The 60,948-nt window shown below is 48.7% G+C and overlaps 2 protein-coding genes across 7 annotated transcripts; one reads left to right on the forward strand and one right to left on the reverse strand.

The window, feature by feature from the left end:
* Positions 1-12,431: 12,431 nt before the first annotated feature.
* VSX2 (visual system homeobox 2) lies at positions 12,432-32,288 on the forward strand (the record flags this gene model as incomplete). Of its 2 annotated transcripts, none has more annotated exons than XM_080925727.1 (5): positions 12,432-12,801; positions 14,038-14,122; positions 18,372-18,495; positions 31,113-31,293; positions 31,906-32,288. In XM_080925727.1, the coding sequence occupies 5 exons, from the start codon at positions 12,432-12,434 to the stop codon at positions 32,286-32,288; spliced, it is 1,143 nt and encodes a 380-aa protein (XP_080781853.1). The 2 variants fall into 2 exon arrangements, with proteins under 2 accessions (XP_080781853.1, XP_080781854.1); XM_080925728.1 differs by having other exon boundaries at positions 31,963-32,288.
* Positions 32,289-39,844: 7,556 nt separating this feature from the next.
* Positions 39,845-53,304, reverse strand: ABCD4 (ATP binding cassette subfamily D member 4). 5 transcript variants are annotated; one of them, XM_080916221.1, is made up of 19 exons: positions 53,221-53,304; positions 51,434-51,552; positions 51,183-51,310; positions 49,928-50,067; positions 48,948-49,064; positions 48,475-48,600; positions 47,882-47,932; positions 45,827-45,921; positions 45,438-45,559; positions 45,269-45,360; positions 45,038-45,127; positions 42,936-43,144; positions 42,723-42,814; positions 42,366-42,402; positions 41,991-42,040; positions 41,396-41,448; positions 41,044-41,120; positions 40,416-40,531; positions 39,845-40,267 (listed from the first exon to the last, which is right to left on the reverse strand). In XM_080916221.1, the coding sequence occupies exons 1-19, from the start codon at positions 53,256-53,258 to the stop codon at positions 40,199-40,201; spliced, it is 1,821 nt and encodes a 606-aa protein (XP_080772347.1). In that variant the 5' UTR covers positions 53,259-53,304; the 3' UTR covers positions 39,845-40,198. The 5 variants fall into 5 exon arrangements, with proteins under 5 accessions (XP_080772347.1, XP_080772348.1, XP_080772350.1 ...); XM_080916222.1 differs by lacking the exon at positions 48,948-49,064; XM_080916223.1 differs by lacking the exon at positions 39,845-40,267 and having other exon boundaries at positions 40,467-40,600.
* Between the last annotated feature and the right edge of the window lie 7,644 nt (positions 53,305-60,948).

The following is a 60,948-nucleotide window of genomic DNA, read 5'->3' on the forward strand; positions in this document are numbered from 1 at the left end:
TAGGGAGCCAGCAGCCAATCTGAACACCCAGGAAGGGTTGTCACTCAGAAGGGTCAAGGCTGACCCATATGTTTAGGCTTCTTTTTGAGCAGCCCCCTGTCTCAGCATTAGCATTTTGGTTCCTGCTACATGTGGAGAGGTGTCTCCCTCGGACCTCCTTCCTGGTCAAGCTCTGACTTTAAAACAAAATCCTGTTTTTGTGTATCTCAGAGGAGACATAGAAGGCTCAAGGGCCTCTAATACCCCGTCAGGGATTTGTGGAGCCTGGGTACACACAGTCTGACAAATGAGTCTATTTGGACTGCAGAGGGGAGAAAGTGAGGAGGGGCCGTGTGCCCCATACCAAGAGGGCCAGAAAACACCTCTGACCTCCCTCAGCCTTCTTAGTAAATCTACTTGAATGGGAAACTCATGTTGACAGCACCTTATTATGGGATATTAAGGGGAACTGAATTGTGAAGCCAAACCCTCCCTTCGCTGTGTTTCTTCTTTCATTCGCCCCCCCCTCCCCGCCTGCAGCGCTCATGGTTGCTCCTCACTGCAGGGGGCGTTGTGGGGATGGGGGTACGTGGACTTATTTTCTCTACCGTCTTCAATGACCCTGGCCCTTGCTTCCAAGCCAAGAGAAAAATTTGAGATGGGGTGGAGATGTCCGGGTCTTGAGTGCCTAGCAGCCACGCCAGGATGACTGAGGAAACCAGGAGGTCTGCTGAGTAGAAGGGGGTTTCCTTTTGTTCACGGGGTAGCACTGAGAAGAGGTGGTTACAGGTAAAGTGGTTGAAGGTGTTGTTGCAGAAGGGATTCCCTGTAAGTCTTAGAACGTCAGAGTCCAGTCCACTGCTGCCTCCGTCGGGAAGGCTTTCCAGTGTGTCATCTCCTGGAGAGATGACGTCAAGACACTGCATCTAGACGGTCCAGAGCCTTCATGAGCACCTCAGCCACACGGTACCCTTAAACCTCTCCATCCTTCGGCAGGGTAGGTGTCAGGGCAGCTTTTAAAAGTTCTCAAACCATGTCTCTGTTGTACATTTGTTTCCTTTTGGTTTGGCTTGTTTTGGTTTGGTTTTGGTTTTGGTTTTTTTGTTTTGTTTTGTTTTTTGAGACAGGATTTCTGTGTACCCCAGGCTTTTCTGGAACTCAAGATGTAGACCAGGCTCAAACTTAAGAGATCTGCCTGCCTCTGCAACCCCAGTGCTGGGATAAAAGGCGTGTACTGCCAAGGATTCTGTTCTACTTAAACAAAACAAAAACTTGAAGAGGTAGAAGACTCCTTTTTGGACCGCCTTTTCCCAGATTGTTACTTTTGTAGGCTTCTCTGAGAGCCTCCATCCATCCACTTGCTGACTATGAGACACACCCCTTCTTCCTCAGTCCTTCCCGGAGCTGATTTTAGGCCTGTAGGCCTGGCAACTGTTTTCTTTGTTTCAGTAAATTCTTACTTTTCTTTTCTTTAAGTTTGTTTGTTTTATGAAACAGGGTTTCTCCATGTATCCCAGGTTGCCCTAGAATGAGCTCTCAGACCAGGCTTGTCTGGAATTCAGGGCTCCACCTGCCTCTGCCTCCCCAATGCTGGGGTTGAAGGCATGCACCACCACACTCGGGCAGTTTCTTAATTTTCACCATAAACATGAATGGTAATGATAATAAGGCTGTGCTTCCCCTGAAATTTCCTGACAATGAACCTTTAAAACTCCCATGACTCCTGTATGTCACAGGCAAGAAACCTAATATACCAGCAACGTCTGACTGTCTTCAAGGTTGGAATCCCATGATCCTCAGCAGGCTGGAGGCAAGAAAGAAGCACACAGCCATTATTGATTGGACTTCTGAACTGTCTCTAATAATTCTCTGTGTGTGTGTGTGTGTGTTCATTCATTCTATCAGTTCTGTTCTCTAGAGAACCCTGATTAATACAGTGGGGGAGGTGAAAAGGGTCTCACAATGGTAGGAGATGGTAAACAGATGCCCTGGGAATCAACCATGCATGTAGGTGCATAGGTGCTCTATTGTTCAGGGTTTTCCTTAGAGAAGCAAGATTTATAGAATATATATATATATATATATATATATATATATATATATATATATATACATATTCTATATATATACATATTCTATATATATATATATATTCTCACACACACCTCTTTAATTTTGTTCTCATTCTCCTAGAGCATGTGCTCAAAGGACTCCCCCGTCTTGTTCTTCAGTGTCTTTAGGACAGCTTGGGAACAGAATGGGGCTGTTGGGGTGACCAGATTGGCTGTGGAAACTGTGCTCCAGCAAAGAAGGCACAAAACCCATGACTTTTAGAGTCCCCTGTGCCTCAATTCAAAACCAGTCTCTGCCACTCAGTCCCCTGTGTCCTTAGACAAGCCTCTGCCTGATGCTTCTCTCCAATGGAAGTAGGACAGACAGCACTCAGTGTCTTAGCAAAGATCTCCTGTAGCTGCAGGTGACAGAACCCAGCTGATGAGAATGCTGGAGAAAGCAACTCAGCCCAAAGACCTAACAGGATCATTATGGTTTGGCTCAGCCTCCGGTCATCTGACTTCTGTCAAGAGAAGGGCATGCCTTGGAAGTTATCAATCCCAGAATGAGCTATGTGTAGCTAACCTTGATCTAACCCATAGTTTAAGCAAGGCCAGGTATGCAAGCCTGACCAACCCAGGGACTCTGAAGGAGAGAGAAAGCCCCTACAGTTCCCCTGTGGTGTATAGATCACTTGCTATGTGGTATATTATATGTAGGAGTTGTGGAGTAAGGATACAGTCTTCTTGCCGTACAACCCAACCCCTCGTGTTCAAATACCAGTGACATAGCTACTTAGCTACCCAACTGTGGCTACACTGAGGCTCGGCTTCCTCATCTGGGACCATAAGAAGCAGAAGCATCCATCCCTGAAGTTTCTCTGTGAGTATTGAATAATGTAATCCCCGTTGTAACACTGCACAAAATGACTGGTACCTAGTAAACTCTCGGTAAATCTTAACCTTGATTGAGGAGTGGCTGTAAATCTCAACAGGTAAACTCTATGTAAATGTTACATAGTAAAATAGCAAGTAACAGGAATAAATCTCAGGCAGATTTTCACAAGCCTGGAGCTGAGAAAGGCAGAGGAGCTTCGACTGTGGCCAAGTAACTAATGTGCATGAGTCGGGGACTCGCACCATCGGGCCATCATTTGAAATCAAGAAGAAGATGAAGGGATTTCTAAATGATGCTTTCCCCATCTTCTGGGCTCATTCCTGAGTGTTTGTCTCCCAGAGCCCTGTAAGAAAGCCAGGGTCAGCATCAATGTCCCCATTTTACAGATAAAGGAACTGAGGCACAGAAGAGTTACATGACTACACACCACAAATAAATCAGAATTAGAGCCATGTCAGTAGATCTCATAAGTACCACAGATGGGTGCTGGACATCAAGGGTAAGACACCTACCCACACAGGCCAACACCACCACCACCAACAACAACAAAAAACCACCACCAACAACAACAAAAAACCACCACTACCACCACCACCAACAACAACAAAAAACCACCACTACCACCACCACCACCAACAACAACAAAACAAACCACCTCCTACAACAACAAAACCAATAATAACAACACTACCAACAACAACAACAACAAAAGCAACCACCACTACCAGCAACAACAACAAAAACCCACCACCACCACCAACAACAATAACAACAACAAAAACCCACCACCACCACCAACAACAAGAACAACAAAAACCAACCACCTCCTACAACAACAAAACCAACAACAACAACACTACCAACAACAACAACAAAAGCAACCACCACTACCAGCAACAACAACAACAAAAACCCACCACCAACAACAACAACAATAACAACAACAAAAACCCACCACCACCAACAACAAGAACAACAAAAACCAACTACCTTCTAAAACAACAAAACCACCAACAACACTACCAACAACAAAAACAACAAAAGCAACCACCACCACCACTACCAACAACAACAACAAGAAAAACACCACCATCACCAACAACAGCAAAACCCCCAAGAATTCAAGGTTGGCAGGGTTCAGGCCACTGCCCCTACAATAATCAGGTCCATCATAGGACTTTACAACAGTGTTTCATGCAGTATGAATGATTACCCTGTAAAGAGGGTTCTGTCTTCTCATTCATTGAGCATGGCAAGATGGCGCGGGCCTGCAGGAGCGCCCTTGTCCTTGGGCTAACCTTGTCTCTTGTTAGACCCTGCCCATAACACTACAGTGCTCCTTTCAAAGGCTAACCCTCCCCTCTGATGCACTCCAAACAAAAACAACTCTACAGAGCCTCTCCCCAAAGCCTGTACACTTGCACATTTGAGACCAGCCTGGGCTACATATTGGGTCCCAGTATAGCCAGATCTACATAGTGTGACCCTGCCTTAAAGAAAAAAAAGAAAGAACTTGATTAGTTTGTTTTATAACAAGCCAGGGAAGAAAAACAGAATAAACCAAACCCCACCTTAAAAACCCCCATTCCGTCCTGACATCACTACAATATGGCCTGCTTTTTCCCATAGTTCCATCTTTCAGTCAGCAAACAGGACAAAAGACCCAAGGGCAACATGTGTGGCCCGGGTGTTTTTCCTTTCCTCTGAGGGGTAAGGAAGGACACAGGGTTGTGGGCAGCTGATGAGGCTCTCCCGTCAGTTAGCATCTGGACCGTGGATGGTGGTTGGTGCTGACCATCAATCTGACAGGGCCTGGAATCACTTAAAGGACAGCCTCCAGGCACACCGTGTGACTGTGTTGATTACACTAGTTTCTGGCCCTTCTAGTGAGGGATTATCTTGACTGAAGAAAGTCCCACTTTCTGGCTTGGCTCTTGGACGGCACCAAGGGGAAAGCTGAGCATGAGCATCCTTTGAGCATCTGTCACCCTCTGCTTCCCAGGTGTGGGTACAACCTCATACTTCTGTCCCCAGTGCTCCCATGACAGACTGCAGCCTTGAACTCTAAGTCAAAGTAAACCCTTTCTGCCTTAGCTGCTTCCGTCAGAGTGGTTGGTTGTTGTTTGGTTTTGTTTGGTTGGTTTTTTTCAAGATAGGGTTTCTCTGAGTAGCCCTGGCTATCCTGGAACTGGCTCTGTAGACCAGACTGGCCTTGAACTCACAGAGATCTGCCTGCCTCAGCCTCTCGAGTGCTGATATAAAAGGTATGTACCACCATGTCCTACCGTCAGGATATTTTATTACAGCAACAGGAAAAGAGACTCAGCTGGTGACTGACAAGACAACTTCCTTGGGACAGGCTAAAGGCATTACCTGCTTCATCCCTTGGGCCCTCAAGGAAAACTCTAAAGAGTAAATATTGATTTCTGTGCCATTGGAGAGAAAGGAAGGGAAGCTGGTTCTCGTTTAAGATGCTCTTAGCGGCCTAGGCTCTGGAGAGCAGTGGTACTTGTGCCTTCCTACATCCAATATCCCTACGTCTTGACTCCATCTTTAAGAAAACAAGCAGGAGTCCAGATTCGTGGCACACACCTTTAATTTCAGCACTTGGGAGGCAGAGGCAGGCAGATCTCTGAGTTCAAGGCCAGCCTGATCTACAGAATGAGTTCCAGAACAGCCAAGACTACATAGAGAAGTCCTGTCTTGAAAAATAATGTTAAAAATCTTTCAAGGTAGTTGGGAAGATTTGTTAAGATGATGTGAAGAAATCCAAGAGGCTGGGAAGGTGGCTCCATATTTAAAGACATGAGCTGCTCTTCCAGGGGACCTGGGCCCACTTCCCACAATGACAGCTCACAGTCATCTGTAACTCCAGTTCCAGGCAATCCACCGCCCTCTTCTGGTCTCTGTGGGTACTGCATGCACATGGCACACCGACAAAAAATGTAGGCAAAATATGCAGACACATTAAATCAAAATAAATAAAACTAAAAACTATTTTAAAAAGAAGTCCGAAACTTACTAAGGCTTCATTTATGTAAATTATCATTTATGTAAATTAAGTGTGAGTCAAAAGCCCTCTTGAAGGGACTGAGGGTTAGTTCACAAGTAGAACATTTGCCTGGCATGTACAAGGTCCTGTTCAGAGCGCTAATGTGGAGAAAAGAAAAACCCCTGTCCTAGCCTCAGGCTCTTTACTAAACAAAGTGCAGAAGACCTAGCCCAGCACCTGAGGATGTGGGAAAAGCCGGCAATGTGGGTGTGGCCCATCCTCGGACTCTGCGGAGAACTGTCCAGCACAAGGAAAGATGACATTCACCCTCCAGGAACCTCAAATACACCGGAGCACTTCAACAAGCGCAGCACAGTCTGAGTTGCTGATTTATAGTGGTACTGATGGTTCGAAACCAGCTCCTTCCTTTCCTGGGGGTTTCCAGCTTCTCCCAAAAATGTGTTCCTGACTGAGCGCTGGGTAGTGAGTGACTCCGAGACACAGAAGCTGGGGACAGGATCTGGCTTCAGCTAAGGCTTAGGAAGCAGTCAGGCAGCAAGGCCACACTGACACAGCAAACTCCTCCCCCACACCCCCACACCCCCTCACTACTCCCCACCTCCTCACCCCTGCTCCTGTCCTCCAAGTTTTGGTGACAGACCTCCTGACTCTCAGCAGACTTCAGTGGAGTGGTTGTGTTAAGGGGCTTGGAGCCGTGAATGATAGTAGGAAGGGCTGTAATGAACTGAGCCCCCCAAGCTAGGCACTATGCTAACTGCTTAAGGACTTCCCACTCTGGGGCAGGACAGATGGTTCATGCAGGCAAACGCTGGTGTGTATATCTCTAATTTTAAATGCCACCCCCTTCAATCATGGACTCAGGTTCTGCGAGGGCAGGAGCTAGGTCTCCACCTCGGCTGCATCCTCGGTCTCAAGCAGGGTCTTCCTACATGGTTTAGTCTCGGTGACTTCCCCCTGCGGCCTTAGTTTGCAGTCTTTTTATGCTGAGTGTTCTGGCAGACAGATAGCTAATGATGATCCTAAGGGACTGGTTTTATCATGATCTCCACTTTGTGGCTGAAGAGACTAAAGGCACAGAGAGTTCGATGGCTTTCCCAAAGTTTCTAAGCAAATTCCAGAGCAGAGGCCAAAACGCATGCAGACAGCCGATCTCTAACCCATGCCCTTGACTGCTGTGTGGATTCAGGGTCAGGGGATGCAATCTGGGGTTGTCTGGTTGGTGGGCCTGTTTTGCTGTTGGATTGTTTTGTTTTGTTGAGGCACGTTCCCACCTTGTAGCCCAAACTGACCTTGAATTTGAACTTGAATGGCAATCCTCTCTCCTCAACATATCAAGCGCTGAGTCTACATGCCTGCCGACATGCCTAGATAAAACTCTGACATGGTTTTATAGTGGTTTTGTAGTTGAATTGGCTGAAGCTTCGAGAGAAATTAAATGATTGAATCCAAGCAGAGCCAGGATTTGAACCCACTATGCTCAGATTACGTCTCTGAAAGGACATACTTCACTTTTCCCAAGACCTAGCCCAAGCTCTGGGGACAATCTTTCTCTATAGATATCCCCAGTAAAGCCATTTTAGGTGCAAGGATTGGACAGGGGTCTCATATGACACAATCTGGCCTCAAACTTGCTGTGTAGCCAAAATGATCTTGAACTTGTAATCTTCCTATGTCTGCCTCCTGAATTCTGGGACTCCAGACCAGTGCCACCACACCCAGCTTCACAAATGTTTTCAGTCTCAGTCTTGCTCACACCTGACAGCTGTGGGCCAGTAACCATCAAAGTAGAATGACCCTTTCACCCCTAGCCCACTGCCAGACTGTACCCCGAAATCAGCCAGCATTTCCAATTCTCAGGGTATCTTACCTGGCTCTTAGCTAATGCTGGTCCATCCCTCCCTCCACCTGTGGTCTCTGGCAAGGGTGTTTCTCAGACAATCAGAGGCTACACCTGCTTGTAACCTCCTGAGACAGAGTAGTCACTGTCTCCTCAGGACCCGCAGCTTTGGAAATGGGGGTTGGTCAAGAAACTTTTCATCCCCATCTCCTGGCAAGAGCCAACTTGGTCACTCACTTTCTGTTCTTCATCACTCACATCCTTGGCTGTTGGCTGGTATCTGGTTCAGTGTGAGTGTCTCAGGACAAGTCAGAGATGTGACAGATGTCATTAGCATAATATTCCTATCCATCCTCCCCAGCAGGCTGGAAGGGAGACTGAGAGAGGAGGTTTGGAGTCAAGAGACAATTCTCTCCCCCTCCCTTCTCCTCCCCTTCCCCTCCTTTCCTCCTTTCCTTCCCCCTTCCCTCCCTCCTCCTCCCCTTCCCCTCCTTTCCTCCTTTCCTTCCCCCTCCCTCTTCTTCCCTTTCCCTCCCCTCCCCTCCTCCTTCCCCTCCCTCTCCTTCTTCATCCCCCTCACCTCCTCTTTTATTTTTCTAGACAGGGTTTTTCTGTGTAGCCCTGGCTGTTCTGAAACTTGCTCTGCAGACCAGACTGGCCTCAAACTCTGAGATCTGCCTGCCTCTGCCTTCAGAGTGCTAGGACTTAAGGTGTGTGCCATCACCACCTAGCTAGAAAGAATAGTTTCTAACTTTGAAATTTGGAGGCTGTCTGGCCTTTGCAGCTCTCTAGCTAAAGTCTTGGAGAACCCAAGTTTCTGGCTCCACAGAAAAGAGGCAGAAATTCCTCTGCCAGGCCAGCATGCCACTTAGCACAGCCCCAGGGGCTCTGTTTACAATATCGTCTGGTTATGTAAGAGGTGCTACTTAGAACCCAACTCCACAGAACCCAAGAGGAAAGAAGCCTTGGAATTGCAGATCCCTACTAAGCTGACTTCCACACATGGTAAGCCAGGTGTTTGGGGAGATACATGCGACCCTAGAACTTGAGAGATGGAGGATCAGGAGTTCAAGTCCAACCCTGGATATATCAAGGATCTGAAAACCATGAGGACACATGAGCTCCACCTCAAAAAGCCTCAAAACAACAACAATAAGGCCTTCCACAAAACCAAAATTCAAGCCAAAACACATTCCCTAACCGGGATGCAGTAGGGACCAGATACTGTACTAAGAGGCTGGGAAGGTGCTTATGTACAGCAGATATGACCACATAACGGGCTGGAACATAACGTCCTTGACTGCAACCTTCTCCCAGACATCTCCATCTGCCTGACTCTAGCTCTCCTGTACCACAGCGGAGTGAGAATAGCACAGGGACAACACGCCTCAAAGCAACACTGTTAGCAAGGCCGAGTTGTGTTTTGTTTCTTTTGTGTGAGTCACATGTGCATTCTTCATGTATGTGCAGATGGACATGTGTGTGAGTATATGCACATGCACATAGAGAACAGGGAATAACCTAGGGTGTTCTTCCTCTAGGGACCATGCTTTTATTTTGGTTGGTTGGTTGGTTTGTTTTTTAGACAGAGTCTCTTTCAGGGGGTCACTGATTAGGCTGGACTAGAAGTCTGGTTTCTTTTCCTATTGTTGGGATAAATACTCTGACAAAAAAAAAAAGAACGCAACTTAGTGCAGAAGGAGTTTATTCTGTATCAAGTTTCCAAAGTTCATCTCTGCTGAGAAGTCAGGATGGCAGGAGCTTGAATTTTCTGGTCACATTGAATCCAAAGTCGGGGAGCGAAGACTGATGGGAGATGTTTCTGCTTGGTGCCTTCCCCCTTTGTTTATTTATTTTTATGTTTTATGTATATGTGCGCACACACACACATCTACATATCTATCTCTATATCTCTATCTCTCCACATCTATGTATCCTATGTGTATGTCAGTACCCAAGGGAGCCAGAAGAGGGCATTGGATCCTCTGGAACTGGAGTTATCGACAGTTGTCAGGCACCAAGGTGGATGTTGACAATCACACTCCGGTCTTCTGGAAAGAGCAATCTATCCAGCCCAGCTTTCTTACTTATAGAGTATAGGACATGTCTCTCCACTGCAAGCAGAACAATCAAGGTAGTTAGTTGTCCAGGGCTTGAAGAGATGCCTGGGCATTTAGGATCAATCGCTACTTTTACAGATAACCTGAGTTTGGTTCCCAACACTCACATCAGGCTGCTCATAACTGCCCAGCTCAAAGGGATCTGACGCAGTCTTCCGGCCTCCAGGAGCAGCTGCACTTGCGTATGGCACATCCCTGTACAGATACGCATGAATGAAACCAAACGCATGCGCACAAACGAGCAGTCTTTTTAAAGGGGGATGCTCCATTCACACGCTTAGTAATCTGTCTCCCAGGTGAGACCTACCTGTCTCCGTCCTCCCAGCACTGGGTTTTCAGCTATGGCTGTCATGCCCAACTTTTTTCCTGGGTGCTAGGGACTGAACTCGGGGCTTACACAGTGAGTGGTTTCCCAACTGAGCTATATCCTCAGCTCCTTTTTTTTATTATTAGTTTTTGAGAACAGCGTTTTAGGTAGTCCAGGCTGGCCTTGAACTCATTATGTACCCAAAGATGATCTTGAACTCTGTTTCTCCTGGCTCTGCCTCCCAGGTACTCAGATGACAACGTGTGCTGCCAAACCCACCTCAACAAAGCCTAATCTCCACACCCTTTTTGGTGTCTCTTACCACTCAATCTATCCCTCTAGAGGCCACAGAGAAGGGTTAGAAGGTTAGAAGGCCACCAGATACCATGGCAGCCAACAGAGAAGGGTAAAAAGGTTCTCCTTTTCTTTGGAGGCTTCTAGTTGACAAGCCAGGACATCCCAAATGAAATCTGTCAAAAGATTCTTCCATTCTGCTCAAAGCAGCCAACTCTGCCCTCACCTTCCTCCTCTTCCTCCTGAAGGTGCCTTTATGTCAAAGAACTATCCATTAAAACTCATCTTTTCTAGTCATGGTGGCACAGGCCTTTAATCTCAGCAAATGAAGGCAGAGGTAGGTGGATCTCTGTGAGTTCAAGGCCAGCCTGGCCTATTGATTGACTTTCAGACAACCAAAGCTACACAGAGAAACCCTGCCTCAAAAACAAGACAAAAACAGCTCCCCCCTCCAGTCTCATCATATGTTCTATACAGTGGATAGAGAAGCGCCCAAATTAATAGGATGATCTCCAGTTCTGGGAGGGTGACGGGAAGCTAAATCGAAGGTCTATAATGTGTATGGGACACAGGGTCTTCTTGGCGAGTGACACTTGGACCATGCTCTGGTCTGAGACCCGAAGCAAGAATATTTGAAAAAACAGTAGCCCCACCTCCGACTCAGGAATCCGGGCCTCTCTACAGGTAAACCTCCCAGCCTGCCTGTTCTCATTACAGTCAGCAGCCACCACTGACTGCTCTTCTGAAGCTTCTGGAGAAGGAGATGGTCAAAGAGGCCCTGACAACTGGGAAAAGCGGCTCCTTTTTACTTACTCCCTGCTCCCTCTTTCCCCGGGGCAGACATAGCTTCACTCCCTGCCTTGCCTACCTGGTTTACTGCAGAAGCCCAAGCTCTCCCCTAGAAACGACTTGATACTAGATACTTGATAACTAGATACTTACTAGCTGAGTGACTGTTGGAATGGATATCATCTTCGAGGCAAGCCCTTTAAGCTCATACCATGAAGATGTTCAGAAAGGTCAAGTCGGCCCCCAGATGAAACCCCAGCCCCAGGAGGAGGATGCAGGAGAACACTGAGTTTGCGAACAACCAGAACTATATATAGAGGTCTGGTCTTAAAACACCATGAAGAAAGGAAGGTGTGTGGAAGTAAGGGGGGCTGGATAAGGAGAGGAGGGGAGGAAGGGAAGGCCCTATATTTACTATCAAAGAAAACCCTTACTGTTTCTCTTTCCCATGAGGGCTTGATCCTAACCCTGATCCCTTTAACAGGAGCCAGTGTTTCTTGAACAGCAATTCTGAACTGAACACAATGTCCCCTGCTGGGGAGACAAGCCCTACCCATGCATCTCCCTATGCAAGGCCTTTCTGTACCCCATTCCCACCACTCAGTTCAGGGCCTTCCAGCCTTCCTTGTTTGAGTCTATTTGAGGCTACTGAGTTAGGGGAGGGAGGAGGTCTCCTAGCCCTTGCCTGCAGACCTTCTCAACACCCCCAACCCTACCTCAGATATCTGTCTCAGCTAACCTTGGCACTGGTCCCAGTCAGGTTATACAACTCAAAGCCCCTATCCACGGTGTCTCCTGGAACAACCCCAAAACTGGCTGTTTCACCTCTGTCCCTGCAAGGGCACCCTGCAGAGCCCACCACACTTGGGCCTGGAGCGCCCTGGCCCCTCGGTACTCGGTACTCGGTACTGGAGCTGCCAGGTTTTTGGAATTCCTAATCGCTCCTGGCCCCGGTGATTGGCTGTTCAGCTCTGACCCCACTTGGGCTGCCGCCTGGTTGGATAAAAAGGGAATCTCCTTGGGGCTCCAGAGCATTAGACACCGGAGGGGGCACCTGGGACCAACTTCACGAAGCGGGGAGCCCGGCGGGGGGGCTTGGGGAGCAAAAGACCCGCGGCCTCAGCCCCTCCAAAGAACCGGGAGATGACGGGGAAAGCGGGGGAAACGCTGAGCAAGCCCAAATCCGAGACAGTGGCCAAGAGTACCTCGGGGGGTGCCCCGGCCAGGTGCACAGGGTTCGGCATCCAGGAGATCCTAGGCTTGAACAAGGAGCCTCCCAGCTCCCACCCGCGGGCTGCCCTCGACGGTCTGGCCCCCGGGCATTTGTTAGCTGCTCGCTCGGTTCTCAGCCCGGCAGGAGTGGGCAGCATGGGGCTTCTGGGACCCGGGGGGCTTCCCGGCTTCTACGCACAGCCCACCTTCTTGGAAGTGCTGTCCGATCCGCAGAGCGTCCACTTGCAGCCACTGAGCAGAGCGTCGGGGCCGCTGGATACCAGCCAGACGGCCAGCTCCGGTAGGTGAGGGGCGAGGCTGCTTGCCCGCCACACTGTTTGGGAACGTCGCAGTCCGGAGCTGTAGGCTCTCGCCTGCTTGCCCCGACCTCCCCCGGGAGGAAAAGTTCCTGCAGGTCAAGGGAATCTCAGCCTAGGCCTAAAGTCAGCGAGCCCGGGCTAGCGGACCCGAACTCCAAGGGTTTTCAGATTCAGCTTGTACGACCCCTGCTCAGTTCTTGGGCCCTAGTGTCAGTTCGTGCACGATCGAATATCGGTTTGGGGCCCCAGTAGATGTTGACTCCGGGGTGGCCGAGTCCTGTCGCATCATTTTCCTTGGGGCTAGTTGGAGGGCCCTAGCTCCACTGCTCCACTGAGGCTCAGGCCTTGGGGAGGACCCGCTCTCCTGAAGCCCGATGCTGGTCCTGGAGCTAGCAGGACAGGAAGGAAGGGCCAGCCCTGGCTCCTGGCCCTGTCCAAAGTTGTCTCCCCTTCCTCCCAGTTTCTCGATTCCAACCCCCTTGTATTGCTTAGCTAAGGTTCGATTTCCTCCCACTACGAATTGGGAAAATAAGGCCACCACGGCACCCAAAGAGCAGCGATCAGATAAAGTCTAAGCGGCAACCGTGTATTGGATCCTGATTTTTCTCTGGCTCGGGGACCCTGGCTCCTTTCGCCTTGTCAGGGCCACTTTCCTGGCGGTGTGTTCTAGCTCGCCGGCTCTGAGTGTTTCCCCAGACTTTTCGTGCCATTATTATGTGTTAAACGTAGCAGGACAACGAAAAGTGGTTCATCGCAGGCTCTCTGAACTCGAACAGAAAACCATTTTGTGGGGTGCCAAAAAGAGACAGCGAACTCGCATTCTCCAGTCCTTTCCAGGACCCCAGATCCCCTGCAACAAGCCTGTAATCCTTTGGGTCAACTTTTGGATCTGGGACTTAGGGGCTGTAGGCTGGGAGGACAGCGGGGGGGGGGGTCCCTGCAACCCCAGTGCCTGCTTCGTTCTCCAAGTCCCTACCTTCCAGCGCGCCCTGGCCTTGGGCTCTCTTGCAACGAAATTTATTCAAAATCTGTGGTCTCAGGAGACGACCTGGAGAGGGTCAATTTGGGCGTAGGGATGGGGATGGTGGCCGGGACCCGAGAGGGACCACAGGCCTGCACGGTTCCCAGAGGCTGCAGAAGGTGGGGTCCTCACCGTTTACTCGGCGCTACGGAGCGCACTCCGCATATGGCTCCCTGCCTCTCCGCTCGCTTTTCAGATTCTGAAGATGTTTCCTCCAGTGACCGAAAAATGTCCAAATCGGCTTTAAACCAGACCAAGAAACGTAAGAAGCGGCGACACAGGTAAGAGACACGCAGTCTTTTCTTGCTCTGATTCCCAGCTATCTCGTCCCGGGCCGGGTGACCCAGATGTCGTTTTCTGCGGATCACAGATGTGACCCCATCCCCAGGCTGCACCGGGGCAAAGATACCTGCGTTGTAAGCAGGAGCCTGTCCTGGGCCCTGGCATCCGGTGAGGGTGACTGAATGTCAGCCAGAGCAGCTGCAGCATTTCGGCTTTCTCCTGTGCTTGAGACTGGAAAGGCCGGGTTGGGCCAGACCCGAGCAGGAGAGGCGTCGGCGACCCCAGATCTCTGCACCGACCAGGTCCGAGAGCTACGCAGACCCTGTAGAGAACAGATAGACTCCCACCTCCGGCTGGAGCCAGATCCATGCCCCTCAACCCTCTCACATTGCCCCAGGTGTCTGTTCCCCCCAAACTTCAGTGACGCAGCTGGACCTCTGCTCGGTCGTGCCACTGAGCGGGTCGCTATCCTTCCCGCTATCCTTCCGGGAGCCTCAGTTTTCTAGTCTGAAAGATGGGGAAGAACGTGGCTGGTTTTACCAGCCGAGATCGAGATCGCAGTGGGGTGGACTGCTTTGGTGTCAGGCTAAGGAGGGCTAGTCAGCTCCAGGGGACCCATGCGTTCTTCTGACCTACTGGGGCACCACGTGCATATACTAATAAGCAGATACATACACACACATATTTTTAAAAATGAGAACAGGGTCTTTAAACGGACGTTGCTTATCCAAAGTTAAAAATTCAATGGTTTGTCCTAAGAAGTATGCTTTCTTCATCCCCTGACCCCACGGGGGTGGGGGTTCAGACTTTATTCAGCTCAGTTGAGCGTCAACACTAATCCCTTCCTAGCGGAAATCTTTGAGGAGATTTTTAAGGGGAAAAAAAGGGCAAGGGAGCCCAAACAAACAAACAAAACCAAAAAGACTGAGTTGAGTTTCTGGGGTTGCTGTTTCTAGGTGCTGTCCAGTCTTCAGCAGGACAGTTTCCCACTTTTCTCTGTCCCAACCCCAGTGGGGCGACCACAGGAACATTTTCCCACTGCCTCGCACTCTGGCTTGTGTTCCTGTTTTCTCTCCCGGGGTTGGTCTCAGGCTGTGTGTCCTCTCTCTGGGTGCTTCTCCCGGTCTTGCATTTATTTCCCTAGCCCCATCCCCGGACAAGATCACTACCGACTGACCTCAGAACAGGTTCAGCTTGGATTTCGCAGGGGAACCTCAAGTTCATTCATTCCCTGAAAACTGCTGCTTGCTTTGGTTTTGTTTGTTTTCTTTAAAAAAAAAAATCTCTTAATTGTTACTAAGTTGTGCAAGCGCCTAATGTGCGGGTGGGGGTGGAGTTCGATCACACTTGATCAGAGAACAACTTGACTTAGTTAATTGTCTTCCTTTCACTTTTTTTTTTTTGTGGGTCTCAGGGACTCTCCAAGGTTGCAGCAAGCGCCTTTATCATGTTTAGCCATCTTGCCAGACCAGTTTATTTTAAACAGAAAAAAAATATTAATCTAGTCCCTGGTCTTTTAAAAACATCATCCAATAAATATTAGCTAAAACAGTATCTATATATCTATGTCTGGCGGGTCCTAAAGGAATCCTCCTTAGCTGTCACAAGGGTAGCTGTGGTGGAAGGGGGGTGGCATTGAGAGTCCTGGAAAGAGCATCCTCACCCCCAAACTTGGAGTGAAAAACCAGGTAGCCCTAGCCACAAGTCCATGCCTAAAGTCCCTGTTTATCTGCCATCCTTTCTGGTAGAGAAATGGTTTGGGTTTTGGTAGATTGGTGGATTAGAACAATAGCTCACCAACATCAGAAAACTATCTACCCTGTTTTTTTTTTTTTTTTTTCTTTCTTATTTCCGGTGCATGAAGGCAGCAGATAATTGAATAGAAGAATGGGGACAGAATGCTGGGGTGCATGGTGGGTGGGGGTAGAAAAACAAAACAAAACACATTTCCCCGAGCATCTGTCCTCTGAGGATTTTGAGGAAAAGACCCTGGAATCCGTGATGAGAGACATTTTGTCTGCAGGAAACAAACCAGTTATAGCAGGACTTGGGGGGAGACCAGGGATACAGCAGCAGTGGTGGCCTGGCTCTGGGATTTTTTCTTAGGGAAACTGCAGATCCTCCTGTAAGAGTTCTTGGGCTCTGCCTCAGTCAGAGCAGACTTTGGGTCATTGGGTCGGAGAAGGGGATCCCCCTGAAGAGTATGTGGTCATCAGTGGGAGGACCAGTTCTGAGGTAGGAATGGGGGGAATCTTAGAGAACTTAAGGTTTCCTTCCTTCCTTCCTCCCTCCTTCCTTCCTCCCTCCTTCCTTCCTCCCTCCCTCCCTTCTTCCTTCCTTCCTTCCTCTTCCTTCCTTCCTTTCTTTTTAGCTTATTTTTTTACTTCTTCTTGAAGTGTACTTCTGGCTGGCCTGAACTATGGTGATCAAGCTGGACTTGAACTTGCCGTCATCCTCCCCCATCCCCCACTGTGCAAGTGACACAGACCAGTCCCCACTGCACCTGACTTTAGTTTGTTTCTTGAATGGACTCTTTCCAAGTACAGAAAGGCCTTTGTGTAACTCTAAATGACCAAGAGCCATCTCCCTTCTTGGGTTTCAGCCTGGCCACAGTAGCTGCTTTCCTCAGTTTCCCTGGTTTTAAAAGGGATTTTCGTATTTTGATGATCTGCTCAGAAGATTTTCAGCAAGTGTCAGAAGAGAAACAGAGGGTAACAGATGTTCAAAATCCTGAATAACTAACTTCTTTCTGTCTTTTTTCTTTATTTGTTTTGTTTTGATACAGGGTCTCACTGTCTAGCCTAATAATGTGCACCAGGCTGGCTTCTATCTCATAGAAATCTGCCTTAGGATTAAAGGCGTCACTCCTACACCCAGTTTATGAATTACCAAGAGAATATAGAAAATAATTTAAAATTAGACTAGTTTTCCTTTATAAAGAGCACAACCTTCTCTCCTCATACACCATAATATCCCTGGAAATATTAAAGTCCATATTGGTACAGAAAATGGGAGTTTTCTGTGCATTGGGAGAAGGCGAAGACGCAGCAGGGAGACATCCCATAATAAACCCAGTGCTGGTCCCAGGGTCCAAAACTCAGAATCAAGAGGGGATGTTCCACTTTGTACAAGTTCTGTTTGTAGACACCCAACCTGTGGTGAGGATATAAGGTAAAGGTCAGGGAAAATGCAGCGAGTGTAAAATCCTAGAGGAGTTTGCACCTGTGGTTTCTAGTTTATTTTACAAGGGGGTGGGGCGGTTATGAAGCCCTTAAAACTGTAGGCTTGTTCTTTGCACATGTTCCCCAGGTGAAAGAATGTAGCTTTTCTGTTTGATTTGTTGCGTTTTGTTTTATTTCTGAGACAGAGTCTCTCTTCATAGGCTGTGCTGAAACTCACTGTGTAGCTTAGACTGGCCCTGTTTCTGCCTTCCGAGTGATGGGAGATTTTAACGAAAGGTTCTTTACATGAGACAGTGTGACCCATTCTGGGGGCAGGAGAGGAAATGGTCCACCCTCATACAACCTGGGAACAGCTGAAGCTATGTGGCTGGTCTGGGTGATAGAGAGAAAGCTCAGGTATGGGGGAGGGAGAAAAGAAGGGAAGGAGGGAGTTAGGGAGGGAGGGAGGGGTGGGGTGTCAGGTCTGTGTAACTCCTGACTCTGTTCTCATGAGACAAATGCAGAAATTGAGGCTGCATTCTGCCTTTAGGGGAAGAGAATCTTTACCTTTGACTGGGGAGGGACATAGGAGGCAGGTCCAGTGAGCCAAGGTTTTATTCCCTAGACGAATGTTCCTTTGATGAGATGTCCTCTTTGGCTCACAGGGGAGAAAGACTGATTTTCTATCTTCTAGAATTTTCTTATCATACTTTCCAACTAGAGTGCTTCCAGAAAAATTCTGAGTGAAATGTCACTGAAGTAATGCCCGCCACCAAGATAATAGGGGACCTCTCCCCCAATAAAGAAGTGTCTAGAAGGTCATTGTATATGAATGTGCATTCATGGGAGGTGCATAAATGTATATGTGTGAGTGTGCATTTTTACATGTGTGTATGTGTGTGTGAGAGAGAGAGAGACAGTGAGAGAGACAGAAAGAGACAGAGACAAAGGTAGAGAGAGTCAGAGACAGAGAGACAGAGGGAAGGAGAAATGATTATGACCAAGACACAGGAGAGAAATAACCTATGTTCTCCAAGGCAGGCTCTCTCATTTCCAGGGTTCTAAGTTCTGATCTTGCTATCCTCAGGACAATCTTTACTTCCTACCAGCTAGAGGAGCTGGAGAAGGCATTCAATGAAGCTCACTACCCAGATGTCTACGCCCGGGAGATGCTGGCCATGAAGACAGAGCTGCCAGAAGACAGGATACAGGTAATAAATAGTCCCTAACCAATCCAGCCACCTGGGGACATGTATATCCCAGGGCCAGGGGCCCTCCTCTCATGATCTGTGCTCTTCCCCAGAGGGAGAATCATTTGCCAGTGACCCTGTCCTCAGTAAAAACAGGTTATTTAAGCCCATTAAGCTGACAGATATTTGCTGAATACCTACCATGTAAGCAGGCCACAGGAGGACAGGATAAGCCCTGCTGGCTCTTCTAAAGCATAGGCTTCCTGGGTTAGAGATAAAGTTCAACGGTGGAATGTTTTGCCTAGCATGGATAAGGTCTTTGGTTCTATACCCAGCCACTGAGAAACCAAACCCACCCTAAATGAACAAAATACAGATGGTAACTTCCTGAGAGCACATTATAGAGACCCTGAGGCTTGGTGATGAGAGACAGACTTGATGGCGGGTGGGGACATCTACCATAGCACATGACTGTTCTGAGACCAAAGGTAGGACCAGGCACCTTTGGGTGGCTGAGAAGGAGGAGCTGGCTTTTGCCTCTAACCCTGGTCAGCTTCTCCGCCTCCTCTCTCCTCCCCTTGAAGAAATATTGTCTTTCCTAGTCAGTCTTATTCCTTGACACCACTTCCAGCTGTAGCTCTGTGTTCCTGCCTGCCCCTCCTGCTCAGTGCTTCTCCCTGGTTTGGCCCTGAACGTGGCTGATTGCACATTTGTGCCCTCTGCCGGGACTAGTGGGACCCACCAAGCCCATCCTTCTCTTCTAGGCAGTCATGTGGCATAAATTAGCCACTTTCTGGTCTAGGTACTCTCCTGTGGTAAAAATGAACGGGGGGCAGTGCTCCCAGCCAAAACATCTTCCCTACCCCAGAAAGCCCAGGATACACACCATGAGGCTAGAGATTTGAGAGGGATGGGTGGATTATTTCCAGAAGATCTGATTCCAGTTAGACCTTAGCCTTAAATGAAAGTCACTCCTGAATGGTCCAGAGGGTAGATTACTGCTCCTACACAACTGGCAGGGGTTGGGGTAATCGGGTTCTGAGTTCCTGATGCTGTTGCCTGGCTAGCATCTCCTCTCTGTCTCTACTGGACAGCCTTTCTGTCAGCAAGTGAAGGGGAGCAACCCAGGTGAATGACAGAAGGAGGCAAAGGAGTTGCTCAGACTGACTAGAGAATCAGAGAGTAAACTCAAGGCCAGGAGATGTTTTTCCTTTCCCTGGAAATCGATTTGGAATTTCAGCTCAGGGCTCTAGACATCGACACTCACAATAAGCTCAATTATTCATAAACAGTGTGTGCTCATCTATAGAGACCTGGAACTACTTATTCTCTCTCAGTTGAGTTCTGGTGGGAATGATCTGGGTGTGACTCCAAATCGTTTGTGTGTGCGTACATGTGCGGAGGAGGGAGTGTGCTGTAATCTAAGCTCTGGTTGGTCCAGTCATCTCCTCCTGGGCTTCATTAGCATCACGTTGGCCGTTACAAGTGGCTTCGAGGCCATTGCTGACAGGTCCACATTTGTACTGCTCATTAAGAAAAAGGAGCCTCTGTCTCTCTTAGTATACAGTCTAAACTCCATTTAGCTACGGTTCTGTGCTGTGGGCAGGATTGGTGGAAGCTGGAATCTGCCTAGTAACTGCACTGCTCTGCAAAAGCCCCAGCAGCCCCAGACTAGGCTTCACTGTCACTTGGAGGTTGTCTATAGAGAGGTGTTGGAAGTCGAGTAACTGGTGTGGAGAGAGGTGGAAATTAGAGCATGTATTTCTCTGGGGCTGTGATGGGTGGATACAAGGACAGATGAGCTTGCCAATCTTCTGGGCACCACATGGCTAAGTGCTGCCCCCTGCGGGTGTTTGTGAGTCAGGTGGCTTGATGTGTATTGGTAACAATTCCAGGCTTTTCGGAGAAGTGTTCACGTCCCGAGGGTGAACACAGGCAAGGCATGGTGGTGTAGGTAGTGGCTGGTGACACTGATTCCAGAGCCAAACTCCAGAGCTCATAGCCAGTCCTCTCCCAGAACCTCCTTGTATCAATGTCACTAGAGTGGGCCCTGCCCTTTGTGCGGGCTGCACGTGAACAGAACTCGGAGCAGTGACAGACATGAATCCCCTGCTCTCAGTAAGTCTTGGTGACAGGTGGCAGGGAAGGGACCAGCCACCCCCTTTAGAACTGTGAAAATGCAGGTCAGTAGCTTCCGGTGCTCCATAGCTAGTAAGCAGAGGACGGAAGACTGGGAACCAGGTCTGTCCTAAAACCCCCTTTCTGCCCTGGGCTTCTTGGGTATGAAGAAGCTGAACCCAAATCTGAAAGAACCAAGGTGGCTTGAAGTCAGGAGTGGGGTCTGGGCATGCCCATCAGGAGAGACTGATGTAGCTGAAGACTGATACCGCTGTGTGCCCTGTGTGTGCATGCTTGTGTGTGTGCCTGAGTGTGTTTGTGTGTGTGTGTCCTCATGTGTGTGCAAGTGTACACGAGTGTGTCCGTGTGCAATGTGTGTATTTCCTTGTGTGTGCTCCAGTGTACGTTTCTGCATGTGTGTGTGTACACGTGCATTCGTGTAAGAGAGGGAGGGGTCATTAGACTCAGAGGCTTACAGGTGGCCAGCACCCAACCCCTGGGCTACCAGGAGCAACCTCCAAATCAGGATCACCAGCTCTCACCGGGCTTTAAGCTGCCATTGCTGGGATGGAAATGCAGGCCAACGAGATTTTATCAGTCTAAAGTAGAAAGTTGGGGAACTTAGCCCCAGCTCATCCATGCCAAGTAAACTCCTAGAACAGCTGAACTCCCTTCCTAACCCTAACGACAGCCCACGGTGCACACCTAGCATTCCATCCTTTCTTTCACTGCCAGCAAGTCACAGGCTGAGCCTCAAAAGACTCATCTGTAAAAATAATAATAACATTTCCCCAGACTCCTAACTTGTTAAAGGTATTGTGACTTGGGGGACATCTACTCTTTAGTAAGTGCCTGTCATGCCTTGTGACATTTCATCCTTCAGCACCAATGAGGATGGTGTTGATTTCATACCCATTTCCTGGATGAAGAAACTGAGGGCCTGAGATGTAAAGTCAGTAAGGAACCAAGGCTTTGAGCCCAGGTTAACTGCTATAACATGAGATGAAATGACACTACCTATAAAAACCATAATAATTAGGGTAAATGACAGAGACAGGGAGCCAGGTCTCACTGGGCCGCTGTAGGCTGGGAATGGAGTGGTGTGGTACACAACAGGGCAAGGAGAGAGTCTAAGTCACCACAGTATATTTGACCATACAACCCTTTCGATGTATCAAATTTAGAATATACATTCTGGGAGTTTCTTCTAGGTGTCAGTCCTGGGGAGTAGGAAATGGATTTCCAGACAAATTTATTTTCTCTGAGGTTGATTATAAGAGAAGGTTATATATATGGTTTGTTTTTGTTTTGTTTCTGATGCTAGGGATTGAACCAAGAGCCATGCCTGTGTTTGGCAAACATTCAGCCACGGAGCCACACATACTCCTGGCCCTATGGTTTGTTTGTTTGTTTGATTGATTTTTTTAGATTTCTCGTTTTGTTTCATTTTATTTTTATGTTATATGTTCAACTGGGTGCATGGTGCCTGATGAGGCCAGAAGAAAGCGTTGGATCCTCTGGAACTGGAGTTACAGATGGTTGTGAGCCACCACGTGAGCCCTGGGAACTGAACCTGGGTCCTCTGCAAGAGTAGCAAGTGCTCTTAAAAACTAGGCCATCTCTCCAGCTCACCCTTCCTTGGCCCTCTTTTAAAATATATCTTTTTTTTTCTTTTTGAAAATTTAATTTTTATCTTCAATTTGTGTGTGTGTGTGTGTGTGTTTGAGTATGCTTGCGTAAAGATGCATGTGTGTATGTGGGGGGGTGGTACATACACTCAGACATGTTTCCAGAGACCCGAGAGGGATGTCAGGTGTCACTCCAGGTCTCATTTCCTTGAGACGTAGTCTTTCCTTGAATTTGGAGCTAGGCTGACAACCAATGACCCTCAGCTAGCATCTCCCAAGGGCTAGGGTGAAAGGCAAGTGTGTGCCCGGAGCGGCTGTGTTCTCCAATTATTTGCTTGCTCTTTTATCTTTTTTTTTTTTTTTTTTTTTTTTTTTTGATCCAGGGTTTCTCTGTATAATCCTGGCTGTCCTAGAACTCTGTCTGTAGACCAAGTTGGCCTCATACTCACGGAGATCCACCTGCCTTGTTTATTTTTATTTTATGTGTATGGGTGTTTTGCCTGTATGTGTGTGTGTGTGTAGTAGTATCCTTGGGGGCCAGAAGAGGGTGTCCGATCCCCTGGAACTGGAGTTACAGATGATTGTGAGCCACCATGTGGGTGCTGAGAACTGAACCCAGGTCTTCTGCAAGAACAGCATGTTCTCTTAACGGCTGAGCCATGAGTCCAGTTCCTTATTTATATTTTTTTACAGTGTCAGGGATTGAACCCAGGGCCTTTGTATTCACAGACAACCAGCTCTTTAGAATGCCCCTGTGGCATCCCCATACATATGTATATTTAGCGGGTCTGTAGTAGGGCCTCGATGTCCATATTTTAAATCTCTCCTGTGTGCAGTCAGCAGAAAACACCAGCTTTCAGGCTTAAGATATGGTTGACAGTGGGTTAACAGGAGTGGGAGAGGGGCTGGAGCACTGAATGCTCTTCCAGAGGTCCTGAGTTCAATTCCCAGCAATGGCATGGTAGTTCCCAACCATCTGTAATGGGATCTGATGCCCTCTTCTGGTGTGTCTGAAGACAGCTACAGTGTACTCACATAAATATAATAATAAATAAACAAATCTTAAAGGAAAGGAGTGGAAGAAAGTGCAGTTTGGTATGGGGAAAGGAAAGAAAGAACTTGTTCATGGTAGACAGAAGAATGCTGCTTGCAGACGCCCAGACATGTGCTCAAAGCTGCCCCCTACTGGACATCAGAGACCATGACAAGCTTGATCTTTGAGTCTTGACTGAGATAAGGTGGAAGCCAGGCCCTCGGAGGCCGAGGCTGGAGGATAGAGTTTAAAGCCTTGGGTTGGAAATGGTACTCAGTTGGTAGAGTGCTTGCCTAATATGCGCAGCACCACATAGACCAGGTTTTGTGCCTGTAGCACTGAGTAAGGGGAGGAATTCAAGGTCATCCTCAGCCTCATTATGACCTTGGGATGGCATGAGACCTGATCTCAAACAGCAACACTAAAAATAAACCAGGGGTCTGGAGAGTTGGCTCCGGAGTTAGGAGTACTCGCTGCTAGCCTGGCAGTGATGGCTCATGCCTTTAATTCCAGCACTTGGGAGGCAGAAGCAGGCGGATCTCTGAATTGGAGGTCAGCCTGGTCTACAGAGAGAGTTCAGAGACAGCCAGGGCTACACAGAGAAACCCTGTTTCAAAAAACATAACAAAGAAAGAAAAAAAGAAGGAAGGAAGGGGGGGAGCACTTGATGCCTTTTTCAGAGGACCTGGGATTGGTTCAGAGCCCCCACGTGGCGGTGTGTGTTCCTCGAGTTTCAGAGGATCTGCCCTACTCTTCTGGTATCTACTGACCTAGACACACACGTAGTTCCATGCAGGCACCCACAGATACACATAAAATTAAAAAATAAAAAAAATCTTAAAAAGCAAAGCAGTATTTGGTATATAAAGATGGAAGGATCACAGTTCCTTCAGTTCACAGTTACCCTCAGCAATCTAAGAACTTCAACTTGGGCTACCAGAGTCTTATCTAATATAAAGCAAACAAAAGGGCTAGGCTTTGCTTGGGTCTCCAGACCTGGTGGCCATTTGTAGCACTTTGGAAACTTTGTCAGGCTCTCTGTGAGGTCCTCACTGGACCAGATTTCCATGACAGAGAAACCAAAATGTAAAACTGAACAGGACCGCCAGGGATTTTTGTGGGCTCAATAGGAAAGGAGAGGCTTAAATGGTGCTATGAACTCATCAGGGAGGGAGGCAGGAGGACCTCTCCCGTGACCCTAAGGCTGATGTTGGAAAGAGACTACCACATAGCACTGTAGCTCACAGAATCCCCCAGCTGGTCCCTTCCGGTTCTCACTACGTGCTGAGCATTCCCCACACGCTGCTTATTTAATTCCCCCACCCCCACAAGCCTTCCCAGTAGGTGGTCACATAGAAGAATTAAGAGGCAGGATGCTCTTGGAGTCTAGGAGGTGAGAGGATGTGTGTCGGCCTCCTTGACAGCCGTGGGTGAAGCATCAATCTCTAGCGTAGACACTGAGTATCTGTACCAGCTCTGGTGAGGACAGGCATTGGTGGCATATAAATCCTCAATAAATTATAAATTCTAGCTAGCCTGTATAAGAGACACACAATCCAGGTATGTTGCTTACAAGCCATGAGCCCAGATTGGGCAGGTTTTGGAGCTGCCCTAACTTACATGCCAGCCATATGTCCCTTGCCACTTGCTGTTTCTCATATGTCCACCTGCTCATGGTCCATTTCCTCTGGTGGTTTCCTCTTCTCGCTGCGTCCTTTCTTCTCTCTTCTGTCTTCTGCCAACCAGGTAACTGAAAACTTGCCTACCTCTATCTGCTGCCCAATCACAGGCTTTAGCCTTTTATTAACCAGTTAAGCCGGGGAGCAGGGTTCACACAACAAAAGCTCATGTACTTGGGAGTTTCCTCGAGGTGGTGGAGGGCAATTTGGAGGCCAGTATTCAGCATCTGAATCTGTAGCAGCACCAGACCCCATGCCTTACACCGGCATTCGAGACTGGACTATAATCGGAAATGTTGAGTTTCAGCCAGGTGTTTTGGGTGGACCTTCAGATGACAAGAAGGGAAACCAGAGGCTGTCAGAAGTAGAATGCTGAAAGCCCAGTGGGGAGCTGGCTCAGCAGTTCAGAGTATTTGCTTCTGCAAGTAGGCTTGGGTTCTGTCCCAACACCAATATCTGGCCGCCCTCAACCTCCATTTCCAGAGAATGTGATGTCTTCTTGTGGTTTCTGTAGGAATTTTCATGGACATGCTGCATATGGAGACAAGTAAGCACACACACATGCACACACGCACACACACACACACAAAGAAGGAAAGGAAAGTCTTAGGGTTGGAACACAGCTTGCATGTACAATAATGGAGCATCTGTAAGGCCCAGGCTCCATCCGTGTGTGGGGGGCAGGGAGATTAAGGCCTTGAAGTTAGCTCTTGCCTTGCTGCCTTTGCCTACACTTGTTATCATCTGTAAAGGCAAGTGTAGGAGGCCAGAGGGATAGGTAATACCACTGATTAACCTGCCCTTTAGGCAGACTCCCAATGATTTTCTGGGTCTCCTTTGAAGTCATAAGAGCAAGCAATTATTGAGCACTATCTGTATAACCAGCACTGACTTTAGGCACTCTCCACTTATGTCATTTAATTACTTCAAATAACCCTGAGATGTGACACAATTGTCCCTTATTGTTGGAGGGGGGTTAGTTCTAGCCTTTCTCCTCAGGAATGCTCACGTCCCTTCATAAAATGACAGAGACGGTGACGTAGCAAATGGCAGAACACCTGCCTAGCATATGTTAGTCTCTAGCTTCTACTATTAGATAGGGGTGGAAAAAAAGCATAGAATTTATACATAATGTATATACATCCTTGTGTGTGCTTTAAACCAGCAGTTAATTATAGTATGAAATAGACATACTATGTATGTAGCTGTTACACCAGGCTACTTTGGGATTACTGGCACACATGCAAGCATCTGTAGGGCTAGGGAGATGGCTCAGTGGGTAAGATGTTTGATGTGCAAGCGTGTCTGGTCTCTAGTGTAGAAAGCCAGATGTGGCAGCATGCATCTGTGAGAGGTGAAGATGGCCTAGAATTCACTGGCCAGCCAGTCTAGGGAGTCCGTGAGCTCTATGGTTAGTGAGAGACCCTGTGTCAAAAGATAAGATGGGTCAGGTGGTGGTGGCAATAAGCCTTTAATCCCAGCACTCGGGAGGCAGAGGCAGGCAGATCTCTATGAGTTTGAGGCCAGCCTGGTCTACAGAGTGAGTTTCAGGACAGCCAAGGCTACACAGAGAAGCCCTGTCTTGAGAAAAACAAAAAAGGATAAAGTGTGACAGAGGAAGGCACCTGACACCCAACATGTGCATACATGGGCACTTGCACGTGCACACACATTTGCAGAATACACTCAGGTGTTGAGCCCACTGACATGGGTACCTAAGGCCGATTGCAGATCTTTGTTTGAAAAACCTAAGACCACATAGCACCTTTCAGTTCTGACTGCTTTTGGCTCAGACCAAGCATAGTGACTTTTCACAAAGTTATTTATTTATTTGTCTATTTATGTACACGAACACTCTATTTGCATGTAGGCTTGCCTGGCATCAGATCCCATCACAGATGGTTGTGAGCCACCATGTGGGTGCTGGGAATTGAACTCAGGACCTCAGGCTGTGCTCTGAGCCACCTCTCCAGCCCAAGTGTGGTGGCTTCTGAGTTCTGTGCACATGCTGGTGGCTTCCATCAAGAAAGAGAAGGAGGGTGAAAATGGCTCACTAATCCCTGTCCCTTCCCTCCAAGGCAGCCATCATTCTCCATGCCAGCTGCCCTAAAACGAAATCGTTTTGGCCGTCCTGGTTTCCTCCATAAATTGCAGCCTCATCTGGTCTTCATGGAGAGCCAGACATTCCAGGAACTTGTAATTGAGGACCGGCTGGCATACCCCCTCCCCCAGAGTGTCATGGGAAAAGCCGACCTTCACGCCAGTGATTCATTTGCCAGAGGAGAACCTGGAAAGGGGGTTCTGTTCATGAGCCCAGGACAGGTCAACAAGCCTGTACCCTGGCTTTAGTTCCTAAACCGCCCTTTCGACCTCACAGCCCCACTGCACCCCGAGAACATCCGGAACCCCTGGACCTCACACCTGGTATTTGCCCATTCCATGACGCCATCTCCAGAATCCCTAATCCAGACTCTGTGCTGAACATGAAAAGGTCCTTAATCATTTCATCATCAAAACTCACTTGAGGCAAAAGCAGACCAGGTCTTGTGCAATTTCTGGGTGTCTCTTAGTGTGGGTAAGGGTGTATTTGCAACAGGCTGGTGGAGCTAATGATGAGACCCTTCTGGGGCAGAGCTGCTTTCACTTGTGGTACATGTGTCCTTCCTTCCTTCTTGATTTTTGAGACAAGCTCTTATTTGATCCGGGCTGGTCTTAAACTTCCTACATAGCCAAGGCTGGCCTAGAACTGCTCATCTTTCTGTCTCTACCTCCCAAATTCTGGGATTACAGGGCCGTGCCTTCCTGGCTGGCTACACATCCTTTCTTCCAAGATCTGTTTTTATTTCTCTGTGTGCATTGGCTACCGCTGGAGCTGGAGTTCCCGGAGGCTGAGAGCCAGCATGTGGGTGCTGAGAACTGAACTCAGGTCCTCTGAAGGAGAAGCACAAGCTCTTGACTACAAGCCATCTCAGCCAGTGGTGGTCTCAATCACCTTTAATCCCAGAACTAAATAGGCAAGAGGTCAGCCTGGTCTACAGAGTGAGTTCCAGGACAGCCAGGGCTACACAGAGAAACCCTGTCTTGAAAACCAAAACAAATAAACAAACATTCCTCCCCCCAAAACCAAAAAACTACTAACAGTCTCTTCTGACCAGGCTGCGTATACTGTCTAAAGTCTTAGCCTCTGGCCGCAGGTGTTCTGGCTAAGTAACTGTGACCCCCGATGATTTCCAAAGTGACTTACGAAGCACCGTACTCCTGCTGACAGAATAGGCTATCTCTGGATGCTCCTGACAGGATGAGGGCATCTGGATGGTTTCCAGTCATATTTTTGGTGGTTGGAATCTGTCACCATTCACCCTGTGTTGTCTTGTCTGAGGGGCTGAGGGAACCAGAAGCCACTGATTCTTGTGCACACGAGTCCTTCCGATGTTGCCTCTGGTGGGAGAAGGTAGTTCGAAACAGATGAGTACTTTGGAGAGGATGACTGAGTGTTAATAAGTGAGAGATGGGAGAAGACCAGCCCCAGGCAAACCTCATGCCCCGAGAAAGCAGACAGCGGGGCAGACACCCTGGCAGGCAGCCTTGGGGAGTGAGACATAGGCCATCTTCATGGCTCACTACACTTGTCCAGAGGGCAGCTATCTAGTGAACATCACTTTATAAAAACTCTTTTCCCCTGGCAGTCTCCCAAAGTGTTGGAGGTCTTGGGTCTTTGCTTTCTGGCTCCTCAGATCTAAACAGAAACTGCAGATTCCAGCCAGTGATATGTGGCTCTCTGGCAGGTGCTTTGGTCACTGAGAGCTTAGGGATAGTCACGGCTTCTGAGGCAGTGCCGTTCCCATTTTTGTTTTATTTTTGTTGAGACAGTCTTACTACGTAACCGTGGCTAGTCTAGAACTCACCATGTAGACCAGGTTGGCCTTGAACTCACAGAGCCCCATTTTTCCCTAGTGTTGGGATGGAAGGTATGTACTACTGCATCTGGCCTTTTCCTATTTTTGAGGCTCCTGCTATTTGCAAAGAAGAGATATGCAAACATGGCTATATGGGTTAATTTGAAGGTGTTTTGAAAGGTGCGGTCTTCCCAGAAGGGAGAGCATCCCTGTAGCTCACCAACACGGCTGGGTAGCGCCAAGAGCGCCCCCTGCTGGGTGTGGCCAGCCCTACTTCAGACGACGTCTGCCAAGTGACGAGCTGCGCCCCCTGCGCCATCTGGTGGCGATGGCGGGAAGCGCCAGTGAGCAAGGCCTCGGGAGCCCCGCGTCCGAGCCTTGGTTCCCGGGTGTCCAGGCAGCTTAAGGGTTAAGCTGTCAGCGGCGCGGAGTTAAACAGGTGTCAAAGGCGCCCCATATATCTGCAGATTGAAATCAAATTCTTTGCCGTATAAAAAGATAAATTACCCAGGCGCTGCCGCGCGTCCCACTCATCACGCCAGCGCCAGACGGCAAGCAATTTTTTTTTTTAATGTGCTAACGACCTAATCAAGCAATCAAGTCGGAGAAGATTGCAGAGTGACCGGGGCAGCCATCTGCCGGCGAGCCCCGCATTCATTTCCGCGCCCCCGCACCGGGCGGGGGCCGGGGAGGGAGCTGCCGAAACGGGTGGGGGGAGCATAGGGGGGGGAATCCTAAACAAATTAACACCCAATTTTCCCCGTCTAATTAGTTAAATGAGAAGTGTTTGGGGTCCCCCGGGGAGGGGGAGCAGCTCGTGGTAAGGAGATCGCTGCCTCCCCAGCATTAATTAGTGCGGGTCAATGCCTTGGCTCCCAGGAGAGAAGCCGCTTTAATTTCCCGTGATATTTCAGTGCCTGAGGCCCATCGATTCAAACTGAAATTAACTTATTTTTCAATCAGCCCAGGGCTGCCCCTGGGGGTGACTCTTCTTTTGCCGCCTCCTGAATAGAGCTGGAGCAATTTTTCATCAAAAGCTGATACCGTGGCCGCCCACGGCGGGGGAGGGGCCCGCAGGGAAGGGAAGGGGCGCCAGAGGCCAGTGGGTGGAAAGCGCCCAGGAACTGGTTTTCTGTTCCTAGGTTCCTACCCTGAGATACAGATGGGTCTAGAATCGCCACAGAGCCTTCCAGGCCCACCAGTTTCCTGGAGGGCATCTGCCTTCCTTGAGGACAAGCCTGAAGAAATTCTGGGCTCTGTCAGCAGCTGTTTGGGGGATACCGAGACATCCTGATCCCCTGATCGGACTGGATGCTTGGATTTCCTCCTGGAGGCTGCAGAGGCATGTAGCTCAGTGAGGAGTGCTTGCCTCCGGACAGCTGGAGGTGCACCCACTGTTTTGGGCTCCACAGACCTACACTCTGGTGCTCTTCCAGGACTGTGGTGAAAACAGGGCTAGGGAATTTGCCCCCCCCTCTGTGTGTGTGTGTGTGTGTGTGTGTGTATAGATATAATTTCATGTGTTTGGGTGTCTTGCTTGTGTGTATTTTTGTGTCCTTCTTGTGTGCCTGGTGCCCGCAGAGGCTGGAAGAGGGTATCAAGCCCTCAGAACTGGAGTTGCAGAAGCTTGTGAACTTTTGTAGGTGCTGGGAATCAAACCCCGGTCCTCTGGAAGAGCAGCCAGTGTTCCTTAACCACTGAGGTGTCTCTCCAGCCCCTGGAATTTGTCCTTTTGTAAACCAGAGAGTCTCTTACAGGCATGGCCTGTTGGTTGGATAGCTATAAATGTGGCCCAATGCAAAATTGTAAACTTAATTAGAATGTGATAAGGTTTAGGCCTTTTAATTTTAATTTAAATTTCATTATGTGGTACTCAAGCCAGAACTTCATAGATGACAATGTTCTGTGGCAGTGTCCGGAGGCAGGACACACCTGCACACTGAAGGTGTGTGGATCTGCAAGGTCCTCTGCACCTGTGCGGACATCTCAGCTGCCAACTAAGGACTGCACTGGGTGCTGCCCACCTGCCGAGGCTTGTCTGAAAGTGTCCCTAGCCCGTCTCCCTGGAATGGCTTTGACTTAAAACAACTAACAGACCCATTTTGCCCATGGTAGTCTCGAGTCTTGATGCCATTATTCTGAATACCCCCTGAGTCTGAGACACCTCAGGGACTCTGTGGAGGAGGGGAGCTGGATTAACAAGCCCCCTGAGGCAGACAGGGGAAAGAGCTTTGGGCCCGGGGTCTCTCCGAGTGCAGCTCTAACCACTTCTCCACACTGCCAGGTGTGGTTCCAGAACCGCAGAGCCAAGTGGAGGAAGAGGGAGAAGTGCTGGGGCCGGAGCAGTGTCATGGCAGAGTACGGCCTCTATGGGGCCATGGTGAGGCACTCCATCCCCCTGCCAGAGTCCATCCTCAAGTCGGCCAAGGATGGCATCATGGATTCCTGTGCCCCATGGCTACTGGGTAAGAGCCCACAATTTCCTCGGTGCCCCGCCCCTGTGGTGAGGGAAGAGGGCTCCACTGGGGGAGGGAACAAAACACTGGGGAGGGAGACCTGGGCCACAGTGACTTAATGGCAGAGAGGTCTTCCAAGAGTGCCATGGGGGGGGTACCCTTTGCACCTACCTACTGGGTGTCAAGACTCCCCCTGTTCTAGAGTCTGTGATCCTCTCTCCCTGACTAGGTTTTGTTTACAGTGAATTAAACACTCCCCTTTGTAAGCCGAGGGCACCCCCTTGTCTCTCTGGCTACCTCTCCAGCTTTGCCCAAAAACTTCTTTGCCCCAAACGCCATCGGTTGCCATCCAGGCCAATAAAGGCATCAGCTTATCTTGGGGTCCTAAGGCCTGGAATCCTATGACAGAGGGTTAGGGGGATGCCCTGAAAGTATAGAACAGGTTTCAGGGGAAGGGGAAGGGTGCTCAAGCCCAAGAGTTTGATGTAGAAGGCCTGTTTTCCAGCTCCCTCCCACCCCACCCCCACCCCAGGTCCAACTGCGGGACGTGATTGTGGGATGTGAAGAAAGGCTTTCTGCTCCTCCTTAATTCTGGCCTCTCTCTATCTTTGCTGTTTTCAGTTCAAGATGGCTTTCCCAGGCGCTTTTCTAAACCCGAATACCAACAATTCTTTTTAGGGATGCACAAAAAGTCGCTGGAGGCAGCCGCCGAGTCAGGAAGGAAGCCCGAGGTGGAACGCCAGGCCCTGCCCAAGCTCGACAAGATGGAGCAGGAGGAAAGGGCCCCGGATGCCCAGGCAGCCATCTCTCAGGAAGAACTGAGGGAGAACAGCATTGCAGCCCTCCGAGCCAAAGCTCAGGAGCACAGTACCAAGGTTCTGGGGACTGTATCTGGGCCTGACGGCCTGGTCAGGAGTGCTGAGAAGCCAGAAGAGGAAGAGGCCGTGGACGAAGACAGGTCTGCGGAGAAGCTCAGCCCACCGCAACTGGAGGACATGGCTTAGGTCAGGGGCTGCAGGCCTTGGGACTGCTCTTCTTGGGGGCTCTGTGGTGCGGGGAGTTCTCTCTGAGGCAAGAGCGTGTCTGGCTTCTGCCACACCTCCCTACACTTTGGGCCCTCAGTTACCCCACAAACCTAGGCACAGGCCAATTCTAGCCATAGCTTTGGACCATGCTGAGACATCCTGGACCTACTCCTGATCCAGCATCCTTATCCTCCGCCCAACTTTCCTGCCTCCAAAGCCTTCCTGCTATTCCAACATCGATGTCCTGACGCGTTATCCCTGAGAGACTCTTGTCCAAGCCTACCCCTTATTTTCTGCTCTCTAAGCCTTCCTTCCCAGCTCCGCCCCCTCATGGACTGCAGCTGTAAGCCCACAGCCTAGCAGAGCTGTGATTGGTTCTGGTGTCCTGAGTACCCCAGTACTCTGCAGGCAGGCCTTTCCCTCTCCATCGGTTCCTTCTAGCAGACCTGGACCCTGGGTCCCGTGTGAATGCATTCATTGCTCAGCAGGTCTGCGTGGTCCGCGTGCAACCTCTGCCCTACCCACTAAGTAATGGACATATGCAAGACTAAACAGGGCAAGTCTGGCTGAGTCCTTCCCCAAACCTATCTCACGCCCTGCTGTAGGTCATCCTCAGAGCCTGCCCTATAGGTTCCTCCTTTGCAGAGGTGGGCCACCCCACATTGTCAAAGTCAAGGCCCTGCATCCTAAGGGCAGGGATACTTCTCAGCAATGCTGTGGCTTGCTGTGCCTGCTGGCGAGCCCTCACCCAGAGCTTTTGAACCCCAGGGCTTGTGTTTCGGAAGCATTTTGACCCTTCTGCCTATGACTCTGACTTGCTATTTAAGGCTCCCTTTCTCTGGAGCTTCTTGTAGCCTGGTGGTTCTCAAACATCCTAATGCTGTGACCCTTTTTAAGTCTCTCAAGTTGTGGTGACCCCACCCCACACCCCAACCTTAAATTTATTTCATTGCTACTTCATAACTGTGATCTTGCTACTGTTATGAATCATAATGTAAATATCTGATATGGAGAATATCTGGTTACCGACTCCCCCAAAGGGGTCATAGGGGTCATGACCCACAGGTTGAGAACTGCTGTTGTAGCCTATTGGTTCACATGTGCCTGCTTTGGAGAAAACTGGTGCAGCTTGAAAGCCTCAGACATGGGCTCACTTTGACCTAGGCATTCCTAAAAGGCCAAGCCTAAATCAGACCTGTGCTATCTATCCACACACACCACACACACACACACAATATATATAGATAGATACACACACACACACACACACACACACACACCATATATATATATATATATATATATATATATATATATATATATATATATATATATATGACAAGAAAGGTACAGGGAAAGCTCAAAGGACAAGGCAGGTGGCAGGTAGCTAGTGAAAAGCCCAGACTAAGCTACACTCGTAGCTCCAGACCAGCTGTCTGCCCAGGAACATGTCCATAGATGAGGAGCCATGTTGCACCGAAAGACTTCTACCTGCAAAGGAGTGGCGCTGTCCATACTGATGTCCCTGTCTGCAGATGATGTCCCTGTCTGCAGGTGTCCCTGTCTGCAGGTATCCCTGTCTGCAGGTGTCCCTGTCTGCAGGTGTCCCTGTCTGCAGATGATGTCCCTGTCTGCAGATGATGTCCCTGTCTGCAGGTGTCCCTGTCTGCAGGTGTCCCTGTCTGCAGGTGTCCCTGTCTGCAGGTGTCCCTGTCTGCAGATGATGTCCCTGTCTGCAGGTGTCCCTGTCTGCAGGTGTCCCTGTCTGCAGGTGTCCCTGTCTGCAGGTGTCCCTGTCTGCAGATGATGTCCCTGTCTGCAGGTGTCCCTGTCTGCAGATGATGTCCCTGTCTGCAGGTGTCCCTGTCTGCAGATGATGTCCCTGTCTGCAGATGATGTCCCTGTCTGCAGATGATGTCCCTGTCTACAGATGTCCTTGTCTGCATATGTCCCTTCCACCTGGCTTTACACTTGTACCAGGGGTGCCCAGCCTTATGGAGTCCTCTGTGCCTGGATTCCCAGGCCAACCACAACAATCCCTTCATCCTGTGGAGTTAGGCACCCTACCCATCGTTTTAGGGACCACTTCACAAGAAAAGTCTGAGGCAGTGAGTTGTAATTTTAAATCTGTTTTGACAGTTGATTTTTGTCTTCGTTCTGTTCATAGAATTCTCCCACTTTCGAGTTGTTGTCTTCTTCTGGGTTGAGCTGTTAGACTATAGTCCTGGTGTGTAAATAATGTACATATGTGAGAACAAAGACACTGGATATCAAGGTGTTTGAAACACTGAGCTGTTGTGACTTTTAGGTATTCGAAGCATAATTTCTGTGCTGTTTTCTGTAAAGACACAAGCAAGAATAAAATTCATGCAAAACCTGCTGGAAGTGGACCCAGGAGGCCTCTCTAGGAGGGTTCAGTTGCTTGCGTGTGAGGACAGGTGACATACAAAGTAAACCCACAAAGAGTTTTACGCTCAAACTAGGTTCCCTCTTCCAAAGTTACTCTAGACTTTGACCAGGAATGGTAGCACATACCTTTAATCCCAGCACTTGTGAGGCAGAAGCAGGCAGAGTTCTAGGCCAGCTTGGCCTACATAGCAAGTTCTAGGACAGTCAGGACTACATAAAGAGACCCTGTTTCCAAAAGGAAGGAAGAAAAAAGAAAGAAGGGAGGGAGGGAGGAAGGAGAGAGAGAAAGAGAGAGAGAGAGAGAGAGAGAGAGAGAGAGAGAGAGAGAGAGAGAGAGAGAGAAGCAAAATAAATTACCGCAGACTTTAAGAACTGGCTTGTCTCTCAATGCTGAGCTCACACCACATTTACTGTGGGACCATTCTGTATTTCACGCCCAATCTACATCTCCTGAGTTGTTCCCTACAAACCCCTGCTAGTTCCCACACAGAAAGGGAACACCTTTTCCCTCTAGTACTTCTTTCTAATCAAGCCTGTTTCTCTGGAGACGCACACGGTCCACAGCCCCCCTTCATTTAGTACACACCCATGTGCTTCTGTCTTGCCTTCAACCCCCACAACAGCAAATAGTACAGGTGAAGGTGTCAGGGGATGCTCAGCCATTGAAAGTGCTTGCTGCTCAGCTCTCCAGTCCAGAGTTCAGATAGCAGGGCCCACAAAACACGCCAGGTGTCCTGCAAGGTACCTGTAACTCCCGCTCTGAGAGATTTGACTCTCCCGGCCTCTGTGCTCAAAGGGTATTGGCACACATACACACACCCTTTAAAGAAGGGGGGTGAAGAAGAAAGAGCCCCCAGCAGGTACATGAAATTGCCTGCAGACCGACAGCTGTGACCCACGACTTGATGATGTCTCTTGGACAGAATTAGGAGAGAGAACAGCAAGCAGACTAGACAGGCGCTATCTGGACTCAAGAAATCTCACAAGATTGTCTCAAATTGGCTCAAGCCGTGGAACTCCCTAGCAGAAGAGACTGCTGACAGCCCACCAAGATGAATGGCAGGAGGTGAAAAGGCTTCATACCCCGAGCAGACCCAGATGCGATTCCCCCCAGCCTGGAGCCTGAGAGTAGGCAACCTATGCAGAGCTGGACCCGGGATCAGAGGCCCTGAGAGAATGGGCTACAGTCTGAGGCTGTAGATGGTCTTCTTCGGTTTCAGTGTGCATTTATACATGAATGCAATAAAGAAATGATCCAAGGAAGGTGGTTTGAGTTCAGAAAAATATGATCAGAAAACATGTAAATAAATGCCAATAGGCACATACTAAATATTAACAGAGCAGCCCTTGGGACAGAGTAATCAAAACACAATTGCCTGGCACCTACTAGATCTGGGGAAACATAAAAGCAAAGCCGTAGGCTATATCCAGATTCAGGGCACCCTGATCACATTGGGTTCTATAGCTATGTTCTGACATCCACAAGAATAACCCTGTCTTATGCACAAAGGACCCTGGGGAAAATCCCACAAAACCATCATGGCAAGGTCTGAGCTCTGAGGGTACCCTTGGCAGCTGCTCCACTCCCAGGTGGATCTGGGTGACAGCCGATGGGACACTCGCAGTGTTTGGGAGATACTGGCCTTCCTCTTAGACGATCACCCTGGGCCTGGGAATAGGCAGAGGCCATGGTTACTGAAAGTCAACAGGAGGCAGAGGGCTCGCCATTGGTCTCCAGTGACAGAAAAGCTGTGTAGGACAAAACTACACCTCAGGTGCTGACCTGTAACTCCCCTGGGAGCGGTAAGGTGCTGGGGCCACAGCCCCACTGGCTTCCCACAGAAAACTGCATGCTTCAGGAAGTGCAAGAGAGAGAGAGAGAAAGAGAGAGAGTGATGGGGGGTGTAGGAGGGACTGATTGATGACGGCTGTCCGAGCTCTTAGAGCTGTTGCACAGACCCAGCAGGGATAGATGAGGGGAGGTTGGCTGGGGGTGGGAGAGTGGCACCTGCTGATGGGGGTAGGGATGAAGTGGGAGCTCCTGAGGCCAGGGCCTGTGGCTTGGAGAAAGCAGCAGTAATAGGAGAGACTTGGTCTGTGATGCTGCCGCCCCAGACACTCCTGGGGTGCTACACCTGGCTCACCAGTTATTACTACGAGGCATACACATGCCACATGTAAGAACGGGAAATCAGGGGAGAGGTGTTGGGGATGCTCCGTCTCAGTTCTCAGTTCTGCCTGTGCCTGCTGCCATACTCCTTGCCGTGAAGCTTGCTTTCTGATGGGACAGAAAATACCTGTAACCCAGCACTCACCAGGTGACATCTTTGGGTTAGAACAAGTGCCAGACCTGTCCCTTGCCCTGTCTCCAACCCCTAAGCCTCTGATTACCAAGTCACCTGGCATTCTCTGGTCAAAAGCCAGTGGCCTCTTTTGTGTGTAGGTCTCCTTGATGTCATCTTCACCACCCTGCCTCTCCACATACCGTTCCTTGTCCAGCCTGCTAGTCAGAAGCAACGGTGCTCACTGCATTAATGCCCCACGACTGTTCAGTCCCTTCACACTAATGGTTCCCACCCCTCCCTACTCCTCTCTGCTGTGCCTGGGACCACTCTCATTCATCTCCATGGCTTTGTTCCCAGTGTGGGCTGAGCCAGGCTGTGTATGGACCTCAGGGAGTCTCTGTCACAGGAAGAGGGTCAGGAATGAGGTGGTAGGTGGCCTTGTGTTAAGCTGCAAAAGATACCGGCTCTGTCTCGTTGTACAATCAGGTGGGCATTTCCTTCTGTAGTATTATGAATGAGAATGGTCCCCATTGGCTCCTAGATTTGGATGCTTGGTCTCTCTCTGATTGAACTATATTGGTTAGGAGGTGTGGCCTTCTTGGAGGAGGTGTGCCTTGTGTCTGTCTGTCTGCCTCCTGCTTGTGGATCAGATGTAAACTCTTGGCTATTGCTTATGCCTGCTCCTGCTTCTTGTCATGAAACTTGCCTTCTGAAACTGTAAGCAAGCCTCCAATTAAATGCTTTCTTTTCTAAGTTGCTTTGGTTATGGTGTCTCTTCACAGCAATAGAAAGATAAATCTCCTCTCTCCCTCCCCCACCCTCCACCCCGTGTGTTGCCCTTGGAGATCAGAAGAGGACACCAGATCCCCTGGAGTTACATTGATTATGAACCACCTGATATGTGCTGGGCACTGAACTAGGTCCTCTGGAAGAATAGCAAGTGCTCTTGACCACTGAGCCATCCCTCCAGGCTACTAAGCTCATTTTCACGAACCACTTCTGCTTCTGAGCAGGTTCCAATCCTGCATCTGACCCCAACACAATACACAAACCTGCTCTGCTTCACCCGCAGGATTGAGAATAAGTTTCCCTTCCCTCAGAGTCTGCCACAGTCACTGTTCTCAACCACCCCTCCCCGGGCTTCTAGAGGCACCAAGCTGGATGCTGGGATTGGAGACGTGTGCCGTCACTGCCCAGCATCCTCCATCCTCTCCTTTCCCAGCTCAGGTCCCTAGGATTGAACTTAAATGGTCAAGCTTGGGCAGCAGGCATCTCCCTGGCCAGAGGTGGGCAGGACCCTCAGAGTGCACTGCCCTTGTGCATGGAGGGCATGCTAAGATTGAAGCTGTATCTGGTGAGAGGCAAGTGACAAGGTAGAGATAAAGGAGAACAGAGGCAAAGAGAGAAAGAAAGGGAACAGACCCATCCACCTCCTCCATGCTGGGACGGCCTCGGCCCACGCACCAGGGCAGTGCACTCTGACCTAATCATCTCTAAGGGTCCCGCCCACCTCTGGTCAGAGAGATGGATCAATGGGTAAAGGTGCAGGCTGCCCAAGCTCAACCTTAGGGACTCGAGTTGGAAAAGGACAGAGTGGGCTCCTAGAAGTTGTCAGCTGACTACAACAGCATGTTCATATGTGAGTGCACGAGTGCATGTATACACACACACACACACATGGTAACAAAAGCCATTAATCCCAGCACACAGGGGGCAGAGGCAGGCACATCTCTAAGTTCAAGTCTAGACTTGGTCTAAATAATATTGGATTATTCTGGTCTAAATAGTGAATTCCAGATTAGCCAAGGGTACACAGTAAGACTGTCTCAAAAAAAAAAAAAAAAAAAAAAAAAAGGGCTAGGTGGTGGTGGCACACACCTTTAATTTCAGAGACACAGGCAGGCAGATCTCTGAGTTCAAGGCTAGCCAGGTCTACAAATCAAGTTCCAGGCTAAACAGAGAAACCCTGTCTTGAAAAACAAAATAAAAAGTATGAGAAATAAGTAATAAAACCAAAAATGTCCCATCCCCTAGCAGTGTGACAACACACACACACAGATACACACACACACACACACACAGATACACAGACACACAGATACAGACACACACACACACAGAGATACACAGACACACATAGATAGACAGACACACACACACACTACAGAGATATAGCAAAAGGAAAAAAAAAAAAATCTTTGGCCTCAATAACTTTATCTTACGCTTTTGGGAGTCTGCCTACTTTATTTATAGGGTCTTATTGTGTATCCCAGACGAGTCTCAAACTCACATCCCTCTGTCTTTGCCACCAGCCCGTTGGCTTAATTTTTTTTTTCTTGTTCCATAATACAGACTTGGGGGGGAGGACAAAAAGAAGACATAATCTACCAACCTCATTTTAGCTAGTAAGGGAGAAGGGATTATATTCTTGAGTTACATATAAAGACATCAGCAGTAGTGCACTTGCCAAGGGTTCATAAGGTTCAATCCCCAGTAATGAAACAGACAAACAGAAAAGATTAAAGACAGAGGATTAGGGGTCAGTGATCTAGGCGCTAGCCACACCTGCCCTCTCCAGACACCTGGGGGACAGGAGGGACACAGATTGAGTGGAAAGGCACCACAGAGGACCAGTGTGGAGGCTTAATCAAAAAGACCACTCTAGGGGCTAGAGAGATGGCTGAGGGTTACGAGCACTGCCTGCTCTTGAGCTCAATTCCTAGCAACCACATGGTGGCTCACAACCATCTGTCCTGGGATCTGGCCGGTAGATATACAGACAGACAGAAGACTCGTTTACATAAAATAAATAAATATTTTAAAAAAGAAATCACTCCATAGTAGAAGAAAAAAATCACGTTTTTAATATTTATTCTTTTTTAAAAAAACGTATAAAATTTAAATGGTAAAGCTTTTTAAAAGTCTATCACTGTGAAACGTAGCCAGCTTTCTTGAGTTCAACAGTTGTCTCACCTGGCCCTCCGCTTCTTACAGTTCATTCCGTTTGTCAGCAGCAAACATCATCTGAAGTAATTTGTAAGAGTGCACTGGAGCAGCGCTGGGGAGACCCAGACCACAGGGACACCCATGGGCAGGGCTGGAGGCTCTAAGGTGACTCTGGCTCCTTCCTGGCTCCTCGGGCTTCCTTGTCTGCGGGCCCTGCAGGACTGCTTCACTGAGCCTGCAAGCTTGGCTTCACACCACTTTGATTCTAGTCAGTTCCCAGCTTCCTCCTCCGTAGAGTTTCAGAACCCAGGAGTGAAACTGCAAGAGTCCAAAACCCCACTGAGGCCAGAGCAGTCACCCCAATCCCCCTGCCACCCGATGACTCCAGTTAGGGGGCCTCTGGTCCTGGCCAGGCCCAGCCTTTGGGTTCTTCCTCCTCTTCAGGCCACCCCTGTGGTATGGGTACCTTCTCAAGGCTGGGCCGATGTCCCACGCTGACAAATGTCATCCCCAGTTGCTGGCCAAGTCGGTAGAGCTCACTCTCCGCTTCCTCTGTCAGGGCACTGGTGGCTTCGTCAAGCACTGAAGGCAGCATGTGGTGGCAAAGGATCACAGGCTACCCTTGCCCTCTGTCACTCCTCCACACTCACCCTGGGGTGTGGGGGAGTGACAAAAAAAGAGTCACACCAGGATAGAGACCACACCTGTGAGCATGGCTCAGATCTCCCCGCTGCGGGCGAATAAATAACATTGTGCCCCAAGACTGTACAACCCAGGACTCAATTCACCCAAGGCTCTGTCCTCAGGGGAGTCCATTCCTGCCACACACCCTCCTGCCAGGCACAGCTTCGGGGCTGCCCACTCATCTATGGCAGAACCAGGGAGCTATAATCACAAGCCCTCTAATTGAGGCTGTTTAATAATGTGCATTTTGTGCATTTACGTTCTCAGGACGATGCCAAGGTGCCAAGCTCTGCTCATCACAGGTAGGGGACACAGGGATATCCAGCCACGTACAGGTGTACACGTATCCAGGTGGTGAACACATGCTACAAATACCCGAGAGTACACAGCGTCTGGCATGTGCACCTCACCTGCATACTTGGGCTGCAGGTAGAAGAGGCGGGTGAAGGACAGCCTTTGCATCTCCCCTGGGGACAGGACATCGTACCTAGAAAAAGCAGTGAGAACTGAGCCCTGAAAAGAGGTGACAGCTTGGCTTTTGCCAAGAACACATCTTGAAAGAAGCAAGTTCGCTACAGAGGTGGACCCCAGGATAGAGGCCCCCTCCCTCTTAGCCGCAGGATAGGTGAGGCCCAAACTCTCCCCAAGATACAGATTCTGAGCTGGTGGAGCAGCCCAACCTGGCTGCTGGGGTCAGAAGCCATTCCATCCTTTTCTAGGGATGCTGGGATGCTCTAATGGACCATGGGGGCTCATCCTTACCAGTTCCAATCCACCTGCTGGTCCAGACCTCCTGTCCTTGCCACCAAGCTGGACTGTAACAGACAGGGGTCAACAGAGTTCACACAAGTGTCCATCATGTTTTCTGTGACAGACCCGATAGTGGTGTACCAAGGTGAGTGTTGTCACCTACGCCACTAAGGCAGGCTGGAGTATGGTGACCAGGAGCAGCAGGCAGATCATCAGCTTTATCATTAAGATTTTCCCACAGGGGTGAGATGGATCAGTGGGTGGAGTGCCTGCCACGCCACCCCGGCAATCTGAGCCTGATCTCAACCTGGTCCTCTGGTCTCCACATGCACAGCGTGGCACGCACACACATACACACACACACACACACACACACACACACACACACACTCATACAACATGAAAATCATCTCTCTCCAGAGCAAGAACACAGATCCTCAGTGCCTGTAAGGATCCCCATATGATGTGCAGCTCCCACTGTTAACCTGCACCTCCACTGTTTGCCCCAGTCTAGGGCCCAGAGGTGGCAGCAGCTCTGCTGGCCGGCAACTACCTGTGGCCAACACTCTAGGTGGGCCCGAGTCCTCAGGGCCCCTGCCCCACTCACCAGGCCTGCCAACTCCAAGAACCTCATGATCCTCTCCTCATCAGCAGAACCTGCAAAACAGAAGCTTCTTCAGCACACCAGGGTCTCTCTCAGGCTGGTCAGAGGTGTGGCGTGCACGCAAGTCGGCAGGGGCAGGCGTGAACAAAGCCGACGGCATAAGACCTATGAGAGGAACATCTGCTTCCCTCCAACATGGGTGTCTCTCTTTAGGAAAGACGGGACGGGAAAAAGACTCCAAATAGCGAGCAGTTGAAGCATAAAAGCCAACCGGAAACCAGCAGCCTGGCTACACACTGGACCAGTGGGCACAGGAGGCCAGTCAGGCAGAGCTTGGACAAGTGGGCTGAGAAGATGAGCGGAGGAGGGACAGCTCACCTGAGTCGGGGTAGATCTCCTTCAGGGGATATATCACCTGAAAGCAAGAACATTTCGGGCTAGGGTGGGTGATGAGAGACAGCGGGACTCAGCCCCATCATTAGCATCCCTAGCAGCCTCGTACAGAAGCGAGGCTCCTCTCCACTGAGGGGGAGCTGGGGCATCAGCCTGAGGGCTCAGAGATTCAGTGTAACCAATGGGACAACTAGTGCCTAACAAACACGAGGAGCAGCTGCCTGGACACCCGAGGAAGCGGCTCTGGCTTCAGTCCCTAAATACCGCATAGTATGTTCTCAGAGTCTGGGAAGTCCCAGGCATGGGGGCATGAGGTTGGAGTGGACCCTTGACCGTGCTGACCTGCTCCCGAAGTGTCCCATCAGTGAAGAACGGCTTCTGAGGCAGGAACAGCACCCCGTGGGGCCCAAAATCAGCCAGCATCTGCACTGAACCTGCAGAGCCCACAGAAGCCTCCATTGGGAGACCTCGAAGGTAACTGCCATCTCTCCATCACTCACTTCCCACCACACTGCTCCCCTGTGGCCAACGCTGTGCCAGGGAGGGCTGGCTCACCTTTCATGCTCTCCCATAGGCCTCCCAGCACCCGCAGCAGGGAGGTCTTGCCAGTGCCTGTGTTGCCTGTGATGAGCAGACTCTGCCCCTCACAGATCTTCAGGCTCAAATCCTTGATCAGGGGCTTGTCAGAGGAGGGGGCCAGGATGGAAACCCGATCAAGCAGAAAAGCTGTGTCTGATGGCTCTGTTGTTGGCCGCCCTGGGGCCCTAAGGCAGGGAAGAGAGGTGGAAAGACAGGCCATATGGGAAGAGGTCCAAGGGGAGAACCTGGCCTAGAGGTATGTCACCTTTGTCCCGGGAGCCTCGGGGGCTTAACTATACCCTTCAAACTCATACACTGATGTTTCAGTCCACATGACTCGGAGTAAAGCATGTGCAGACGGAGTAATGTTAAAACCAGGTTGTTAGAGCGGACCCCAGGGATAGAGCAAGCACAGAGACCAGGGGAGGGGAATAGGAAAGTGCCCATCCGTGAGCCAAGGAAAGATGCCGTGGGAGAGACCAACCCCACCAACTCTAACGTGAATTCCTAGTGTGCGGAACTGTGAGAGCTCTTCTGCCATTTAAGCTGGTCTGTGGCAGTCATGGCCGCCTAAGCATTAACACGGGGATGGAGCTAGAGCACTAACCTGTGACCCCTTGGGTGAAATCCCTACACAACTGATCTCAGTCGCTCTTCCAGGGACGGTAAATGCCACCTGGCTTGGCAGATAAACGAAGCCAGCTCGGGTGGCTAAGTGACTTGCCTGGTGCTATACAGCTTTATTCTAGTAAGTGCGGGCTTTTTGTTTTTTTATTTCATGTGCATTGCTGTTTTGTCTGCATGAATGTCTGTATGAGGGTGTCGGATCCCCTGGAACTGGAATTACACAGTTATGAGCTGCCACGTGGGTGCCAGGAATTGAATCTGGTCCTCTGGAAGAGTAGCCAGGGCTCTTAACTGCTGAGCCACCTCTCCGGCCCTTAGTGGGGTTTTTGTTTGTCTTGTTTTCTTTTTGTTGTTGTTGAGACAGGTTTCATTGTGTAGTTCTAGCTGTCCTGAAACTTGCTATGTGGACCAGGGTGGCCTCAAACTTAGAGCTTCACCTGCCTCTGCCTCCTGAGCCCTGGGATTAGACGCACTGGTCATGCCTAGCCATATTTTCAGTTTTGAAAGCTTCTTAGGTGGTCACCATCCAGTCTCTTTCCAAGAACGTATCTAGTCTTTACTTCTGAGGAGGAAGATTTCATTACTGCCCTTTATAGAGACAAAGAAAATGATACTCAGAGCAGTTAGTCATTTGCCTGCAGGACGCCTGGTCACAGCGGCGGCACATGTCTTTAATCACACCACTGGAGAGGCACAGGCGGGTGGCTCTCACTGAGTTCCAGAGCGGTCAGAGCTACAGAAAAACCATGTCTCAAAAAACAAAGAAAGAAAAAAAAAAACAAACAAAAATCCCAAAGGGAGAGGGGGTAAAGACAGGAAAGTCAGACACATTTCGGGATCCTCAAGATACGGGAATAAAGACACCCACGGCGCTGGGTCTGGGAGGCATGGCGAACACGGGGCTAGGAAAGGGACAGCGACTGGACTCAGCAGGAAGGGGAGATGAGGAGTGTGACATCCAGACTTTGTTCCTTTTTTAAATGTCATTTTTGTCCTCTGTGATGCATGCAAGTGTGTGCACATGTGTGTGTGCACATATGACACCGCAGGTCACGTCAGTGCGTTCCTTGAGAAAGGGTCTCCCGTTGAACCTGGAGCTCAGTGTTTGCCAAGGCTGACTAGATCCTTTGGGATCTGCCAGTTCCCAATCACCCTGCACCCTGCCACCTCCCTAGCCCCTCTCTTCTTTTCCTTTCCTCTTCCTTTCTTCCTTTCTGTTTTAATTTATCTCAAGGCAGGGTCTCACCATGTGTGTGCATTTGTGAGGAATGATGTAAAGCTACACGGGGGGTGCCAGAATGAAGGTGTCAGCTAACAGCGCACACTTAGAAGACAACTGATACAACACGGAGATTGTTCCCACCCAGTCCTTATAACCCTGCTACATAGCTGGAGGGCTCTGAGTTAAAGCCGGTTGGTCACTGTATCCTTACCTATAGCTTGGTACTCACTTGTCCAAATCCCACTCACTGTCGCCTAGGGTTTCACAGTCGTGTGACTTTTGGGACATGTCCAGCAGGGCCTCCTGAAGCTCCCCGATCCTGAGCATGAAGTAAGAACCTAAGGCAGGCTCCGGATGCCAGGTGAAGGGGAAACCCCTTCCTGTACCACGCTCAGCCACATGCAGTACGATTCTGCCCTTTTCCCACTTGGCGTTTCCTAGTGGCACACACTCTGCTCACCTGTGCGTGTAACCAGCAACATCCGAGAGTGTGGTGGACAGGTCAATGAGCTGAGTAAAGCAGCTGATGAGGTAGATGCACACAAAGGCATTCTGGTCAGGATGGAGAGCAGTCAGTGCAGGCCCAGGCACTGGGCCCAGTGTAAGGGATGGTCCGGAGAGCCTCTCACCTTGCTGACCAAGGTGCTAAGCTCTGTGGGGCTCAAGTCTCCATAGATCCCACTGAAAATGGGGATTGCAATGACCACGTAACTCAGAATGCTGCCCAGATAGTCAAAGGTGTTGATACCAACTGTAGGAGACAGAGTTCATGAGACCTGGGAGGCATTCACGTGTCTGCAGGGACACAACTCTCAGGATGAGGAGCAGGAAGTGGAGTAAGGTCATACTTCCTCCAGATCTTTATTCCCCCAGGATACCCACAGCAAAGCTCCCCATGGTTAGTCCTTTTAGTAAATGGATCCCTGACCATAGCTGGCAGACAGCAGGGAGGTGAGAGAGAGAGTTAACTGGACCATCCCCATCCCATGGCTCCAGCTCCCAGGGCCCCTCTGCCTACTGTACAGCCAGAGCTCCCTGGACATCAGCTCTCGCTGGGTCTGGAGGAGTCTCTGCAGCCTGCGGTCTGTCCTCATGTGCTCTACGAGCCCGGCTCTGATGGGAAAGGATGGGAGAATGGGGTGTCTAAGGGACTCAGGGAGGCTGGGATTCCTTCGTTCCCACCACAGCCTCCTTTAGAGACTAAGCCCATGCAAATAATCTCAGCCTTAGACACTTTCTCTCATTAACACTCATCCACAGCTTGAGCCTCATGATCCAGTCCATACCATGAACTCAAGTTGTCCAGGCGTGGTTCACACCCAAAGCTCTGGCTGGTTCCTACTAAAATAACAGTTACTTGGGCTTCTAATGCCTTTTTTTTTTTAACTTAAACTAAAAAACTTTGAACTAGTAAAACCTATATAGTAAGTTAGAACATGATTTAAGAGTTCCATTGAAGGGGCTGGAGAGATGGCTCAGTGGTTTAGAGCACTTGATGCTTGTTGTTTTTATTTTTAAATCAAAACAAAACAGTAACAGCAAACCCAGTGTCCCCCTGTGTGTCCTTGGGCTGTCCTGGAACTCACTTTGTAAACAGACTGGTCTCAAAACCAGTCTGGGGCCGGAGACTGCCTGAGAGGTTAAGAGTACTCATGGCTCTTCCAATCCCAGCACCCACTCAGACAGCTCACAACTGCCTGTAACTCCAGCTTCAGGGGATCCAGTGCCCTCTTCTGGCCCCTGATGAACACCAGCAGACACAGACACACACAGAGGAATAAAGTGAATACATATGAAAAATAAATAAAAATTTTAAAAACTAAAGGCAACTGCTTTTAAAAAGGTGTGGGGAGAAGTTTCTGGGTTTTGTTTTTTGACTGTTTGAAGATAGAGTATCATGCAATTAGGCCAGCCCTTAGCTTGTTATGCAGCCAAGAATGACCCTGGATTCCTGATCCTCCTTGCTTTTTCCTCCTAAACAGTAGGAGGACAGGTGTGTGCTACCGCACCTGACTTATGTGATGCAGGAATGAACCTAGGGCTGGCCTGCCTGAACTCACTATGTAGATCAGGCTGGCCTTGAACTCACAGACCTCTGCCTGTGTCTGTCTCCTTACCCGACTACTAAAGGTATGAGCCACCAAGTCACTGCCTCATCTCCAACTCTTAGTATTATTCCTGGTGTCTCAGTGTGGGAGTGACTGCTAACTGCAGTCGAGACCGACAGAGGGCAAAGGGTCTAAGTTTCCTAAATTCACCCCATAAACGGGTAATCTAAGGGATAAATTTAACTTCTTAAATACAGCCTATGTGTACTGGCTGGCTTTGCATCAACTTGACACAAGCTGAAGTTATCACAGAGGAAGGAGCTTCAGTTGAGGAGATGCCTCCATGAGATCCAGCTGTAAGGCATTTTCTCAACTAGTGATCAAGGGGAAGGGCCCAGCCCATTGTGAGTGGTGCCATCCCTGGGCTGGTAGACCTGGGTTCTATAAGAAAGCAGGCTGAGCAAGCCAGGAGAAGCAAGCCAGTAAGTGACATCCCTCCATGGCCTCTGCATCAGCTCCTGCTTTCTGACCTGCTTGAGTTCCAGTTCTGACTTCCTTTGGTGATGAACAGCAATGTGGAAGTGTGAGCTGAACAAACCCTTTCCTCCCCAACTTGTTTCTTGGTCATGAAGTTTGTGCAGGAATAGAAACCCTGACTAAGACGCTGTGCTTCCAGCCCAAACATCCACATCACATCATGGTCCAGGAGGGAAGAAAGTTCACAAAACTGCCTGCAAGACGCCAGGTCCTTGGCTCCATCAAGTGTGAGGAGCAGATGTACCCTTCTATGAGAAGCCTATCTCCCCACCCACCATGCTACAGAGACAAAAAGAAGCTAGTTCAGACAGGAAGAGAGACTAAGGCCTTGATCAAGGTGAAGCTACCCACTCATTTTATTCCTCGACCATTTTAGGCACCATGTCTAACCACTAAGACGAAGGAAGCCACCAGCTTTAGAAGCAGTCTCTGTACCTAAGGACAGAGAGAAGGGTGGGGAGAAAGGAAACCGTCTCCATTAGACTCACCTATAGAAAGCAGCAGGCTCGGCGTTCACTCGAATCTGCACGTGCTTAAACCTGGGCAGACAGAAGGGAAATGTGTGCTAACGATGGGGAGCCCTGGATGCAGAGGAACCCACTCCTTCAGAACACAGAGCCCAGCTCCATGCCAACACTGTAGTCACCTTTCCCTCGGCTGCAGTCACAAGAATGAACCCCCAGGGAATGGGTGGGGCAGCAGCTGTACAAGCTGTGCTGACCCTTCTGGGATGAGGCAGGTGTCCTCTTGTCTACTGGACCTCCTCTCCCTAGCCTAGCTTAACCAAGGCAGGAAGCACAGGACAGGTACAGATGTGGATCAGATGCTGGCCCAGCAGACAGGGCAGTTAGATCATGAGCCTCCCCCAGAAGATGCTGCTGATGGCCAGCCCACACTTGTCTGCTTCACATGCACAATCTCCTTAATTCTCACGGCTCTCTCAATAGACAAGCATATTATTTGTTCGAGAGACGAGGAGACAGCAACCTCAAGAGGCCTGTTTCCTCCCCTGTGAGACTACACGCAGCTACCAGTAGTAGGACTTTTACCCCATCCCTCAACCTTAACCAAGAAAACACACCTAAAATCCCCCTCTAGCTTCTCCTGCTGCACCAGCTTCGTCACGATGGGCCCCATCAAAGTTTTGTTCACCATGGTACCCAGGATGAAATATCCAAAGATGCTCACAGGCCCAAGCCAGCCTGTGCTGAAAGACAGAGAGAGGGAAAGGGGGGGGGGGATGAGAGACAAAGTGGGGTGCCACAGACAGAACTTTGGGACCCTTACTCCTGCCTCATCCCTCAGGTGGACCCTGTTCAATTTGCACAAATGACAGTGACATCTGACACCCAGCTAAAGTCAGGATCCCGGACAGTGAGATATCACAAGACCAAAGAGGAGGTAGGGTCATGAGCACAGCACGTGAGCTAGAAGACTCCCTGGGGTGCAGGTGGCAAAGATGAGCCTCCCTTGGACCCTGACCTGCCCTCGATGTGGGAGACTCTGGGTAAACACCAGGCTGGGGTGGAGGGCCCCTAGAGGGAGAGGCCGCACCTTTGGAAGCACTGGTAAGTATAGTAGGCAAGAGTGAAGGGGGAGATGATCAGTTTGCTGGTCATGCTGCTGAGCTGCCGGCAGAACCGTTCCACGTCCTGGCTGATACGCTGGTCCCTACAGCCAACAACACAGAGGAGCTGAGAACTTCCACTTCTAACCTTGACTTAGACGGACCCTGACAAATAGGCCTTAGGCTCTAACGGGAGTCTGGAAAATCTGTCTTAGTTTACCCTATGGGGGAGGCGGGAGAACTACCAGAAGACCCAAGGGCCCAAGTCAGCTCTGCAGAGCCAAAGGAAAAACTGAGGATAGAGCTGTCTTTCTGGATGGTCAGGGACATGGTCTCTTTAATCTCAACTCTCCCCATCTCCCTATGGACCTGTGACTCCTCCTGGTCAGGGTCTGGTGGTGAAAGCATCACCAGGGCTGAGTCATAAAGAAAAGGACATCTTCTAAGGACCCTCACTGGGAAGCTCTGCTTGAGCTGAAAAGTTACCTCAGGAAGGCAACCAAGTACCTGCTGTGTTGTGACAGGTGGGAAGGAGAGATCCCACAAGTCCCGCCTCACCACCAGGGCCACCCTGACTCCTATTGGACAGGCTGCTTGCAATCCCTCACCTCTAAAATGACAGCTTACACCTGGCCTGACCGAACAAGCTAGAGGCGGGAATCTGAATCCCAGATAGCCATGGTAATTTCCGTTCTCTTCTGCTCCACCTTCCTGCTGCACAGCCAAGAACTTGTTTGCTGGCAAGGATGCTTTCTTCATTTGCCTCATTTCAACTCAAGATAGGAAATGGACTAAAGAGAACCACTCCCAGCTCTTTCCTTTTAGCTCCCCAGTCTCAGCCCCGTGGTCCTTTCACAGCTCTGGGCAGCAACAGTGGCCTCCTGCAGAAGGGTGTGGTCAGGAGTGCGCAGGGCTAAGCTACTTGGACGGGAGCTCAGGAGGCAGCAGGGATGAAGAAGGTGCCTACGGATTATCGATGTCGTCCCGCAGCACGTTGAGGGTGTAGTACACACGGGACCGGAAGTACAGGTGGTGCAGGTGCTCGGTGAGGTCCTTCCTCCAGCTCACGTACAGCAGGTTGCAGGTGAACTGGTCAAAGCTCTTCAGCTGTACATGGGGGTGGCAGGGGAGAGGGAGGGGAGGAAGAGATGGCTTCCGGCAAATCTGGGGTCAAAGCTCAGAGCCAGCAGGAGCTTCCGCCAATGGGGCAGAATCCACTGTGACCACTCCAGTGCGGTTCCCTTTCAGGGCTTCAAATCACGGGACTTCCCGTTCCCCATTCTTTCACGTGCCTATTCCTTCAACGCTCTCAAAGAGCTTACAAAAGGCAAACTCAAGTCCTTCCCTGCACTGTGCGTCTCCCACTGAGGGCAGAGGAGCTACTGGAAACAGAGAACCCTACGGTCTTCTCTCTATGAATTTCTTGCTCTGTCCCCAAGCATAGAAGAGGTTTTACTGATCGAAGGCCCACCCAAGTGGCCACCTTAGGACAAGAATGGGCATCCCCAAGAAACTGCCAGTCCAGCCTGACAGAGGGCATCAGGTTGGTCTTGATAGGGCCTTGCCTCATCACCTGCCATTTTCAGAAGAGCCTTATGCTAAGCACTAGGAGAATGACAAGGTGATTAGTATCTGTCCGGTGAGCGGCCGGTGGCGAAGGTATAAGGATCGCAGAAGCAACTGTCTACTCAAGGAGTAAGTACACACAGAGAAAGGCTTGAATTTGACAGAGGAGACACAGAGAAAGTTAAGGAGGACGCAAGAGAGGTGCCGATAAAGGTATCTTGAAAAACAAGGAGGCTACTGCCAAAAGTAGTGAAAGGCAGCTATTGGACAAGAGGAAGCAGGCAAAAAGACTGGAGGTGTGACTCCACTCATAGCTGAGTCACAGCCTCAGCTGTCAGAGAAGTAACAGCTCTGTGGCTGCAGATCCTGGTGTGAAAGTGTTCTGAGCTCCCTGAAGCTCATTTAAAGTCCTGGGAGGGGGAGGGACCTTGCCTATTTCTACTGGTTGTTAAACCAGAAAGTTCATCCCAAGGAAGCCAATAGCAAGATCAAGGCCCTGCCTCTGTTCTGACCTTCAGGGAAACTGGGTAGCTCTAATTCCCAGAAAGGGGCAGAAACAAACTGAGAGCTTGGCTCCTGCTTTCCGAACACTCAGTCCTGCCAGGCATCCCACTAGACTGGAGAAGGGGGACCACAGGGGAAGGGAGAGTCCTTACGGTGGAGTTCAGAACAATAAGCACCACAGCCAGGAAGGTCAGTGTCTTAAATCCATCCAGGTCTTTGTTGCCCAAGACCCCGTAGTACTGACTGGGGATCAAGCCAACTTGGTAGATCACCAGTTGCTCTGTGGGAAAAGAGAGGAGGTAGAAGTCAAAGGGGGAAAGGAAGACACTGCCTCCTGCCAGAGACAAGGGAAGGAATCCCAAACCTGGGGTTCTTCCCCATTGTCCAAAGCCCATTCACTCACCCAGGAGGGTCACGCACAAGAGCGTCATGAACATTAAGACATTCTGTGATGACCAAGAGGGAAAGAAAACCTTCTGGATCCTCATGAACCTCTGGACAAGTTGTAGATCTAATCTGGGCCTGCAGAAGTCAGGACATGGAGAGAAGGCTCAGAGGAGAGCCCAGCCTTACAGGAGGTAACAAGCTTAGCCTTATTATTATGCAGAGGGCCCAGGCTTTGCACGAACACGCGCACGCACGCACGCACGCGCACACACACACACACACACACATACACACAACTTATGAATGCTGAAGATGGTAGAATGGAGGATATCCATGGGGAAAAAAGTGATATTACTAACCTACCAGAAACAAATTTTTAAAAATTAGTGAAGATATGTTAATAATGATGGAGTAGGAAGACATTACTCAAGTAAGACCTCAAACCTACAAACTACACAGGGTAAAACTGGTAGGCTTAATTTAGAAGTAAGTATTTTATTCAGATTATGGTGAAATGAGAGAAGGTATTTGCAGAATGAGATTTATAAGGAACTACAGTCTGGAGCATGCAAAGAATTTCTGCATGCTAGGATATTTTTCTTTCCTGATCTTTCGACATGCAGTTTCTCTGTGAAGCCTTGGCTCTCCTGGAACTTGCTCTGTAGACCAGGATGACCTCAGATTCATAAAGATCTGGCTGGCTCTACCTCCCATGTGTTGGAATTAAAGGCATGTGCCAACACCACCCAGCACATGAGGATATTTCAAAGGAGAGGGGAAAATGATTAATAGGCAGTCTAAGAAAGGGACAATTCTCAAGCCTAATAAATGTACTAAACTGGCACGGTGTGGTTGACAAGATGTCTCAGCCAGTGAAAGGTCAAAGTGTTTGTCTCTAAAACCTGAATTCCACCTCCAGATCCCACTGTGGAAAGAACCAACTCCAAAATCTGTTCTTTGATCTCCATTCCTGTGTCATGGCACACATATCACATGTGCATATGCACACACACACACACACACACACACACACACACACTAATAAAATAAAAATAAAGTTAGCACAACAGAATTCCATCTTACATAAATCAAATCGATACATATTACAAAAAACAAACTAAACAATACCAAATATTGGGAATGGATATAAGGAACACCAGAACCTTTATAGATTGCTGTCAGAAACTATAAATTGGTTGTGACCACTCCAAAACATTATAGAATTAACTATGCCTTAGCATTCTATCTTGAGGTGGATAACCTAGAGAAAAATCATCAATATCTACCAGAATATTCGTTACAGTATATTTTGTGGTGCTTTAAATATTGGACGTAATCTAGGTGTCCATTACTAGGGAAATAGAGCCTAAGTATCCAGGGTGACACCAGGTAACATTCAGGAATGAAAACTCATATAGCATGGACGACCTAAAAAAAAAACAAACCAATGCTCAGTTTAAAAGCTTTTTTTCCCCTCTTTTAAAAATCACAACATGCTTTATTAATTCAAAATCAACATACATTTTAAGGGAACATGACAATTTAAGAAAGAGGGTCTGAAAAAAAATTAATGCAGAGGAGGGTGTGCCAAGAGAGTATTGGAATTGAGAATGAAAACTAAGGGAGAAAGATACCAAAAGAGGGGTGTCCGCAGTACCTAGAATGAGGCAGCGTCAACCCCATTCTGTGCAGCCAGGGATCCAAAGAGCCAAAACTAAGAGAGTTGCGAGAACGAGCCGCCCCTTCCCCACTGCCTAGGCAGGGCGTCCCTGCCTACCCGCCATCCTCACTAGCCCTGCTCACCTGGCACCAGCTCGAGCCGTAGGTCCCGGGACCGCCATGACCAAGTATGTAAGCGACAAGACAAGCAAGCAAGCCCGGTGTCCTTCCCGGGCAGAGTCCGCAGAGCTCAGGGCCCCGCCCTGGGAGGAAAGGGGAGGGACTCCAGCGACCACAGAGATGCGGTAGATAGAGAGGACGACACCCGGAAGTGCAGGCTTTCCTGAAAGAACGAAAGAGTAACCAGTTTATAGAGCTGGCCGGGCGGCTAGAGCGTCCCCTGTGGGGCTGGGAGGTTTCTTTTGACAACTGGTATTTTGGAATGTAACTTTCTCCCAGAGAAGACAGCGTGGTCTATTTTTTTAAATTAATTAATTAAAAAAATACATATTTATTTAGTATGTGTTCACGCGGACTGCGAGCCAGGGAACAAACGTCAGAAGACAACTTGGAGGGGTTAGTTTTCTTCTTCCATCCTGAGTGTTACTGAGGAGCCCACCCAGGTTGTCACGATTAACGGGGGAAAGCCTTCACCGGGTGAGCTAGCTTCCTGGTCCCATTACGATTTACATAATTTTCCTTAAAATATTTTTATGTATATGACTATTTGCCTGCATGTATATCTGAGTACCACGTGATTTTCTTTAAAATATTTTATGTATATGACTATTTGCCTGCATGTATGTCTGAGTACCACGTGCGTACCTGGTGCCTGCAGAAGCCAGAAGAGGGCATCAGAGTTCCTGGAACTCAAGGTATAAACCCCGGGCTTCTGAAAGAGCAGCCAGTAACCTCTTATAACCGCTGAACCATCTCTCCTGGAAGTCCCATCACTTTCCAGAGATCTTTTAAGTCAGGTAGATATGACTCACAGGCAAAGGACTTGCCTGGCATACATAAGACCCTGGGTTCAGTCCCCAGCACTACAAAAATAAGCACATAAATCAGTTTCCCAGCCAAATATGGCAGCTCAAACTTGTAATTCTGGAACTGAGGAGGTAGAAGTAGGAGTTCAAGATATGCCTCAGATACATAGAAAGTTGTTGAGTTCAGGTCTAGCCTGAACTACAGGAGACCTACCTCAAGGGGGAAAAAAAAGGTAGGGGATCCTGACTTTATATTTGTAGTTTTCAACACTACTGATGAAATAGGTTTCTGATTTGATTTGACTTGATTTTTAGTTTGCAGCTGGTTTTGTTGTTTTGTTTTTTTCTTTCGAAAACAGTGTTCCACTGTGTAGCCCTAGCTGGCCTGTAACTCGCTCTCTACACCAGGCTGGCCCAGAACTCAGAGATGCACCTGCCTCTGCCTCCAAGTGCTGCCACCAAAGGTGTGGGCCACCACAACGCAGCCACCAAAGGTGTGGGCCACCACAACGCAGCCGGCTGACATCTAATGTTAAATGAGGAATGGACGAAATGCTCCTCAACTGACTAAAGCTCCCAAAGAGAGATTCAAGGAAACAATAGCATTCCACAGAGCCCCACATTTGCATCTAGACAATACCTTCCTATCCCTCAATCCTTATGGTCAACTCTGTAACAAACACTAAACAAGTCAACAAAGTCACAATTAGCAGTTGTCTTCAGAGGCTTTTAGATTTGCTCAGTGGTAAGCTCCACTGTCTTTACAAAGCTCTGTGTCCTTGACAAAGATACCAAACAAGCGAAGCAAATGGCTTCCCCAACTTCAATACTAACAACTGTTGGGCCTGGTCTTTAGGAGGCCCAGCAATGTCACAGGAGACAGCCGTGGAACTGTCCTTGACTCAACCAAGAAAAACATGTCAAATGTCCCTTAGGACCAAAATTCTAGCCCCACTCTGCCTCTCAGCACTGCAAAACAATGTTTCGGAATGACAGAGAAGGGCAGCCAGCTCGGGACACAGAAACAGGAAACTGCCGAGGAGATGGTAACGAAATTTCCTCGGGAAGAAAAACTTAACGCTTCGGGGCAGGGTTTCCTAAGATTTAATTTCCAAAAGAACAAATAAGCAATAAAAAAAAAAAAAAATCAGCCAGACACATTGATACCAACATTGAAAATTAATAAAACATAATGGAGAGATGGCACAATAGTTAGGAACACTGACTTCTAGAGGCCTGGGTCTAGTTCCTAATACCCAAAGGAAGCTCACAACTGTCTCTGCAACTCCAGTTTCAGGGGGATTGAGAACGACGTCCTTTGGCCTAGATACTCACTGTACAAACATGGTCTACAGACGCACATGCAGGTCAAACACCTAGACACACATGATAATAAATCTAATAAAAGAGGTAATACATCTGTTTGGACCTCCACGTATACCCACACTGACTAGTGTATACATACTCTACACCTAGCACACACAGGAACTGCCCAGTAGACACAGTCACACATGTGCAATTGAAAATTGCAGCCTTCTTGGTAGAAATCACCCAGGACTTCCTGGCATTGGTGTTGGTTGCAAGGCACTGGAGCACAAACGGTGACAATGGTGACAAGTCATTCAACTGTCTGTCAACTGATAATTTGCTGAGCAGATGCTCTGCTGTGTCAGGCCTGATTCTAGGGGTTGGAGGTATCGTGGTTTAGACGTTGTTTCTCTCTGGATGGTGGTACACACAGCATTTAGGAAGCAGAGTCAGAGTGCAAGGCTAGCCTGAGTTACTTGAGACCTGTCTCAAAACCAAACCAAACCAAAATAAGCATTAAAAAAAAAAATCTCAGGTATTGGAGAGATGGCTCAATGGTTATGAGCACTTGCTGTGCTTGCAGAGGACCCAGGTTTGGTTCCCAGCACCAATGTGACCCGCAGTTGCATGTAACTGGGGAACCTGTTGCCCTCTTCTGGCCTCTTAGGCACCTGCACATGTGTGGTACAGGTATCTACCTACCCTTGGGCACACATCTTAAGTAATAAATATTAAAACATCTTCTACTTTCATAGCTGCATTTATCCTTAAGCCCATACAAATAATGAAAGACAAAGATTAGTTTATGCTAAGAAAACCATAGCAAAGTGTCACAGGTTGGGTCCGCTGGGTTCACACCCTGAGATACTTCTTAGTCTCTATGATAGGCTTTTGTTTGGTGGTTTTTCTGTTTTTGTTTTGTAGTCCTGGCTATTCTGAACTCAGATTTGTAGACTAGGCTAGCCTCAAACTCACTCACAGGATTCACCTGCCTCTGCCTCTGCAGTGCTGGGATTAAAGACAGGAGACACTAGGCCCAGCTTTCGTTGGGCATTTTATAGGCATCATTTACTTTAATCTGGAGACCCTGTCATTTTGTTATCCCCATTTCACATGGAGGAACTGGCTCCATGACCTCAGTCATTGGCTCCTAAGTGCAGGAATGGGGATATAACCGAGACTTCTGGTTTAAAACCTATACCCACACTTCCACTTTCACCTGAACTCTCTCTTACTCTACATTTTAATTCCCAGCTAATTTTTACATTCTTTCCCTCATTGGTAGGAAAGCATAGCTACTGGTTTTTCAAGACTCAACTTGGGGGCTGGAGAGATGGCTCAACAGTTAAGAACACTGACTGTTCTTCCAGAGGTCCTGAGTTCAAATCCCAGCAACCACATGGTGACTCACAACCATCTGTAATGAGATCTGATGCCCTCTTCTGCTGTGTCTGAAGACAGTGACAGTGTCCTCAATATATAGAAAATTCTAAAAAAACAAATGAACCAAAAAAAAAAAAAAAATACCAAATAATCTCAACCTCAAAACCAGCACAGAGCTGGGTATGGTGACGCACACCTTTAGTCCCGCAGAAGCAGAAGCAGATCAATTTCTGGAAGTTCAGGGACAGCCTGGTCTACAGAGTGAGTTCCAGGATAGGCAGCTCTACATAGTGAGACCTCAGCTTGAAGCATTAATGACAGGTATGAATACAACTTAGGCTCCTTTGCCTTTCTAGGCAAATTATAAAGAAAACAGCTCTTTTAAACATTAACAAAACTGGACGGCCCCTCCCCCCCACATGCACACACACACAATCATTTTCCAGTAATACTGACACATCTACTGACAAGAGTGTACTCACATACATAAAAATCAATAGATTTTTTTTTTTTTAAAAAAAGACTCAACTGAAAGTCCGGCATGGTGTTACATGCCTTTTGGGAGGCAGAAGCAAGAGGATCTCTGTGATGCTGAGGCCTATCTAGTCTACATGGTAAGTTCCAGAACAGTTGGGGTTACATAACAGAGAGATTCTGTTTCAAAACAAATGAACAAAACCAATACACCATAGAAGGGACTTGAGTATACACAGATGGTAAATACGCAGTCGGTATTCTGGGGAAAAGAGGATCCTGGAACCATTCCTGGCAGATACCAAGGGACAATGTGCTGAGAATATTGGAAGCCATACACAGTTAAGTATGGGTGACAATGTAACCAACCAATATTCAGTGCAATAGCCAGACACGTTGGCTCATGCCTGTAACTGCACTGTCTGGGAGGCTGAGCAGGTAAACATTCTAGTGGGTATGGTACACATCCTTATAATCCCTAGCACTTAAGAAGTAAGGGGCAGGAAGACTGTGAGTTCAAGGCAAGCTTTAGTCACACCCTGAATTTAAAGCCATCCTGGGCACTGTATAAGACCCTGTCTTAAAAAACAAACCTAGAGGAGTGGGTGCTGGGGTTGTAGCACTGGGTAGAGAACATGCCTAGCATGCTTGAGGCCCTACGGTCTATTGCCAGCATTGTCAGGGGAAAAATTCAAATTCTTGAGCAAGGCATGTGCTGGTAGGGCATTGTGTTAGGGCATGTGTGTTAGGGCATGTGTATTAGGGCATGTGTGTTAGGGCATGTGTGTTAAGGCATGTGTGTTAGGGCATGTGTGTTAAGGCATGTGTGTTAGGGCATGTGTGTTAGGACGTGTGTGTTAGGACGTGTGTGTTTGGGTATGTATGGTAGGGCATGTATGGTAGGGCATGTGTGTTAGGGCATGTGTGTTAGAGCATGTGTGGTAGGGCATGCGTGTTAGGGCATGTGTGTTAGGACATGTGTGTTATGACATGTGTGGTAGAGCATGTGTGTTAGAGCATGTGTGGTAGGGCATGTGTGGTAGAGTGTGTGTCAAGTGCCCAGCACTATAAAGAAAAAGGAAAAATCAACAAGCAAAGGAAAGTGCAGACTGAAGTTTATTTCCTCAGATATTTTTCAGTATGACGGAGGCAGGATCTTTGCATTATTGCAAGTAGGTTTCTTGCTTTGGAAAGAATTCTGTAGTCCCAGACCTTGAGCGGCAAGACAGGAAAATTACTGCAAATTAGAGGCCAGCCTGGGCTTACCAGTGAGTTCCAGGCCATGGAACCACATCGTTAGAGCCTATCTCAAAAACCAAACAGATATGGCAGGGGGTTTGGCTCATCCAGTAAAGCTGACAAGCATGGAATGCAAGTTTGGTTTACAACATCCATAGGACAGGAGAGGACCAAATCCTGCAGTCTGCATAACCTCCACATTTACACAGTATCACATTCATATCCAGACATCCGCACAGATGCAGGCATGCATATGTACATGCATACATGTAATACAAATTAAAAACGAAGCAATACCGTGCAAGAACGCCACTGTCCTAACACTGTGAGCTCAGCGGATCAGGAGACTTAGAATTCCTTCATATTCCATCACTGACCAGGTGGTTAGGGCTCCCAATAAAATGCTGTGCGAAGTATTTGGGACATGCTATCCTAAAACATTCTGTGTTGCTTATGTTCCGTTTAATGTACTGGGTGTCCTGCATTTTTTCTTAGCTCAGTCTGGAAGCCTTTCAGCTGGGTGATCTTGCCCAGGCTCCAAAGTCCCTTTGAACTTCTTATCTACAAAGCAGAGAAGTTGGGACATTCCTCATTGTGGTGAGAGTTAAGGAAGATCTTCATAGGAAGGTGCTTAATACAGCAAAAGGCACATGGTGAGTGCCCAATAGTAAGCTATTAGGATTCATAACTTTCATTTTTAATTTCAGAATCTCCTAGATGATTTCAATATACTTTATCGAGTTAGATTTACACCAGCTTCCCAGAAATGCCTCAGTTAACAGTGAGTTAACATGAGTCTGGCCTGCCGGGCAAATGGGAGCTTGAGTCAGTCCTGAGCCCCAGAGAAAAGATTAATGACCCTAATGTATCAATCAGATGGAATTTCCTCTAGGGGGCAAAGCAGTAAAACAAAAAATAAATAAATAAATAAATAAAACAAAAACACCGGTGTGCTTCTTGAAGAAGCCACTAGGGGGAGTGTGTGCGTTTTAGACCAAACCTAGGATACACTGCAAATGGCAAGCTTTCCCTGTTTTGAGAACAAAACAAGGCATAAACCTGGGAAGTGCCTGTTCCAGAAGTTAACCTGGAGCCCCGACATGCCAAGAAAATCAGTCTATATAAGACCATTACCGGGCTGGAGAGATGGCTACTAAGAGCACTGACTGCTTGCTCTTCCAGAGGGCTGGGGGTGGTGGTGGAGGAGGAGGAGTATGTTGAAAGATAGATAGATAGATAGATAGATAGCAAATTCCAGAGTTCCAGAATTTATAAAGATTCTATTATCCAAAAAAAAAAAAAAAAAAAAAAAAAAAAGCATCATTGTTAGACCAAATACACAAAACAATGAAAGCACAAAACAATTAAAGGCTGGGGGTACTTACTGGAAAGACACTTGCTTTCAGCGTGTGAAGCCCTGGGCTTGATCTCCCACTCTGAAGAAGAGAATAATTTGAATTAATGATCTCAACTTGGGAGAGGAAGAGGCAGAGGGATCAGGAGGTCAAAGCTAAATTGGGCTCTTTCTATGAGGAGCCACAGAGGGCTGAGATGTCTGTGGCACAGTCCTTGTCCAGAATGTGGGAATCTGCTCCTGACACAATGAAAGGGTTTCAAAGGCTTCTGTCATGTCGTGGCTCAATGGGTTTTAAGGAGCCCTCTCTGCTTGTTCTCCTTTTTGATAGTTGAGATTCTAGGGTGGCTTTAGACATGCCTTAGGCGTTACAATCTGATAAGAAAATGCATAGGGGCCCTGAGGATCACATGTGGGGTTTAGGACTTGTCTTTAAATGGGGTTTCTGGTGAGGGTTCTAAAAACTTGCAAGTTTACAGCTAGGCGGGTGGAAAGGCAATTCTGGGACTTCTTGGTGCTCAGCTAGTGAGAGGCATCAATCAGACTCTGGGATGAGAGGCTCCTTCCCTTCCCTCATTTCAACAAGTTTCATCTTTCCTCCTGCCTTAATAGTGCTCCAGGGCTGAAGGAAAATCAGGAGTACAAGGCCAGCCTGGAAACAAAGGGCGGCGGAAGACAGGGACAGGATGTAAAGTAGATAGATAGATGATAGATAGATAGATGATAATGATAGATAGATAATAGATAGATGATAGAAAGTAGATAGATGGATAGATAGAAAGTAGATAGATGGATAGATAGAAAGTAGATAGATAGATGATAGATAGAAAGTAGATAGATAGATAGATAGATAGATAGATGATAGATAGAAAGTAGATAGATGATAGATAGAAAGTAGATAGATAGATAGTTAGAAAGTAGATAGATAGATGGATAGATAAATAGACAGATGGATAGATAAATAGAAAGAAAGATAGATAGATAAATGGATAGATGGATGAATAGACAGAAAATAAAGAGATAGATAGTAGATAGATAGTAGATAGATACATAGAGAGATGATTGATAAATAGAAATAGATAGATAGAAAAAAGAAAGAAAGAAAGAAAGAAAGAAAAAGAAAGTTTG

This window comes from Micromys minutus (genome assembly GCF_963924665.1).
Source record: "Micromys minutus genome assembly, chromosome: 1".
NCBI classification, from domain to species: domain Eukaryota; kingdom Metazoa; phylum Chordata; class Mammalia; order Rodentia; family Muridae; genus Micromys; species Micromys minutus.

What these genes read in the sequence shown, in the direction of transcription:
- ABCD4 (XM_080916221.1), bottom strand. Translation starts at nt 53,258, where the DNA reads ATGGCGGTCCCGGGACCTACGGCTCGAGCTGGTGCCAG. An exon ending in AAGCTAGAGGGGGATTTTAG is followed by an intron (nt 47,933 to 48,474) that starts GTGTGTTTTCTT and finishes CTGTCTGCCCAG; the next exon opens with GTTTAAGCACGTGCAGATTC. An exon ending in CAGGGAGCTCTGGCTGTACA is followed by an intron (nt 45,560 to 45,826) that starts GTAGGCAGAGGG and finishes TGTCTCCTACAG; the next exon opens with TTGGTATCAACACCTTTGAC.